The following is a 72,089-nucleotide window of genomic DNA, read 5'->3' on the forward strand; positions in this document are numbered from 1 at the left end:
TAGTATTGATTACAGGAAAACCATGTGCAGTAAAAGTGCAATACAGAGCTGTGGTTTGGGTTCATTATGGGAATGACTGATGGAACATTGATTCCACACTGGTGTTTGGTTGTTGCTCTGCAGGGCTCACCCTAAATCCAGCACTTTTCAGTGTCCCAAGCCCTGCCAGGGGCAGGTGCACAAGGGGCTGGGAGGGAGCAGGGCTGGGACAGGTGACCCAAGGTGGCCAAAGGGATTTCCATCCATGGAAGGTCACATTCAGTAGGGAAAGTGGGGGCCAGGAGGGGCTGATCACAGCTCAGGGACTGCCTGGGCCCTGGCCAGCTGGTGATGAACAGTGAAATTGTGCATCATTTTTTTGTTTCCTATCCCCCTTTGGCTTTGTCGTTACCTCTCTTTTTGTAACCTCCCTTTTCTTTACAATTATTCTTCTGTTTTTCAGTGTTTCAATGATGAAACTGTTCTCATCTCAGCTGATTGATCAAAATATCTCAGCTGCTCAGAGCATGATGCAAATACCACCAGCATGGTGGGGTTCAGTCCCTGCATGGGCCATTCACATGAGGGTTGAACTTGGTGATCCTTATGGGTCCCTGCCAGCTCAGAATATTCTGGGACCTGGAAATGAGGCTTCTTCTCCCCATCCCACCTGAGGGGCACTCAGCTGCTCTGTGGTATTTTATTTTTTTATCTGTGGCAATTTCCCTCACTTGGGGTCACCAAATGTTGAATTTGCAGGCAATCATAGCAAGGGAAGAGATGAGAATCTTGAATCCATGTTTCAGAAGGCTGATTTAATGTTTTATGATATATATTATATTAAAGGAAAATGATATATTAAAACCATAGTAAAAGAATAGAAGAAAGGATTTCGTCAGAAGGCTTGAAAGAATGGAATGATAATAAAATCTTGTGACTGACCAGAGAGTCTGAGTTGGGCTGTGATTGGCCATTAATTAAAAACATTCCACAGCAGCAGATAATTATTGTTTTTCTTTTCCTCTGAGGTATCTCAGCTTCTCAGGAGAAAAAAATCCTAGCAAAAGGATTTTTCATAAAATATGTCCATGACCGTGCTTGGTTGCTGGCTGGGTTTTAAACCACAAGACTTGCATTTCAGCTGGAACCTTATTATATTAAAGGAAAACCCTGTATAAGTTTATCCACTGCAAAGACTGAGAATCTGCCAGAGCTCTTGACAAACTACAGTGGATAGTTACATTTTCCCTTACAAATGGACACCTTCCTGAATTTTCTGGTTTGATACTGACCTTTTCCACTTGGCTGGAAATGTATTATATCCCCAGATGATCCCAATGATAACATCACTGCTGTGAGGCTCACAGTCCAGTGCTTAGTAAGTGTGTTTTAAGCTCTATCTTATTGACATCATTTTTAAAGCAGACCTCTATATTAAGCTTTCAGTCCTAGAAAATTTTCTTTGAATTATTCAAAATTCGTTGAGCTAATATATGCCATCTATATATGTCTATATATGCTTTCCTCTGCCTCTTTGGCTGCTTCAGAGTATTTTTTTACCACTTTTTTACTACTGTGTAACTGCTCACAATTATGACATATCTCATATTATTATAGAAATTAAAATACTTGAAGTGTATTACTACATGGAATAATATACATGTAAAATCCAAGTTTTTACTGTTCCTTACTTAATCATGCTTTTCTGTGCTGTAATAAGTTTTAATTTTTTCCCATTTTTGCAATAATGTCTATTAAAAATTTCCATCAGTCTCAAAGCTTTCATGGAATGGTAATAAACAAGCATATAGCTTCATATCTGTACTGATACAAATGAAGAAATAGTTTTTTATGTTACTTTTTACTGAAATTAAGGATCAAAACTGAAGTTGTTGGTGCCAGTGAGGCTGGTGACTTTACTTTTGTAAAGCTTGGCTCAAGACCTGTATTTCTTGATTTTACTTGCTCTTTATTTTTCTTTGGAAGACAGTAGATTTTTAGTGATGGTGTTTGGCAGAGGTAATAAAAATAACTGTGCTTGTTGAAGCACTTTCTCAGTGTAGTCTCCTGTGTTTCAGTGTAGTCTGCTGTCCTGTTTTGGGAGGAATAAATGCAAACTGGCTTAAGGCTCTGTACTTGGAACACGTCCCAGTTGTGTTTCCAGGTGATTTGTTGAGCTCATGCTTAAATACAAGACATTTCTGGCAAGATCCCTAGCTCATAGTTTACTTAATTCTTCATCTCTGTGTTTACTGAATGATTTATTTTAAAGTTTCCCCAACTCTAAACAAGTTACAATACAGCCTTGTTGACTCTGATCATCTTTGTCAACTTAAAATACTTGACAAAGTATTTACTTGTCATCCAACATCTTAAGCTTTATTTATTTATCTTTTATTCTAGGTTTTCCTTGTATTTTTATAATAATTATTATTTTCTCCTAAATTGTTAATATACAATTTCAGACTGTTAATTCAAGCATCCTTCTGCAGATTGTAACTGCAGTCCTTGAATGACTGAAATTCACTTGATCCTGCATGAAAAAAGCTTTGGTAATAGTGAATAATATTGAAGGGTTTTGACAGGGGCTCTGTGTGTGTGTAGTACTTATGATGAAGAAACATTTGACAGCCAAAGTATTGATTTAAAGAGGAATTTCCAGGCTGCCGAGTGAGGGTGTAGGGGTGGGTGTGTACACACATGGAATGCATGGGTTCCTCCTCTGGATTGAGTTATTGTACTTGTGCCATGAATATACAATTAAATCACTGCAAATTTGGGTGTGTTGCTGGAAGGTTGGATTCCTGTAGAAATCACCCTATAAGCAGAATGAAAATATTTATGGCAAGAGTTATATCCACCAGAATTTACAGAAAAAAGAGTCTTAGAATGGATGGAAAAAGATTTCTTTGCATTGGGGGATGCAGAAGTTGTGAGGCATGTAGAAGAAAATGGCATTGAAAAGATGTCTGTTTTGATCTTGCAAAAATACTGGAGGACTTGCAAGAACATAATATGCTGAAAAAGGGACAGGATTTTATGGAACAGGTTCTAGTGTGATTGGGTTTTTTTTGGTTTGTGCAGGAAGTTGATCACAAGGTTTGTATGAAGAGCAGGGCAGACATAAATAGTGCTCTTAAGATAGTTTTGTCATGGGTGGTACATCAGGGATTGCAAAACTTGAGTGTCTGAAGGATAAAGTGCTTGGAACCAAGGACTGCAGCAGCTGCTTGGCACAGAAGAATTACAGCAGTAAACTTCCATATTTTCTGTTTTTATCATCAAATCTTTGCACTTATATCCAGTGAGAGGAAAATCTTGAAAGTAAACAGAATGATAAAAAATTTGAAACGTAACCAGGAGAAAATATGTGTTCTACATGAACTGTAGCTGCAATAACACATTAGGATATAAATTGTATAAATTACACATTTACAGAGGACTTCAGCCTGCACTGAAAGCTATACTTTCTCTGCTATTAAAGATCTTAAAAATCTAAGTAAAACCAGATAAAGAATGTCAATCTGTAAAAGGTGATGTTTGTAAGGAAGAGAGAAAAGAAGCAGATCATTTCAAGTCCAAGAAAAGTTTAAAAAGGAAGGAGGAAGCTTTTGTGGTAGAGAAAGATGAAGGCAGGAGATGGGAAGAAGGGTTCAGAGATGAGATGAGAATCTGGAGCAGACAGGCTGGACTTGCTCTGCTGTGGGCACAAAGCTACAAAAATGTGCAAATTGACTTAATTGGTGCAGAAATGACATTCAAATGTGGACAAATGCAGATATTAAAGCACTGTAGCTAATTGAGTTTCTTTCAAATGCTTGAATCCTGTTTTATCTGCCTCAGAGGGAAAGAGAGTGTTCTGCCCTGCATTCACACTCTAAACACCCCATGGTAGTTAATGAAACTCTTCTTTAACTTCATTTTAGCATAGCACATTCTTCAACTGGGAACTAAATAAAAATGCTGTACTCTGAGCATGTGAAATGGGGGTTTAGTTTCTCTTTGGAGAAATGAAATTTAACCGCTCTGAAGCTTTTGTGTGTGGGCAGAGGGTAGATTTCACTTTAGGTCAGAATTATGAATGTCTTTTTTTATGTACTTGTATTTTGTACACTTATAATTCATTCGTTTGTGTTTCAGTACAGTAAAGGCTTAGGTCTTCTGGGTTTTAAGTGGAGTTGATACAAACTGAAAAAAATCCTTAATATTGGCAGCTATGTCCCAAAAGTAACATACTTTTTCCATCCAACCTCCCCTTTCTAGTTTCATATTACAATGGAGCTAGTTAATTTTGGCCTGTCTGTCCTCAAATGGCATTAAAAGTTCTCATTCTTGTTCTTGTTCTTGTGTTTGTTTTGTGTTCTGTGAATTATTTTCAGTTCTAGGTTTACTTGCAGACTTATCATTTTAAGAGAGAAGTTTTAATTTTTTCAAAAAACATTTTCCTGTTGGTTTTTAACTTCTTTTTATGGAAATGAGGTAGCTAGTGTGCATCAGAAGAGGCAAAATTGTAATAAAAGCATTTTCCATGGTCATCCTTAACACTTCCACAATAACCAGCTCTTCTGTTGGAAATGGAGGAGTTCAGAAAACTAAGGTACAGCTCAGTGAATGTGATAATGACAGTGACAAAATGATAATGATTACCAAAATGATAATGAGTGACTCCAAAGCCTTTCTCTTGAGCTGTGATGTGGATACCACAGCAGGCAATATCGGTGGGCAGTAGTGGTGCTGGTAAGACTCACCTTCCTCACTCTGCAGTGTCACAGACACATTTTATGAAAAATCCTTTTGTTAGGGCTTTTTTCTCCTGATAAGCCGCAGAGGAAAAGAAAAACAATAATCTGCTGCTGTGGAATGCAACAGGTGCATCTGTAATTGGTCTCATGTGGTTGTTTCTAATTAATGGCCAATCACAGTCAGCTGGCTCGGACTCTCTGAGAGTCATGAGCTTTTGTTAACATTCCTTCTTTTTCTTTGCAAGCCTTCTGATGAAATCCTTTCTTCTATTCTTTTAGTATAGTTTTATTATAGCATTTACTTTTAATATATTATGTACCATAAAATAATAAACCAGTCTTCTGAAACATGGAGTCAAGATTCTCCTCTCTTCCCTCATCCTGGGACCCCTGCAAACCACCACCCTGCAGGGCTTCAGTTTTGGCAAACTGTCTAATGTCTGGAAGCTAGATCCCTAAAAATGAAAACATTTTTAAAAAAAACCCACCTGTGGGACTCTAAGATTAGTCTGCTTTGTCTAAATGCTGTCCTACATCACTTGGTGCAATCCTGTACCATGGCTCAGTCAATCCTTACCACAGCACTCTCAGTTCCTGTCTAGAGATGTCATCTTTTTTACCACTGATTTTCCTTCTTGGCTTAGGAGATTTTAAAGGTCTGGATTTTTCTTTTGCAGCAGCATTTTTAAAAGCTTTGCCTTAATCCTTAAGCTTTCCCTTGCACAAAACCATATAAATCAAGGTTTAGATATATCGTAGCTTGTGGAGAAGAAAGGGAACATAAGTTAACATAATGTAAGTAACATTTAAGTGAATGAAATTCTGTACAGAAATAAAACTGCACTGTTAACTGCACATTTAATTTTAATTTTGATATATATAACTACAATAAATTTAGGAAGCAAGCATATTGGCCTAATCTGTCCCTTATGTAATTGTATCACCTACAGAATTGCCTTAGAATGAGGTGGGATCTTCTTTGTGAAGGGCAGCTTTCAAAAGGTAGTGGGGGAGATGTTCTTGCTCCACAGGATTTCATTATCATGGTTTAAAGCTGAGATAGAAAACATGGTAGAAAGATTTTTTTACTTCTTCCTGTACATGATGACTTATACATTTTTTTCCCCATTACTAGGCTACTCATTTTCTGAGTGGGCTTTCACACCTGTGCAGAGGTGCTTCCTTTCCCTTCCTTTCCCTTCCTTTCCCTTCCTTTCCCTTCCTTTCCCTTCCTTTCCCTTCCTTTCCCTTCCTTTCCCTTCCTTTCCCTTCCTTTCCCTTCCTTTCCCTTCCTTTCCCTTCCTTTCCCTTCCTTTCCCTTCCTTTCCCTTCCTTTCCCTTCCTTTCCCTTCCTTTCCCTTCCTTTCCCTTCCTTTCCCTTCCTTTCCCTTCCTTTCCCTTCCCTTTTCTGCTTTCTTCAGTATTTTTACAGCAACTCAAGTGTCAATCGCTGGCTGATGGTCCCTAAATTTGTTCTGCACCCGCAGCCTCCTCTTAATTTGAAAACATAGAATATATTTGGGGTTTTTTCAGATTTGTTTACCACAAAGCTCTGATTTTTTCAGGCAATCTACCAAAACAATTCAGTAGCCACATTTTGAATCTGTAGAATCCTTTGACAATAAGACCACATCTCTTTATTTTCTCTTGAACAGACTGCTGACTTTAAATGCTGGTGTTGGTGGAATGTGTGGCAGGGCCTTTCTTCATCAAAGTAATAATTCTTTTACCACTGGAAGCAAAGTGTTCAGTGAGGAAAAGAGACTTGGAAAAAAACTCTTTTTGCTGGCAGGCCTGGCTAACCCCAAATCTCACTGTGCACAGATGATGGCTTTGGCAGGTGGAGGTTTTTTAATCGTCTCATTAGGATTTTATATGGCAATCCTATCCACAGAAAGAGCTGCTGCTTCTCTTTGCTGGAGACTGGCCAGCTTTGAAGCTGTGCTTCAGGTCTTTGGGAACCTTCTTTCTCGAGGCTCTTTTTACAAAAGGATGGCTCTAAATGAGAGTTCTCAGTACGTCCCTTAAGAATGGAGGTGCCTGTCTTGGAACAGGCATTTTCTTCTTCCTGTCTGCTCCTCCAGACAGGACCTCACTGAATTTATTCAGACCATTCACCTTCCCTCTAGCAGGTGAACATGAAGCATTAATAGATTATTTCAAGGCAGCTGCAAATCCATCACAACAAGAAAGAGAATGTGGAAAGAGGGGAATGGAAAAATTGGGTGATGTCCTCAAGGTCACAAGGAGAGCATGAGGTAGAAACTGGGTGCTCAGGGTTGCAGGTGGTTTGATCTGGTGATGTTTCTCATCACTTGCAGCAAATGAAACAATTAAACCCAAGCTAATAAAAACCCCTAAATTTTATTTGATTAACCCTTCTTTTTAAGTCTTCCGTTGCAGCTGACTTTCAATACATTAAATAACTGGATTTTTAGCTTCTGCTTTCCTTGAGAATCTTTCAGCTGTAAGAATATATTTAATGAGTTATTAAGGCTTATTTTTCTCTTATGGGGTTCTCAATTAAATTTCAGCAATCCTGTTTTAAGTGACACTGAAGAGGTAGGAAAAAAAGTTAAACTGAAGAACGAGTTTAAAAAATAAGATAGCACAATAATAAAATTAGGAGTGTTAAAATGCCAGGCAGAAGATGAAAGCAAAACTTACAGTAAATGCATGTTATATATGTTCAGTTATCCTTCAGTGATGAAATAAGAAATCTGAGCATGAAAACACTGAATATAATGGTGAGACCAAATCTTCAGGAGGGAATAATGAGATTCCATCATGTTAACTGAGTGTAAATCCTTCTGGGCAACTGACACATGGCTTCTGACTCCATTAGGAAAAGATGCCATTTTTATTTAGTGAATTTAAGAACAACTTGGCCTGAAAGTGCAAATAAACTCTTTGAAACATCCTGAACTGGAATGTGTCCAGTCATGTCTCAGGTGGCATTGGGGACCATCCCTGTTCTCAGCTCCATAGGTAATTTTGCTTCTACTCTCCTAGTATAACATTTTTCACAAGTGTAAATGCTCTGGTGTTACTATCTATACCCCTCATTTTCTCCACTATATATATATTAAGAGAAGGGAGAGGAAAGGCAGCCTAATTACATCTTTTTGATCCAAGGAATCTAAATGACAATTAAATTTGCTTAGGTAAAAAGCAGCAGTATAATCATGCCTTTATTCTCATAGTTCTGTTACAGTTGAAATTATTCGTGTACCATCTTATTTTATGGTATCCACCAGCAGAGTTCTTCAAAAATCACTCTTTTTGGATCACACAACATTTTCCCATTATAGTTTTCCCTTCCTGGAGCTGTTCCCTATCATTCTAAAAAGAGCATCATTCTTAAACTCAGAAAGATGGTACAAAGAGTCTTCAGCAAAGGCTTCTATTTTCTTCTGCAAGCCAAAGAAATAAAATGCAGAACAGTGGTTTGAACTGAAATGCAGGGTGCTATCATTATAATTTTCTTGCAGAACACTGAAAAGCTTGATTTTCTTCATTGCACATAGCTAGAGTGAAGTGACAAGAAAATCTCCTGTACTACAGATAGCCTAGATTTGTCATAATTCCCAGTGTGTCTCCCTGGCACAGTGGCATGTACTTTATTCACTTCTCTTTCTGCAAAGGGAAAGTAAAAAGAATAACTATAAGTAGGTAGAAGAAATAAAAAAGAAAAAGTACCGACCTCAGACTTTTTTTTTTAAATTGTAATTTTAGAGCTGTACGTGAATAGGTGGAAGAAAAACAGTGAAATCATTTACATGAAAATTATATTCATGAAGTTATTCAGTGATGAAGTTAGAGGAACAGATTGCTGTGAGTCTTCAGGTGAGCAGAGAGGAGATGGAGAATCTTTTAGAGCTTGAACAGCAGCCTCATTTGGGAGAACACAGGACATGTAAGAAAAGCACAGTGGAACCTGAAATAGGGATCATGAAGTACACAGAGCTGGAACCATGTCCCCTCACCCTCTGCACTATATTTAGTCATTTCTATGTCTGTTTTGTATTTGCACTCCCATCAGGCTGCCACAAGAGGACTTGGTAGGGGAGAATCAGAAAAATAATCTCCTTTTTCCAAAGTACAGCACCATTCTCTCCTCCCAAATTATTCACCCATTTTAAGCTTTATAAACACTTTGCCCCTTCTTAGTTTTTTCTTCTAGAAAATTCTCTCTATGCTACACTGTTCAGATTGTTTCTTCACAACATGCCCTATTGCATTTCAACTGCCCTCAAGTCTGATTTTCCCTGAAGTGTGACTGAAATCTGAATAATCCTGTTTCTTTCTCCTGAGCGATGCACACTTGGGAATGGTAAATCCAGGCACCACTGAGATGTTTGCAGGAGGAATGTAAGCCATGTAAGTGATGCCATGTAAGAGAAAACCTGCAAGCAGTGCAGGCAGTTTGTCAGCAAACTTCTGTTGCTTTCTGGACTCTACAAATACCCTGGTAATTCTGGCCCCAGGTCAGCCCAGGGTTTCATGTCCATGTTTTCACTGCCATAATGCCTAAGAGGTGACTGAGATGCTGCTTTCAGAGGCGCACAGAACAGAGACAAATGAGGAGAGGTGTTTCTGTAAGCAAGTCCTCCATTTCAAGTGAAAAAATCTAATGGTGTCTTTTGTTAACACATCTCCAAGTGCATTAGCACAGTCAGTTCTATATTCTCATCACCAGTTGGTGGAATGGAAAAGTGAATGTTAAACGTATTTACCCTATCTCTAAATTTTGCTATTTAAAAAAATCTTTCCCTAAATATCTATTCTGTTTTTATGAGATCCTTGCTTCTAAGCATTTTAACCACTAAAATGCAGATTCATAGGACTGCAAAGATGATTATTTTTAATCCATAAATTAAGTAAATTCTTGTCAAACACAAGTACCTTTGAGAATCTTTATTGTATGATGATGGTCAGCATTTGGATGCATTGATATCCCACCCATGACTGATACATTATGGAATAATGTTCAACTCCAGAATTATTACAGAGAATTTTGATTAACTGTGTTTATGCTGAGAGATTTTGCAAAGCAGCAGCAGAGCTGCTGCTTTCTCTCTGTTCTGTATGGCAAACCAGGCCTGGGGCTGCACTGCAAATGTACCACATGTTGCTGTTTGTGTTTTTGTTATATACTGGATGTGGTTTTATTAGTATGTTCCCTTCTTTACAGCTGTGCTGCCCAATATTCTATACTTTGCTTCGTATTTTCTCTGTTTCTAGGATAATTCAAACTCAGTAAAGAAGAATCAAACCCCATTTTGGAGGGCAAGTCTTTAAAACCTTAATGTTTATCTCCACTTAATCTGGACTCCTGCACTAGATGGTGTCCCACTAAAATCCATCCAGCACTGCAGGAATATTCAAAAGCCCAATGATGCTGCCTTCATTCAAAGCCTGGTGAAACAAATGGAAATCTGGCTAGTTCTGGTGAGCCCTGATCAAATATTTCAAGGCAATGTGTGTACAGGTACCTCAGTCAGAGGGGTTAGAAGCTGTCTGGGCTGGCATTGCAGAATGACCAGAAATAATTGCTGCATTTTCAGAGGATAGAGCAGGAACTGCAGAGACAGTGTTTGGATGAAGGGTGAGCAGATCCTGTGACTGTGTGGCATCTCAAAATCCACTTCTATCTTTGGAGGAGTTGCAAAAAATAGTTCTGGTTCACAAAACCTTATCCAGGTTTTAATTTATTCCCTTTCCAAAGTGATTATGAACAAAATTATGGAAACAATATGTAAAAAGGACCCAGCAAAAGGAATAGAGGTGCACATAAACCCTGCAAGCTGCTGACTTACATGCACTGCTCTGTATTTTTTCCCTGAACTAGATTCTGTCTTTTCACCACATATCTTCATTTTTTGGGGTTTTTTCCTAAAAACTTTCTTGGTTTTTTCCACTTAGGTGACTCTCTTTCTGCCCTTCTTGTTTATTGGATAATTTTTTTTAAACTTCTTTTTAATCTGAATTGCTTAAGCTAAAATATTTCAAATGAGCAAAAAGAATTGGGAGTTATCTTGTTTAGATGATTCATTAATTACAGCTAGACTGCATCAAGGTATGAGAGAAAAATAAGGTATGGTGCTGTTAGAAAAGATGAAGAAGGAAAGGAAAAGGGTTTTTTGCAACATTTTTTGCTTTAAAGGGACAACCAAAATATTTGGCTGTTCATTGTCCCAAATCACTATTTTATCTCAACATTTTAATACCTAGGGTCTCTTTTGTGTTCTTGGGAATCCCTGTTGGTGTCAGCACAATTCAACCCTGTAGTATGTGATTTGTATTTGTCATTCCTGCAGGCTGCAAAAGGTCAGGAAATAAACCTTTCTAAAACCTTCTACATAGGTAAGATCAGCACAAGTACTGATTTTAGAGCATGGTGCTAATGAGAATGAGTGGTGCAGACAGTGTGAGTGAAATTTGGGAAAGAGGAAACAGCTTCTGTTCAATTAGGTCAGAGATGAAAAGCTGTAAACCCAAGAAAATGCTCAGATACACAATACAATGCCATAATCCTATAATCACATTAAAGGAATAGTAGATTTTTATGCCAGAGGAAACCATCAGGAATGCTAAATTGGATCTCCTGAGCAACAAAGAGCTGCACTTTCCTCTGAACAGGGCTGTGTCCTCCGGTTTCCAGAATCTGGGAACAATACTTTAATTTGGGATTTAGTTGAGGCCAAATTCATATTTAACATCCCAGACATTCTACATGAGTTGAAAGTAGAGCCTTTCTTTCCTACACATGAGCTGATCAAACTGTCAGGACTGTAGATAATAAAGTGACTTTCCTCATCTCCTCAGGGCCACAAAAAGCAATTAGCCACTGTGCTATATATAAACAAAAGAACCATGAAATCCTCTAACCTATAATCACATAAATAATGAGAAGCTTGCTAATAAAGTTACACAAAATAGGAAGCCAAATTTTGTGTGGGAATGGCTAAAAAGCCCTTGACAGGATCCCATTTCACCATTGACCAAAAGGAGTCCAGATGTGCAGATTTCATTAACATACAGTCCCTAACCAGATGGGTGAACAAAATTACTGTCTTGTGTCTCAAAAAGTAAATTCAGTGCTTGATAGTTCTGGTATTCATATAGAAATACATGTCTGAATTCATGGATGAACAAAATTACTGCTTTTTGTCTCAAAAAGTAAATTCAGTGCTTGATAGTTCTGGTATTCATGTAGAAATACATGTCTGAATTCATGGATGAACAAAATTACTGCTTTTTGTCTCAAAAAGTAAATTCAGTGGCTTGGTAGTTGTGGTATTCATGTAGAAATACATGTCTGAATTCATGGATGAACAAAATTACTGCCTTGTGTCTCAAAAAGTAAATCCAGTGGCTTGGTAGTTATGGTATTCATTGTAGAAATGCATATCTGAATTGCCCTCTTAGAAAAAAAAAAAACAATTTACTAAGACAACTTACTAAAAACCAACTTAGTTGGACTGTCAGTGATGAGTGAGATGCTGCAGAAATGTGAGTGAAAGGAAGGGACAGTCCAGGGCAGTCCTGCCATCCCTGCCTGGAGCACAAATGTCCATGGCTGGACCATTTTCATGGCAATTTGCTCATTCTGCACCACCCTGCTCCCAAAAGTCCACCCCAAACTCTGCTGGGCCTAATATTGTCTTTAGGGATCGCCATCAGAGCCATCACCAAGTGCAGCACTTGGTGAGTAATCACCTTGCTTCAGAAAAGTCTTAATTAGGGTTTTGTTGGATCCTTCAATTAGTAGAGAATAAGACTTTTTGTTGCTCATTCCTTTTAGGGTTGTGTGGAAATATGCTGTAGGGATACAATGGCTTGATGGATGTTTTTTGCTTCGCTCTTTTGAGTTTTTTTTTTCTGAGATGTGGGTTAAATGATTCACTTTTTTTCCCCCGAATGTATAATTAACTATGACTTGTACTGAGATTTCATTGCATGGTAACATAATGCCAGTTATTTTTATGTCAAACATATGTTTTTCATAGCAGTTTAGATAGTTGTGGGTTGCAGTTGGAGATTTTTATCATGCAGTTATCTCTTAGATTTATGTAATAGCTTGCACAGGTTTTTTTTTTTTTTTTTTTTTTATCCAACTTAAGCTGTGTCAGAAGAGATAAAGCCTGAATTTCAGGTATTACAATTCTTTAGGGAAATATAGTCCATGTTGCTCTTCCTCTTGATGTTATATAAATTACATATTTTTAATATAAATTGCATTTGCAATAAAGGGATTACCCTTTCCTGTAAATCTAGTTTATATAAAAAATACAATTTATGCATTAATTCCTGGATTTTTGTTTTGTCCAGGTATTTTTAAGTAAAAAGATAGGTAGTGGTAAAAACTCAAGAAGAAACACAGTGCCACTCTTTCATTTTCAAGCTTTTATAACAGAATGGAACTTCAGATTTCTATCCCAGAGAAAAGGTGACCTTTTAAAAACCAAAGTAGGTAAATAGATCTTATTCTAGCAGGCATGAAGAAAGCTCTCTGAAATAAAATGGAGCAAAAATCAGTGGCACAGTGGGTAGATCAGCCCAGACTTGTGCAGTCTGGAAGTGCTTTCATGCTCGTGTGCTCTTTGGTGCAGCATTCTGTGTGACCTGCTGGCCACTCAAAATCTCAATATTCTGCTTTTCCACGAGTCATGAATGCATAGCAGTGCCTTTTGAAAGGGGGCATTAGGAGTTTGTGAGTGTGTGAGGAACTGGGGGAGTTGCCGAGAAGGGAGAAGCCCTGTGGCACAAAGGGAGGCACAGCTATTGTGCTGAAATGTCAGAGATGTTCAGCTCTTATCTCACAAACACACACATGGATGGTCATTTCAGCTGTAAGTCTATTACCCAGCACATCCATTTGTAATCTTATTTCCCTATAAACCTGCTTAATTAGCTGAGCTTTTGGGGCCTGGTGTTGCTCTGTCAATTTATGCAGAGCATAAAAAAAGGCTTTGTGAGGCTTTTAATGAAATCCTGGTGTTTTTCATCTGGATTACATTTGGTTACCACTGGACTGAGCTTGGCTCAGAGTCTGCAGCTAAAAATTGTTTTCAGTCCCTTTTAATTCAGACATAATAGTTCCCTTAGCCTTGAATTTACGGTGAAAGCTTTGCACAGTAAAATATTTTTAATTATTTTGTAGATAGAGAGGCTGCAACCAAAGAGTTCCAAGTGATTTGCCTGAAGCAAGATGATGATTGTCAAAGCTGGGGCTAGAATGCAGAGGAGCACAGCTCCCATTCTCATGCTTCATCTACTGCATGCAGTGACCCATGTACATTTTTTAGCACATTTTTCTTCTATGTAGCAGAGGGAGAATCACAATATAGTTCTTGATAAATGCACTAAAATATGCTTTTGTTTTTAAGTCTTAATAATCTCTCGATACTGCAGTGTGACAAAGTGCTATTTCAATACTGCAGTGTAATACAAGTGTTATTATTTCAGTCTCATGCTGAAATATGTGATGTGAAGTCCCATCTGCTTGAAGAACCGAAAAAATATGTGTTTTCTGACTGGAAAAAGTGCTTTGATCAAGGAAGACCCAGTGTCAGAAAGTCAGTTTTATTCTTCTGTCATGGTGAGGCTATTACAGATGGAAATACCATCTCAGTGGTGAGAGTTCTCTAAATGGAATATCACAAAAATGTCTCAGGAATGAATAATCATGCATTGATTTAAAATGGTGTTATTCTCACACAGTTAAGAACTCAGCTATTCTATGAAATATTGGTTCTGTTCCCTGCTTAGGTGATTTCAAAACACAGCCTGGATGTATTGGCCAGGATGAACCAGCAATAGCGCATTTCTAGTGATTTTCTGTGGAGTGATTTATGTTTTATTTCATTATTCAGCTCCAAAATGAGCTGGAATAAGACAACCCCTTTGCCCAAAAAAAAAATTTAAAAACCCACAGGAAACCCCAAACTACCCCAAAAAACCCAACCAAACAAAAAATCCCCAAAAAATTAAAAGCAGTAAGATAAATGGAATATTGTTAAAAACAGGACAAAATCTAGAACATCAGTGAGTGATTAATGCAGAAATATGACAAAGGTGTAACAAAAAATACAGGAAGGGACAATGTGCATTAGCAGATGGATGTGCCTGGCTGCAGTTTGGGATTGTTTGGGACGGTGCAGATCTCTCTGTGTCGGGAGGATGTGCTTTGGTCACCATTACCCACTGCTCTGGAGGTGTCACCTGCACCTCAAGGGTGCTCACCCCACTGAGACAGAGGTGGTTTTTCCCTGGATGGACCCAAAGCTGTGAGGGATGGACCCAAAGCTGTGATGGACGGTCCGGAAGCCATGAGGAGTTGACCAAAGGTGTGAGGGAGGGGCACAAAGCCATTGAGGAATGGTGCCAAAGCCGTGAGGAATGGACCAAAGGTGTGAGGGATGGGCCCAAAGCTGTTGAGGAATGGGCCCAAAGCTCTGAGGAATGGACCAAAGCCGTGAGGGATGGTCCCAGAGCCGTGAGGGATGGGCCCAAATCTGTTGAGGAATGGGCCCAAAGCTCTGAGGAATGGAACAAAGCCGTGAGGGATGGTCCCAGAGCCGTGAGGGATGGGCCCAAATCTGTTGAGGAATGGGCCCAAAGCTCTGAGGAATGGACCAAAGCCGTGAGGGATGGTCCCAGAGCCGTGAGGAATGGGCCCAAAGGTGTTGAGGAATGGTGCCAAAACCGTGAGGGACGGGCCCAAGGGTGTTGAGGAATGGTGCCAAAGCCGTGAGAGATGGACCAAAGCTCTGAGGAATGGACCAAAGCCATGAGGGATGGTCCCAGAGCCGTGAGGGATGGGCCCAAAGGTGTTGAGGAATGGTGCCAAAACCGTGAGGGACGGGCCCAAGGGTGTTGAGGAATGGTGCCAAAGCCGTGAGAGATGGACCAAAGCTCTGAGGAATGGACCAAAGGCATGAGGGACGGTCCCAGAGCCGTGAGGGTTGGGCCCAAAGCTGTTGAGAAATGGTGCCAAAGCCGTGAGGGACGGTCCCAGAGCTGTTGAGAAATGGTGCCAGAGCCGTGAGGGACAGGCCCAAACGTGTTGAGGAATGGTGCCAAAGCCGTGAGAGATGGACCAAAGCTCTGAGGAATGGACCAAAGGTGTGAGGGGCGGGCCCAAAGCTGTGAGGGATGGTCCCAGAGCCATGAGGAATGGACCAAAGCTGTGCAGTACAGGGCAGGTTCCTGCAGAGCTCAGGGATGGAATGAAACTGCTGATTCACCAAGCCATCATATTTCTGCTCTGAGCTGCAATCTGGAGCACAACATGAAAGAAGTGAGTGTTTAGTAGGATGTTTGGAGCTCCAGGAGGATTTCCAAGCCTGAGGTGGATGATGTCTGAAATAATTAATCATTCATTTCAGGTGTAGAAAGCAAAGAGCATCAGCTCTCACTGTTAGTTCTTCTAGCAGACATTTGGCTTAAGAATACAGAGAAAAGGGAAAGTCCCCAGTGCTGCTCAGCAGGGATGAGCCTGGCTCACCTGTGAGCCTGAAACTGCCTTAATTCAGTGAGCTGGAGGATCAGGATGTAGAACCAAACATGCACTGACATTCCTGCTTAAGAAAGTAGGAAGTGGTTTCTATGTAATTTTTTTATTGGCATTTATTTATTTTTTATAAATAAATATTTATTATTATTATTGTTATCATTATTCACATTGTTTTTGGTATCTTATGGTATTATATGGTATATAATATGGTATTTTTTATAAGCAAATATGGTATTTTTATCTATTGCTGCGTGCAGTGAGGGCGCCCAAGTTGCTGATTTTTGTTTGCCATTATGATCAATCACTGCTTGCAGTAGCTGCAGCTCATTTTGTAGCTTGCACAATTTCCTCTTGTCTGCTTTCAGTGTCCTCTTTCCATTTCCTGCATTTATGGTTTGTGATAAATACTCATTTCAGGGTCCTTGACCAAACTGTGTCTGTAGTGCCCAAATATGGAACAATGTAAGCACAACAGAGGGCTGGAATATCAGATATGGGTGCTCTGAGAAATTAATTCTCTTGGGTGAACTCAGACAAAGTGCAGCAGATGGTGTGTAGACAAGCTTTTGGGAACTAATCACAAGGATTTTTCTTTGAAAGCTCAATTTCCTCATTAGGAAAAGGACTGAGGCATACTAATTGCTTGTTGAATTGCCCTCTTTACCCTTCTTTAGTTTTAAAAAAATTATAAAAACCCAAGAAAATAAAAAAAATACAAAAATTATAAAAATCCAAGAATCTAATCCAGTACAATAATCCAATGCAGAAGAAAAGGTATTTCCATCAGAGATGAATAAAATTTAATTGTGATTAAAATTTAATTGTGGTAAAAAGAATTGGAAAGATTTTACTTGGAGTGCTGTTGGATAGGTAGCAGTGGTGTATTTAGTGAAAAGTCCATCTGGGGTCAAGAAGCATTTAAATTCAAAGAGAATTTCGTTTGAGTGAAATCCAAAAGAGTTTGAAGTTTTTATTTCAGCAGGTTGGCAGCCCCAGGGGCCTGTGATTGCTTTGAGAAGCTCAGAACAAGGAAGGAAATTCGCTGCTTCATTAAGGGCTAATATAGAAACAAAGATGTACAACCTAGTCTTGGATGAATTCAGAGTAGAAATTAGAAGGAATAGTGGAAATGAGAGCAGTGAAAAGAGTTTAGGATGGACTTTGGCTATTTTATATATATAATAACATTTTATTTTATTTTATATTTATTTTATTTTTTATATATAATAACATCATCTGCTGATATGTCTGTGGGTTTTTTGTGGGCAAAAGAGCTGCTGTATCCCAGGTGGCACTCGGTGAGCAAAAAATGGCTTCAGCTCACCAAGTTCTCTCCTGTTCTTGAACCTGTGCAGGGAAGAAATACAAAATGAAGATCAATACAGTGCTCATTGCTAATTTCATCATTTAGAGGCAGCATGAAGCGCTTCCTCATGGGACCTGTTAAGGAATAGAATACATGCTGTGAAACTGCATCCTCGCTGCTCTTGGGAGGATTTGCCATCATGTGACACTAAAAATACCTCTGAATCCACAGCTGATGAGTTTAATTACTCATCAGCTCTTTACATTACAATTCATTACCCTGTGGTAATAAAGATAAAATAAAGCATTTAGATGCCATTGTGCCATTGTTGCAGCGTGTTCAGCAGATTGTCTCTAATCAGCGCTGCTCCTGTTTATGCAGCATAATTAATTAATAGAAACATGGGAGAGCTGTCCTGAGCAAACCAATTTTAACAGGTGCCTGAGCTGCTGCTTGTCTTTCATGTTCTGTTGCTTTTCTGTAAGGATGGCTACTTTAACTACAGAATTTAATTAATTTTATTTGTTCTTACATTGTAAAGTCACACTGCAATTTTCACTTGCGATTATTTCAGTATAAAATAAAAATATGCCCCTAAATCACAATAGTTCTGGCTATAGTCTGTTTCCATAGTACAACTTTTGACAGAATTTTTTTAGATAGTAAAGCTCTGAAGAAATCATTATATTACAGGTAGTGAGTTCTATTTCAATATATTAGTTCTGGCTATAGTCCATTCCATAGTACCACCCTTGATACTAAAATTTTGACGGAAATTATATTTTAGATAATAAATCTCTGAAGAAATAGTTATATTCAATATATTATATTGTATTCAATATATTATATTCAGTATATTATATTATATAATCATTAGTAGTGAGTTCTATTTCAATATATCAGTTCTGGCTATAGTCCATTCCATAGTACAACCCTTGATGGTAAAATTTTGACAGAAATTATAATATAGTAAAGGTCTGAAGAAATTATTACATTACAAGTAGGGAATTCTATTTCATCATATCAGTTCTGGCTATAGTCCATTCTGTGCAACCCTTGATACTAAAATTTTGATGGAAATTATATTTTAGATAGTAAAGGTCTGAAGAAATCAACATTCTATTACAAGTAGTGAGTCCTATTTCAATATAATATTTCTGGCTATAGTCCATTCCATAGTACAACCCTTGATACTAAAATACTGACAGAAATTATATTTTAGGTAATAAAATCTCTGAAGAAATCAACATTATATTGCAAGTAGTGAGTTCTATCTCAATATATTAGTTCTGGCTATAGTCCATTCCATAGCACAATCCTTGATGCTAAAATTTTGACAGAAATTATATTTTATATAATAAAATCTCTGAAGAAATCAACATTAAGTATAACTCACAAGATAATATAACATTAAATATAACTCACATTAAATCACAGGAATCAGAATTTAATTTAACTCACTCAATAAATAGAACTCACAAGTAGTGAGTTCTATTTCAATATGTTAGTTCTGGCTATAGTCCATTCCATAGTACAACCCTTGATGCTAAAATTTTGATGGAAATTATATTTTAGATAGTAAAGGTCTGAAGAAATCAACATTCTATTACAAGTAGGGAATTCTTTTTCAAGATATTATACATAGCTAAAAGACTTTGTTATTGGCCAATTAGTTTTTTTGATTTTTGATACTGTGGGCTGTATTACAGCTGAAGTGAAAGTGCTTGCATAAATGGTAACCCCAAATCTTTCCTGATTACTAGGAATCTTTACTCAAAACCATAGATGACTGTCATCTAGAAATCATTATATTCTATGTATTATCTGTCATATAGATCATTATATTCTATTATTTATTGTATCATATATAGAATATAATATTCTATTATATATTGTATAATATACATAATATATATCATTATATTCTACAAATATCTCATTTGTGATGGAACGATTAAGAATTTTTTTCCCTTTCTGAAAAACAAATTTAAAAAGTCAAATGCAGACCAGCAGTATCTGATAGCTAGGGATTTAATAGTGTTTAAATAATCTATTTTAGAAAACAACTTAGACTAACTTTCTTGGTTGTGCATGCAAGAGGAAAATATTTTAAATTATAATATTGACATAACATATAATATTAACATTTATTAATTACTGTATAATTATTTATTAATTCTTTTCAGGCAGGAGATCACTTTTAAGTTGTTAACCTCTTTGGCATAAAAAAAAATCTTCATTTTTTTAGGGCAGTGCTCTGGCAGTTGCTCTCAGCAAGCATGTGCTTGCCAATTAAAGACTGACCTGGTCTGCCCTTCTTGCTGCTATTATCTAGCATTTATTCTGCCGCTTTCAGCCCTGCAATCAATAGCTGTGATCACAGCCAAGGATGTTACATGGCTGTATGACCCAGATATACAAGTCTAGGACAAAAAAACCCCAAACCCTGACACTTTGGACAGCCTCACGTTTGGATTTAGTTAGCTCTAAGAAGAAATGTTTTCCAGAACAAGTGAGAGGCTTTGGAACTTCCCTGTGCAGTCATGGGATATTTGTTCTGATCCAGGCTTCCGGCACGTGTAAGGGGTTTCAATAAAACACAGGGAATGGGTCCTCATTGCAACAGAGCAGAGAAATCCCTTATAAATCTATTTTTTTGGGTTTTTGCAGCATGGCTCAAGGCAGGACTGATGGATGGTATGGAAAATAGAGAAACCAGAATTGAGCTGATCCTTACGTGTCCTGTTGTGCTTGAAGGAGAAGGGGGATGCTGGCCACTACAGATGGAATAAATACTGGAGATATTATAAATAAATACAGAGTTTATTATAAAATATGAATTAATCTTGTAATAATCCTAGCCTGTGTCACTTGTGTATGGTTTTTGCAGCATGGCTCAAGGCAGGATTGATGGATGGTATGGAAAATAGAGAACCCAGAAGTGAGCTGATCCTTACATGTCCTGTTGTGTTTGAAGGAGAAGGGGGATGCTGGCCACTACAGATGGAATAAATACTGGAGATAGAGAATTTATTATAAAATATTCATTTATCTCTCAGTGATCCTAGCCTATGTCAGTTGTGTGTGGTTTTTGCAGCACTACAAAAGGCAGGACTGATGGATGGTATGGAAAATAGAGAACCCAGAACTGAGCTGGGTTTACGTGTGCTGTTGTGTTTGAAGGAGAAAGGGGATGCTGGCCAGCACAGATGAACTAAATATTGGAGATACAGAATTTATTATAAAATATTCATTTATCTCTCAGTGATCCTAGCCTGTTTCACTTGTGTGTAGTTTTTGCAGTGTGGCCAAAGGCAGTACTGATGGCTGGTATGGAAAATACAGGATCCAGAATTGAGCTGACCCTTATGTGTGCTGTTGTGTTTGAAGAAGAAAGGGGATTCTGACCAGTAAAGAAGTACTAAATACTGGAGATACAGAATTTATTATAAAAAACCATTCATTTATCTCTCAGTCATCCTAGTCTATGTCAGTTGTGTGTGGTTTTTGCAGCACTACAAAAGGCAGGACTGATGCATAATATGGAAAATAGAGAACCCAGAACTGAGCTGATCTTCATGTGCCCTGTTGTGTTTGAAGGAGAAAGGCAATGCTGACCACTACAAATGTACTGGAGGTACAGAATTTATTATAAATAAACAATAAATAATGTATTGTAAATACTTGAGATACAGAATTTATTATAAAGCATTCATTTATCTGCTAGTGATCCTAGCCTGTTTGACTTGTGGACTGCAAGTTGTGCTCTTCCATTAGGCATTTTCATTGTAAACAAGAGATGAGTGGTTTTGTTTGGGTTCCATAAAGGGTGGTGACAGGAGCCTGTGCTTTGCCTGTCCCTGTGATGTACTCATGCTGAAAAGCCATTATTCTGCATTATTCTGAGGCCTGAAGTGCTGTAGCACGTGGAGAAAATCTGGAATATACTTGCTGTGGCTGACACAGAAGTGCTATTTTGGGACATTGCTATGGTTTAATTTATGTAATTTAATTTATTTAATGAAGTCAATATGCTGGCTTATCTCAGCTGGATCTCACAGAGCCCAGCTGGGCACGGGAAGTGGCGGAGCTTTGTTCCTGGGGTCACACAAACTGAAGGGGATCTTCCTCTCCAACTGCCCACCCTTCAGATGAGTCAAATTCACTCATTTGGGTATTTCTGCAGGACATTGGACATTTGCCATTAAGCATTTACTGTCTTTTGCATAAATGACAAGCTCTTATCCCCAGGATAATTCTGCTATGGTCCAACTCCCAATTGCAAAGGGTTTAAAGTGTGGGGAGCCTTCCATTTCTAGTTCAATATGCTCCAGACTTTGCTATTTCAGTTGTTTGCCCTACTTCTTGCCTAAACAGTATTATATGTGCTAAAGTAAATTTATGCAGTCACTGTAGGAAAAAAGCTTTGCTTTTGGATTTCCTATACTGGCCACTAATATTATCAGGAATAGGATTAAGGCCTGGGAGAACTCGAGTTTGTTCCATGTGGTTTCAACTACATGCAGAACTGAGTACAAATGACATAATTTCTTCTTCAAGGGCAGTGTCTTGAGTGAATTATTTCCATTTGGAAGTGAGATGTTGCACAAACAGTGCCTCCAGAATAGGTTTTTGGCACAAAGGTCAGGATAAATGCAATGCTTTCAAATGATCAGTGAACTCAGTAGATCATTAGTTTTGTTTTCTACAAGGGTTAGATTGTCAGGCCTAACACATCAATTGGCAAATAAGAAACATGGTTACATTGAATTACTCTGTCCTCATCAAGTGAAACAACAGTACCTAATAAGGCTCTTTGATCCCAAATAAATCCATAGACCCTCCATCCTAGTGAGAGGGCTACCTGGAGAAAGAAGTGAAAACCGCACTGTGCATTTAAACTGATAAACTCTAATTTGGGGAGGTAATTACCCTGCTTCTATTAGCTTTTTTTTTCCTAGAAATGTCTTTTATCCATGTAAAATATTTTTTTCCAATTAAAATACATTACTGACTTTGCTATTTTTGTTTTGTGGTCTCTCAAAGGCCTTCAGCAACCAAAATGTGCATCATGCACTCAGGATGTTGAGACATGGGGACAAAGCTGGCTACAACAAATATTTCAGGTTTTATTGTCTTTTATGATTAGAAGATGAAACTTTTAAAGTTACTGATATCAGAGGTTACATGTGGCTAATACAGTTACATTCATTTGTATCTGAGTGAGTTTTGGATGTGCAGGAAGGTACCCAGAGGGTTCATGCAGGAAAATAAATGATTCTGGGACAGGGGAGAGAGCCCTGCTCTTGAAAATAAAGGGGGGCTATATCTGTTCATCTGCTATATCTGTTCATGTGAGGCTGATGTGCAAAACTGAAGGTGAAAAATATTCTTTTTTTCTTCTTTGGTTTGAACTTTCTGCTGTAGGAATAAAATCCCCCCCAAACAACTCAAAGAATAAGCCCAGTGTTCCTATTTGCACTATTTTTATTGTAGAAATTCTTGATCTGTTGATATCTTGAAATTAGTATCAAGAGGATGGTGTTTGAGTACAGCTGCTCCTTTGAGCAAGAGCAGGCACATTATTGAAGAACTAAATGGAGAAGGAGCTCCTGAGCAAAAGAGCTAAATGAAAGCTAAATGCTGAAATCTGTATGAAACTGGTACAAATTAACTGATGTGAGATTGTACAATCACACTTTGATTTTCCTTGCTGTGGTGCTACAGTATGAATGCTTCAGGCCATGTGTATAATGCAAAGCCTCTTCTGTAAATTCAATGTAGGTGACAGTGTTTTTAGCAAGTGATGGTTCTAAATATAGCCTGAAGAGTGAAAAGGTACTGCCCTTAGGATGGGCTGATCACATTGCAACAGCTTTTTTAGCTCTTCTCTATTTCCATTTCAAATACCAAAACCAAAATTAAACCAAAAAAACAACAAACCCCAGCAACAAAACCACAAATAAAAGCAAGGTTCTTTCTCTGAGGGCTTCTCTTGTAAATAACGATGAAGCCTTATGTGAGGGTGACATAGTTTTATTTCAGGTTATTTTGGCTCAGTTTAGAGTTCATCTTCAGCAGTGTGATTGGATGGGAAGTGCACAGTGCACTGAAGTGCTGTGCTGATGGTGAAATGCATTTATTTACAGTGGCCTGTGTTTGCTGTGTACCTGCTGAGGGAAAGAGGAGCACACAAAAATGAGTGTACTGCATTTGAAATGGGTTGGCTCTGAGGGGATGGTGTACAGAAAGGATGTTTCTAACCATGCAATTCACCCCACAAAAGAGAGCAGAGCAGCACTCACAGCATGTTGGAGAATTTTCAAGACATGGTGTGCTGTTATCTTAATTTGGAAAGAGGTTCTATAAAAGACCATTTGCTTAAGAGTTGGACTTGATGGTCCTTGTGGGTCCTTTCCAATGCAGAATATTCTTTGAAAAAATAACAAGAAAACTAATGTGTTTAGTGAAAAAAAAATCTAGTTTTTTTCTTGTAACAATTTTTAATTCTAAAAATTAACATTTAATATGATATAAGTGGAAAAATAGAAGAGACCTCATGTTATTTGCAAAGACACACGAATATCTTTTCACATTGTTTTATTTTCATTGTAAAAGTTGTATTTTCATTATAGAAGTGCTACCAATTTTATAAAGTTCCAAGCAAGGAGGTGTTGAAAGCGAAGGGAGACGACCCATCTTGTTGTTGATCAGCATCGACTCCGATTTATTGATCAAATCAGCCACTTTTTATAACAGTGTCAATTAACTTCATGCATATTGCAAAATCTGAGCTCACGATAGGTTAACAGCGAAAACTCTAACCCCTCCTTTTGTTTACAATACCCGTGGTTGTTTATTGAAACCAAAATTAGTGTTCTCACTGTGATATGAAAAGTTCTCAAAACCTTCATATCTGTTCCCAAAGCAGCCAAGGACTGTTATGAGAAGACTGTCTGAGAATCCTGCTGTTTATAGAAAAGGTGCCTGAGAAGCTAGTAATTTACAAAATCAAGCCTGGGAACAGCTGCTTTACAGCTGCCTTTTACTTTCCCATCAGCTGTATACCTTCATGGCCTCTTTCTTTAAGCCATGCTTGAACCAGGCTCTCCACAAGGAGGGAGGAGCTGGGCCATGCAAAACCTGGCACAGGTGAACCTGTGGCAAGCACAGTAAATCTCAAAGTTCATCTTGCCTACCTTAGAGGCTGCCACTGCTTGTCATATTCAAAGTAACGTCCTGTTTTCCAAGTAGCACCCCATGGTTTCAGCCTTTGCTGGCTTCCAAATGCTTTGTTCTGCCAGGAAGGATGTGCCATGATCAGTAAATAAATGAGTAAACTTATTAGTAAATAAATCAGTAAATCTCCTGGACAGGCAGATTGTGGTGAGGTCTCTGTTCTGCAGTAACTGCACTGCAGACAGTGCAAACTTTGAGGATGACATCTAGTTCATTAAATAAGGAAAAGGTGAATGAAATCTCAACCCCACAAAGATAAGATGGTGTTGCTGTCATATCTTCTGAAAAATCCCTTTGCCAGGATTTCTTCTCCTGGGAAGCTGGGACGCCTCAGAGAAAAAGGGAAACAATAATTATCTGGTTGCTTCTCCTCAGTTTTGCTGCTTTGGAATGTGGTTGGAGATTTTTTATCCAACAGGTGGTTGTTTCATTGGTTTCATGTGAATTGTTTTGACTTAATGACCAATCACAGCCAGCTGTGTTGGGACTCTGGAAGAAGTTACAAGTTTTCATTATCATTCTTTGTAACCTTCTGTCTGTATCCTTTCTCTATTCTTTAGCATAATTTTAGTATAGCATTCTTTTATATAATAATATAATATATCATATAATAAAATAATAAATTGGCTTTCTAAGAATATGGAGTCAGATTCTCAATTCCTCCTTCGTCCTGGGGACCAAGCAAATACCTCAAGATGGAGGTTTGGATTGAAAGTTTTGTGACCCATCGATGCATGTCTGAATCCCACTTGTAGTTGTGTTCAAGTAGAATATGTGTTTAATATTAGAATATGTGTTAAATATTGCCATTTGAGCTCAGCTTACCAGTGGGGTTAATGAACTGAAGGACTTTCCTGAGCTTAGCACTTTCTCTTTTTATGGCAGGTGTACCCTGGGACTCCATGTGTTAATGTCACTGTCATATTTTCTGAAAAATCCCTTTGCCAGGATTTCTTATTCTGGGAAGCTGAGAAGCCTCAGAGAAAAAGGCAAACAATAATTATCTCATTTGCTTCTCCTGTGTTTTGCTGCTTTGGAATGTGATTGGAGATTGTTTATCCAACATGTGAATTGTTTTTACTTATTGACCAATCAGGGTCCAGCTGTGTCAGGACTTTAGAGAGGGTAACGAGTTTTTAATTAGTATCTTGTTAAGCCTTCTGTAAGTATCCTTTCTGTATTCTTTAGTATAATTTTAGCATAACATTCTTTAATATGATATTATATCATACAATAATAAATTAGCCTTCTAAGAACATAGTCAGATTCATAATTTCCTTCCTGCCACGGAGGACCCTGAAAATACCATAAGTTAATATGGAGGCTTGAGGTTTTCCAGGTTTGGGACATGGAGCTGGATTTGTGTTTAATCTCTAAGGGATGTGTGTGCTGTGGTTTGCAACTTGAACAGCTGTATTTCAAAACTATTTCCTATTTAATTGTAGTGCAGCATTTAACTCTAATCTATGTAAGAAGACAGATCTTCAATGAAAGACAAAAATCCCCCTTTGTGAGTTCACGAGTGTGAACATGTGATGCAATCTGGCCTCCCCATGCCTGCCTGCTAATTAAGTGTCCGTGGAGCTCAGAGGTGATGCCAGAAATAGCGGTAATGATAAACTATTTCGAGTCCATCACGCTAGGAGCAGGGATTTGGGAGCTGTCACAGTACATTTTTTATTAAGCACCCAGATTAGCCCAGTGAACTGTGAGAGAGGCTCAGAAGAAGGAGAGGCTCTGTCGCTCCCTGGCACAGCTGGAATGTGGCCATTATTCTCTCCAAGAGCCCACAGAGGTGTTTGTGGGCTTTGCAGACTCATTTCCACATCCATTTGAGGCTGCCCCTCCTGAATTGCAGCCCCATGTGAAAATGTTGACATATGGCTCACAGAAAAGGGAAACCAGCAGCTCCTGGGCTGGCAGAGCACTCCCAAAGGAGTGTGGGAGGTGATTCTCCCCCGCTATTACTCTTGTGAGACCCCACCTGGAATTCTGGAGCCTGCAGCTCCCCTGGCCTAACCAATTTTGCTGTTCAACAAAAGCATTAAGCTACTTGGGATTTCAGCTGGGTTAATTCCATCAAGATCAATAAGTCTGCTCAATTCAAATCCTCCAAAATACTAAGGGTGGCTGAGTGTGCTCCTGCAAAAATGTAACTCACAACAGAATGCTTCACACAATTTTTTTTTTTTGTCCCCCTGAGTGGTGTTTGGAAAACCCACAAAACTTTGTGTTTTCTTTAAAAAGCCTGGCTTTCTGCATCTCTCTGCTGACAGGCTCTGTTGTGATGTGTCAGTTTGTGTTGTGTCAATTGCCTTTGGTTATATAATGTGCCATGATATGACTAATGCAGCCCAACATGAGTCACCTGTCGTGACAGCTTCATGCTCTCAAAAATCCTCCTTGCCTTCCCTTTAGAATACACTTTTGTTATTGTTGTTTTGTTTTTCCCTAAAGATGCAATTTTACCCAATTTATTGATCATTGTTTTACATTTTTGCAAGGTGGGAAGCTGGCACACAAATTCACTATTAATGTATGTGACTAAATGATTCCTGAGGGTTGGAAAAGCCTGCTGTGAAGGGAGATGATTGCAGATCTGCTGCCACAATGCAGCACTGTACCTGAAGAAAAACCTTCTGAGCAGAGCAGAAATCCCAAGGAGCAGATGGGAATCTAAATGTGAGCAGTTACAATCAGGGCTCCTTTGTGCCAGGAAATTGTATGTAACATTACATTGAATTATTAACACCAGGCTGTGCTTGTGGTGTTCGACTGATCATGGCATAAATGCTCAGCAGGTACATGTGGAACATGTGAACACTGATATAAAAGCAGAATTTTGCCCATTTTTCTCTTAGAGACAGATTCTCCCAGGCACTGCTGTTTGATGCCCCTGATTAGCTCAGCAGGTTAAAACACGGAGCCAAAACTGCCAAAGTTCTGGGTTCACTTAAGAACCTATCCTGTGATTACTTAAAAGAACAATTTGCAGAGCTTAAAGGAAAAAGGGTGAGGATTTGTTATTTCTCTGTAAATTCAAGTTAACTCATGTCATGCATTTCCTTGTAACCTTTAACATGTTTTTGATTCAGTGATGCTTTTTTACTATGAAAGCATGAAGTGGTTGTGAGGTTTTTCATCATGTCTTTCCTCCTCAGATAAAACCAAAACTCATTTGAGTAAAAAATACAATATTTTCCCTAAAATGATTTTTGTATCATAACAAATTATATATATTTTTTCCTTAAAGATTGAATGATTGGTGTAAACAGGAAAAGAACTTAGATTGTTTTTTTAAATTTAATTTAATTAGTATCTTGTTAAGCCTTCTGCAAGTATCCTTTCCCTATTCTTTAGTATAGTTTTAGTGTAGTATTATTTTATAGAATATAATATAAATAATTAAAATATAATAATTATAACATAATAATTATAATATAATAACTATAATATTAATAATATAAATAAAATCTTGTTTTCAAGTTATGCTTCTCAAGTTATAAAAAAAAAGTAGGGTTCAAATTCACTAACTTTATTCAGATGACAAAATATAATTGCAGAAACTCAAATGTCTTTCCTATAAATAGCCTGAGAAAGCACAAGTAGGTTCAAATAAACAATTACTGAAATCAGTTCACTTATCTTACAGCAGGTGATGAATCAACAGCAATTTTATTGACTGCAGGAGTCTGGAAGTGTATCTTTTTACAGATTTTTATCATGAACTTATGCATTTTGCCATATCATATCCATACTTTTCTTTTGTATCATCTTTCAATAAAATATTTAATCTCCAATATCAGGGACCCATCATTTCATTAGGCAAGAGTGCCAATTATTTTGCTTAATTACAAAATACTACCTAAACTTATGAAGAAGGAAGAAAAAGGTAAAGAAGAATAATTTGTCTTTGTTTTAAAACTTTTATTTTGCTTTATATATATTATTATATTCTAAAACTCTAAACTCTCAGGTTTTTACTTTGTGATATGATACACTTGTAATTAACTATATACTCATAATTTTAGTGTTATTAATTAATTTTGGAAGCTTTATTAATGGCTTTAGGTTAAATGTAGTGTTTTCTTGGGAGTTAGTTTGTTAGTAGACAAAGTTTAACATTTTTAGCATCAAAAACTCCAATATCTGAATGATTATACAGTACTGCTCTCTAAAGGCATTATATCCGTGTATCATTTCTATTTTCATTATTTTTTAAGTTCACTTTTACATCTTTTGTGCTTGTGTGAAATTATTTCCCAATGTTAAGAAGATAAACAATGGGGGAATAAGTTTTAAAGCAAATTTGGTTATTAAGTCTGTACTAAAATAGTCTTGGACCTTGCAAATTTTGAGTTGTTGAGCAGTGTTCTGAATTTCCTTGTGGCTGGATGTGACCACAGGCAGGGCTGTAAATACAACCAGTGCCTTGTAGATGATATAGATGTCTGATTTTCCAAGTGTGCTGAATCTGCAGGAGAGTTTTTCCCCAGGTTGGTGTGGACACAAGGATGTGCTGTCCTCTGCTGTGTTAAATAGTCTGTGAAAACGTGAGGCAGCACAGCATGACAGCTCTTTATCTCCCCAGTGCAACAGCACCTCGACATTTACTGCTCACAGAGGGACATGAGGGGGAGAACCCCCCCCCCCCAAGTTTTATTTTTGAATTGATTTATTTGTGTACATGCAGCAGTTCTCCATTTGTGGGCTCTCCCAAGCTGCCCAGTCTGGTGCACTCCTCTTCTCTCCTCATGCCAGCTGTGGGCTCTGTCTGGCACAAGGCAGTGTTAAAAAGATAAACAATGGAGGAATAAGCTTTAAAGCAAATTTGGTTATTAAGTCTGTACTAAAATAGTCTTGGGCCTTGTAAACTTTGGGTTGTGCTGGCAGTGTCCTGAATTTCCTTGTGGCTGGATGAGACCACAGGCAGGGCTGTAAATACAACCAGTGCTACAGGCAGTGTTTTGAGCACTGCTTTCAGCAGCTGATTGATAGCAATGCAGTTTTCAGCTCCAATTCTATTCTACACCCCATTCTGTCTGTGGCATGTTTTAGTGTTGATCAAGTCCAGGCACTGCCTTTTGGATAAAATGAGCAGAACCTTGACACAATCTATTTTTCAGATAGTGTGTTTGGTGCTGAAGCCCAAAATGGATTTTCATAAAATAGGTTTTCATCCATTTCCCATGGCTTTTAGGTCCTGCATTGGCCCTTGAAAGAATACTACTTATGTGCTAATATATTCATCCCCTTTCCATATTTTGCTCTGCTTTTCTCATCTATAGTCATGAAAATAACTCTACTTGCTTAGTCTTAATGTTTTCCTTGTGTATGTAGCACTTAAGCTTTTCCCGTGCTTGCCATTTTTGTGTGGTCAATAACAAAGCTATAATTTACAACAATAAACATTTTCTAGGTCCTAATTTTTCTCTGTAACTACTAGGAACAGAATTCCCAACAGCAGGAGTGAGATTTCTCCTTGCAAATATATGAGTTGCTCCTGTAGAATATTTACTGTTCCCTCTGGTAGTCTCCTCCCCAGCTCCACATTTACCTCTAAAGAAAAGAGTGATGATGTTAATTCACAGCAGGAGGAGGCTGTGAAGAGCAGCCAGCTCAGGCAATGTACTCTGTGTTCTTTGACAAATATGCTGATAAACCTGAACTAGCAAACAAGTGAAGTCTTCACTGGTTTTGTTTGTTTGTGGGGGTTTTTTTTGGTTTGTGTTTTTTTTTTTTTTTTTTTTTTGGTTTTTTTGGGGGTTTTTTTTTTGGTTTTTTTTTTTTTTTTTTTTTTTGTTTTTGTTTTTGTTTTTTTTTTTTTCTTTTTTTCATTTTTATTTTTTTTTCCCCAGCCATTGGTAATGACTTGGCATTTGTTTCATTCAGTTCTGGTCACTGCTGTCTAATTTAATCTTCATCCAATCCTCTGGTTTCAAATGCTGTGTGTTTACTAAGGAACTGCAGGTTGTGTTCCCCAGCTCCTTAAGATATACAACTATCGTCCCTGACCACACAGTCTTTTATTCACTACAAGTTTGCAAAAGAGGAAAATTTACATTTCAAACCTAGGTTCCAGTATAATTATTTGCCCTTTTATTAGTTTTAGATTTCTGTAACATTTTTATCCATAAGGAGAAAAAAGGAAATATTTGGAATGGCAGCCATGGACTCACTAAGGAATGCTTCATATGCAGCACCTTGTGCCAGCACTCTGGGAATGGATTTTCACCCACTTATTGCTTATGATCTGTACAGTCTGAAATGCTAATCTAAATATTTTCTTCTGTTTCCTGTGCAAGAGCAAAAGGAAAAGTCTGAGCTCTGACTGTTCAAAGGCAGCAGCTGCGTTACTCTTACTAGAGGTGCAGTACAGGCTGGAGTGGAAGCATGTTGGTAGGATATTTAGTGTGAGGAAATTCTGGTCACAGACCTTGTGATATTTCCCCTTTTTCGTTCTGCAGCAATCAGGAATGTCCTGTGTCCTTAAATGTTTGGGGATGCTCGAGTCAGAATTGCAGATCTTTGAACATGTACCTTCGCCACATGACCTAAGGGGCAGAGCCATCCCTGGGAGCAATCCCAGCTCCTGTGGGGAATGAGCAGCTGTGGGAGATCCATAACCATTTGTACCAACTAAACACACAGGAGTGTTTCATGGGCTTCACAAAGTGGCCACAGGCAGGAGCTGATCTTGTGAAAACTCAATTTTTCCTCTCCCTGGTTTTGATTCCAGAGAAATGGCACATTGGTGCTGCCTTGAACTGCTTGGTCAAACACTCAGGACAATTGTTCCTGGGCAGCAAATCCCCAGATGGTTCAAAGGGAGGGAGAAATCCTATTAGCTGGCTTAGAATCTTGCCAGAAGATCGCACCATTATTTAATACAACACTCTTTGTCCCAGAGACATTTTTGGCACTGAGTTAGAGGGGCTGCAGACCCAGAACATGACCTGGTGGGCAGTCACCACTGTGCAATTTTCATGGCATGTGTGCCATAGTTTGGAGAGAACAGCAAATAGGATGAGTGGATCAAATTGTGGCTACAGTGCAGAGGGAGAAGACTGCCTTTTTTCCCAAATCCTTTTTTTAAAGATGCTCTGGGAGCCTAATCTTAGGAATCCTCCTGTCCTAATCAGAGCACCTGCGTGCTTTGGCTGTAGAAAGGTGGAGGGGCAGCAAGCTGGGACTTTAGAAAGCAAGGATAATTAGAGACTGTTGGCATGAAATTTTCCTGCAGGAGTAATAGAGATTATAGACTCTCAGAGCTTTTTAACAGGGTCTTGTCTAAAGCTTTTCAGCAAACATCAATAGCTCAACAACATACAATGTCTTCTGCAGGAAAAAATGAGCTTTTATTGCCAGCTGGACTGCTGTGCTTGTGAAAACATCAGCACTACAGTGTTCATGGACTAAGTATGTCTTCAGTCTTCTGTCTGAAGTGGCTGCAGACTGATGTTTTGGCAGACTCTTCACTTTTTCGGTGATATCATTCATACTGTGTGAAGGAGGGGAAAAGGGCTAGGAGGGTAAGAGTAAAATTGCTTAAAAAAATTAGAAATCCTTGCAAAAACTCAGTGGGAAGGAGTGAGAGGAGTTTCCATGACAAGCTGCAGCATTGTACCTCTGAAGAATTGCTTTACACATTTGACACCCTTGCAATTTCTGCAGTGATCATGGTCTAGTTTCATCCTTAGTTTAATTTATACATTTGTAGATACAACATCACAGAGGGATTCTCTTTTAGAATAAAAGCCTTTTTGCTTCTATAACTGTGACAAAGGCAGGGTTTTAATAATTATGAGCTAAATTCTCCCTAAGCTTTACATGATATGCTCACAGGGTAGTTTCTCTGACACTAATAGAACTAATTTCTCTGCTTTCTTTTTATAAAAGTTTCAGAAGGAAATATGTCAGTCTTGCGAAGAAGTGTTTAAAAAAGGAAATATTTAGGAGGAGAATACCCAAGTTTGGCTTTGTAAGTTTAGAAGTTAATCCCTTCATAGTGGAGAACATAAACTAGGAGAAAAAGGAAAGGGACCTCTGAGACTGACAATTTTCAGGAGGTAAAAAGAAAAATGAAAATTATGAGAATCTCTTAAATATAACTTTATATTTAATGAGGGTGTTATACATCAAAATAAATGTTATTCCCTCCTTTTTAATTTAATCAGCAAATATAAAAAAAATAAATTTCTGGAGAACATTGAATTTCTTTTTAACAATGTAGTTTGGTCAATTAACTATAGAAATAATTAGTCACAGGTCCCTAGTAAAAAACCTTGCTTTGACTGCAAGTGTGAAAGATTGCTGCAAGCTTTTCCAGAATGAAGTAAACCTACAGGCCGGGTGGCAGCAGTTTGAGTCCAGACTGCAGTTTAGTCCTCAATAGCTGGAACTGCAGAGAAGGTTGTGGTTGCGTTCTGCTGCTGTAGAGCCGGGGACGATCATTATGAAGTGTTTAGCAGTTAATTTGGCCTCTGATATTTTTCTGCAGCTTTGTGCATTGGAGTTATTGGAGCAAAATTGTTCCTGGTCTCAGTTGTGATTACCTATCCCTTATTTCATATCAGACCCACGTTAAGCAATGAACACTTAGACCAGAAATTGGTAATTTTCTCCAGATGAAGAGCTGAATCAATTTTCTTTTAATTATTTTGCTTATCCATAATTCTTGATCCATTCTAAAGGCTGCCCTGGAGCAGGGGCTGGACAGAGCTACAGAATAAAGCAGGGATTGATTCAAAGCATCTCCTCCATGGATCCACCTTGGGCAGCACCAGAGCCCAGCCAGGGCTGCACCCAAGATGACCCAAAATGGCCCCAAAATGCACGAGCGCTCCCGGGCTCTCTCCCTGGGATCAGTTCTGCTCCATTTGCACCTTGCAGTTCATTGTCCCATTCCAGCTTTAGCCCAGGCACTCCCACCCTGCTTGTTTTTCTCTCTGCAGCCCACGGGGTTTGTGCTCTGGGGCTGAGATTGGGATCATTTGTCCTTGGTGCCCAGCTGGAGCAGGAATTGTTTTGTCTCCCTGCTCTGCGCACAGAGCTCACCATCCCTGAATGTGGAGCTCAGACCCACACACTAAAGCAGCACAGAATGAGGAAAATAGAAAAGCTAAACCTGAGGCATCACTCTAATATGTAACTGGTTTAGTACTGAAATATCAGTTTGATTTCCTTTTCCTCAGAGGCCTGCATGTCCCCTGCCATGCAGGGCAGTCACTCAGTGCCCCAGATGTGAGTGTGTCCCAGCTATCCCTCCTGCCTGACTCCTCCTGTTAGCAGCCACTCACTGGATTCCTCCCTGAGCTTTACATTGAGGTCTCCAGCACCAAAGGGGATTTACTTTAGTAACTGAGGGATCAAGGTGTGGAATGGACTCATGAATGTGATGAACACATTAGGAACTCTTTTGTCTCCTTTCTCTGATCATCTGGAGAGACCATCATGTTTTTTTTTAAGTTCAAGTAGATGAAGTTTGATGATACATTCTGTTGGTTTACACAGATGAAGAGGTTGAGATGTTATCTCAGTTAATTCCCAGAAAAATTCACAAAATTCTTCCCTTGACAGGATAGAAGCAAACAAGTGACAACTTTCCAGCTGGATCAGTCCAATGAGCTCTGGGCTCAAGACCTCTGTCTTTGCTGGTCACAGAATTGCCTTTACAACTTTTTTCCCTGAATATCTGCCTTGGCTGAGAAGCACAGGTGCAAATGCACCCTGTGGCATTTGCATCACCCTGCATTTCCTGCCAGGTTGTTCTGTTCTGCACCTGTTCTTCAGCAGCTCTGCTGGCTGCCTCTGGAATTGGCATTTTGGAAGGTTTTGGTTTTGGAAGGTTTTGGAGCACCCGTCATCCCTCCTTCAAAATTATCAATGCATACATAGTTTGTGTTTTCTTGTCTGTGGGTCCTTGGTTTTGAGCTGGTGATTGGTCAAATTAACAGGAAGATAATCTAATAGGAGATAATGGCAATCTGTTTTGAGTTGATCAGTGACAGCCTTGAGAGACCCAATTCCAAACTATGCATTTTAATTTGTCAGGCAGTTGTCATGGCAAGCTTGTGTTTAGAAATTTGCTAAATGCCTTGGGCATTCAAGGGAAACATGGATAGCTGGAGAAGGAATTTCCACCCTAGCTAAAACATGCTAGAAGCTTTCTTTAACTAATGAAATTGTTAAATTAACTGAAATCACTGTTACTTTAACTGAAATTGGTAAATTTATGTCTGCCAGGAGGAGTTGGTTATTTTAGCCAGGTGCTCAAGCTTCCATAGCCAGTGAGCCTATTTTTAATTCAGATTCTGCTAATTACAGTTTCAACAAGTAATTTTTTGTGCTCCTAAAAGGCAGAGTTAGTTTCATATTAATTTCTATATGTTTATATGAATTGAAAATCTGTTGCTCCCAAATTTTTTGCTCCCAGAGGAATTAGTTTTCTTTTTCAAAGGTGATAGCTGTTAACTTTACCCTACTTTAATTTTAAAATCATGATGTTACATGCAAATTTTTGGAAACTGTTGCCCTTAAAAACATTCTTTTGCTCATAACTATTATTGCTTATTTTTGAGGCAGGTGAAATATTTTTAGACAGTTGGTCCTTATGTAAGAATTTTCCCTAAATTCTTCTTAGAATAGACAATAAGATCTCTTCTGGGGAAGTGAGCTGGAAATACCATGGAACCATAGAAGAAGAGGAAACACTTCAAGCATGTGTTATATTGTGCTGAGTTTTAAATGTCATAAATCTGAGGAACTCTGTGTGTAAGTACTGCCAAGTGGAAGTAGGGTTTGCAGAAACTTTTTCCCAGTCTGTGTTTTTGTAAGTAACACGTTGATATAAAGAATATAAATATAAATAATATAATTTTGCTATAAATGTAAAATAAATAAAATTAATATAAATATAAATAATATCAATATAAATAATGTTAATATAAATGGGAATATGTGCTTGAAACTTACTGCCTTTGCTACTTGGAGACTTAAAGAAGAAGATCATTTTCTGAGACCAGGTAGCTTTTGTTTTTCTTTTGAGGAGGCCTTCATATTTGTTACTCCTGAAATAGTATAGTTTGGTGAGCTTCATGACCATAAAGATTTAATTAGATTATCTGTTTTTATCTCATTGAAAAACTGTTCTGCAAGTGGTTTTAAGAGATGTACTTGTTTTTCAGTGTCTTGGAGGACTGTCAGTTGAACAAATTATATTTGTTAATCAGGCATCTTTGAGTATACACAGGGGATAAATTTACTGTGGGAGACAATGGAATATTAGTAAAATACTACTGGCTGCTCTTAAAATTCGAGTATAATCCCATGCAAGATTTAATAGTACATAACTGATTATTATTCATATTAATGACCTATCATATGCTCTCACAGCAATAGCAATGTAATGAAAATTAAGAGCCCTAGACGATTAACCATGGGAGACCACAGAAGTATAATTGAGTATTATGCTCAGTAGCCTTAAATATCCCTGAAAGATATTGAGGCAGTTTTCATTTAATTCAAATAAATAAACTTTATTATAAAGTTTATTAATGATAGCTTAGAAATCTGTGCATGTTGTTTTGAAAGCAACATATAATTCCAGGATTATAGCAATACTGCATTAACACTGCTAAAATTTATTTTGGCACAATATCTGTGCAACAGGCTGTCCCTAGGAGGGAAGGATGTTAACAGCTTGCCTTACCTTTTGCTCAAAAACCCAGAAATGCTTCTTCTCCAGCCAAAACAAGCAGCACCACATGTGCTTGGACTCCTTCTGCTCCCTCTTCTTGGCCAGGTTGTGTTTGTGATGGTGCTCCTGAGAAGAGGAACAGAGCAAGGAGAAATCAAACAGGGTTACTCATGTCTCTTAGTGGGGATTTGAGACAATTCACTAAGAGATGTGGTGTAGGAAATAAATGAAATAATGAGTAATGAGAGCTCTGCTAAGGACTCTTTACAGTAAAGAAAGCTACTTAAGAAATCAGCTTAAAGCTGCTGTAGATTTTTGAGTACAAACACACTTGACCTAAGATATTCTCACTTGATTAGAATGTTTCCCTTGAGGGCTACTAAGAATCAGTTTTATTATTTTGTATTACACTCATTTAACTTAAAATTGCTTGGATTTCCCACATGAAATCTCAGATGTATATATGGGTTTTGGACAGTAGATGTTCATGCTTACCAGTGCGTAGCTGAGGAGTCTGAGGCACCTGCTAAAATGGAAACAGCCTCTGCGGTGTGGAAATGCAAAACATTTTTGCTCAGCCTTTGAGCAGAAATATTTTTTTCCTGTCCCACTGACCCAGAGCTAACACATAGACTGATGCAACTCAGGAATCTTTCTGTATAGTAATAGTCAAGATATCAATTAATATTAATTCGTGGAGACATCCCATATTCTTTGTCCATTTATTCACCTCTTACAGTAGTAAGCTTATAGAAATCAAAAATATATTGTGGGAGCAGAAAGCATTGGAAATCCATTCATGAGAGAATATTTTACTCTCTGTGTGTGCTCATATACACCTATACATTCTCACTGGAGATTTTTATGTTCTTCTCTGTCAATTTGGGGTCAAGCAGGGAGGAAAGAAAACAGCATATAATGCACATCATTAGCCATATTATTTCAGTCTTTGCAGTCTCTGTGCTTAGAGGTCTTCAAGAGCTGAGCTGGAAAAGTCCTGAATAATCTGGTTTAATCTCTTAGTTTACCCTGATTTAGACTCTCCAGGTCCCCTCCAGCAATGATAAACTAACAGAAAACATAAAAATAATAAACTATGTAGAGAGAGACTCTTTATATCTGTTTCAGTCACCAGTAGCTGAAAGTGTCTGAGAATATACATTAAATAATTGGACACTTAGGAAGCAAAAAAACCCACTCCTACACTACAGAATAGATGAAAAAGACACAGAAAATCTCTCATAGTTGTGGAAAGAATTCCAAGATTGTTTGTTATTTTCAGTCTAAGCAGTGCTTTCTGTTTATGCTATTTTCCACACATTTTTCCACAGTCCTGATAGTTTTCTGCTTTCATTGAAAACACGACTGGGTTATTTGGGACCTGAAAAAAAAAGGGCTCACATCATGTGTTTCTGCTGCTAGGAATCTGCCTGCTATTAACTGTAATAAGGGGGAAAATCCAACGGGTTTTCTGAAAGCAGATGATGAGAAAAAACCCCTCACTTCCACTGAGTGTTTAAAAAATCAAGTCACTAATGAAGTGACTAAGGATATACCTTTGTCTTCTTATGTATTTAGCAAAGCTTTCTCAGTGAGACGGGTGTTAATTGATCACATTTTAGGAACAGAAAACGTGATCAGAAATTATCAGCTTGGGCCATAAATATAGAAATAAGGGCGAAATTAGTATCCTCATTTGATGAACAGAAGATGACAGAATTAGAATATTTTCTCTTAATCTGTATACTCCTGTTTGCCATCTGGTGCTTTTTGAAGTCCTATACTCTGATTCCTCTGAACTGATAGATTATGTGCTATTTGAAGCATTTAATATGCAGACTATAGAAGATAGATTGACCTCCTTGCATTGCATTTCTCAGGATAAAAAGTACAGCCTTTACAGGAGCTGTGTCTCCTCATTTTTCCACCCCCAGGATAATGTTCAGAGTTCCAACATTCTCCAGCCCACTGCTTGAAACACAGAACACTTGCTATTATATAAGACACTTCAATTTGATGTGATTTCTCTGTTCATGGTATTTTTCACATTAATTTTCACTGCTCTGAGATGATCTTTTGTTGCAAATGCTAGAAGAAGGTGTCAGAGGGATGGGGTCACTGTGGGCCCTTAGGGTAGCATTTGATACAGAGCTGTGCAGCACAGCATTTCCAAGAATTTGGGATAGCACTCAGTTCATGGAAATAAAATTTAATTTTAAATGCTTTTAAGGGGGACTGTGAAAAGATGGACATGATGGTCATACTAAGAACAAACGAAAGGTCTCTTTTAAAGGCTCTGTTTCAGAGGCAAGTGAATAATTTCTGTTGGTGTAACTGTGATTTGTGGATGGGTGTGTGATTTTAAGTCTCAAAAGACTTTTCATAGCCAAGCAAGGATTTAAGAACCAGCTAAGCTGTTAGATGACTTTCAATAGATATAAAAGTTTTAATTTAATAAATTAAGGGGACATTTTCTATCTCTGCAGCTAATACACACTACAGTGCTGTGTTAAATTGTGATTCTTATTCCCTGTTGGGCTGAAGGCCACAACTTTTGTCCTTGCACCTACAGTTGCTGACAGAGATCCTGGAAATGATCCTTTTTGCAGCTTCAAGCACAGAACTCTTGCACCAAAACAAATGGACAGCGTATTTTATACATCCTCACTGTCCAGCATGTGCATGATATAAAACTAGAGCATAAAAATTCTGCATAATCCTAAGGTTTTGCCACAGAGTGGGACCTAAACCCTTTTAAACCATCCCTGAAAAGCCCTCCTTTGTGCTTCTCCCACTAGTTGTAACACCACACTGTAATTACATGGAGAGTTTGCACTTGTAGAGAAAAGAAAATTCACAGAGCTTGCTAGGAATGCTTGTCGTAGGATTAACCTTTCTTGTTTTGCAAAAGTAAAGATCTTTGAATGATGTTAATTAAAGAAAAGCAGAAACCAGAGAAAATAGCAGTCTAAGAAAGCAGTAATTTTTTCTCTTTTTTTTCTTGAGATGGAACATGCTCCTCTTTTATTAAAAGTATCTTAGAGATGAGATTGTTTAAAACATATGAATTATGGCAGTAGCACTTTTATTACTCCTTTTCTTTTCTGTTTCATCTGCCTCTTTACACTTTCCTTATTTTCCATTTCAGTGGTGAGCAGGTAGGCTTGATGGGGGATTGCAGTGGCTTCCATGGCATTTCAGCTGGCCTGTTGGACAAGGTGGAAGCACAATTGTGTGAGGAAAAGGGGAGGCAAAAGTTCCATTGCTGAGGAGGTTTCTCCAGGCCTCCTCTTACTTTCCCCTAATTCAAAACTTCAAGGATGCTTCCCTGTAGGAGCAATTTCCATGCCCATGATCTCTAGAGACATAAGCTGCTTTAACAATAGCATTAAAACAAGCATCCAAGAGAGGCTTAAATTTTGTTATAAACATTATAGAATAAAATATGAGCAAAATCGATTCCAATAAATGACAGGAAAGCATGTGGATAGTCAACAGCCATAAGAAATGGTGATGAACTTTCTCCAAATGCAGATTAGAATAACCTGGTTGTTTAATAAACAAAGAACACCTCTTACAATGCTTTAGCTTTCATGAGTGAAGTAGCTCAGACCAGGCTTATGTGCATTCATAGCTGGTCATTCCTTGTATGTTTGTATTATTTTTTCACACACTCATATTTTCTGTTTTCCTGGTTTTATCATGCTTGGGGTGATGCAGGGTTGGTTTTAAAGCAGGGAAGCAGATGTTGGTGGAATGCTAAATAAATGCACTTGAAATAATTGAATTATTTTATTGTAAAGGCCCTACTGATGCAGATGTGTGTCTCTGGCTAATACTAGATATTTACAAGGGAGCAGAAAAATTCTGAGTAGATGGGTGGTAATTAGCACAGCTGAGGAAAGCAGAGAACATTTGGACACACTCTCTTATGTATAAAGGAAGTGGGAAGATGCATTCCTTTAACTCATGTACTTTTTCTCATTACTCTTTCTCGTGTCATTCTCATGCCATGAAAATCAATAACTTGGTTCATTTTCCTTGCTTTCTTTTCCTTGCCATAGTGATTTTTAGGACTTGTTTCACTGTGAATGAAAAACTGTGATGATGTGAAAGTGCCAGGCTTTGATTTAAGGCACGTGGAAAGATATTCTTGCATTTTATGCTTTTTTTGCACTTAGATGGCCCATGAAGTGACCTCGAGAAAAAACTGTTCCTTTCTCAAGGTGATTGTTTTGGCATTTGTTTTTCTGTCTTGGATACCTCTTTAGGAGCGTGATGGGCTCCCAGGGAGAAGGAAAACCAGATGATCCATAAATTTCAGTCTTTTTCAGTTGAGCTTTGACACAGCTGCCTGTCAGACTGAGAACACAGGAATGTTCTCTGGGTATTGTTGTTCTCTCACAGCCCTTCCTGACCTGCTCAGTGTCACTCCAGCTTACTTTGGCCCACAACAATTCTGCATGTTTCCCTGTAAAGGCACTAATACAGAAACTACCAGATTTCTCATCTCATTTTTCCTTGTAACTCAAATTTTTCATCCTTGCCTCTCTTCAATCATACGCTGTTTATCTTCAGGTCCATGCTTGCAGTATCACCACACAGCTCTACTGGCACACCCAAAAGCAAAAATGTATGTTTCAAATCAATTGAATTTAATCTAGCTGCCTCAAGCGAAAAACCAAATATTTCACCTATGGTTTTGGCAGGATAAAAGATGAGCTTGAATGATTCTGTGCACACATACCTCTGAGTACTGAAGGAGAGTTCTTGAGAATTCAAGTATTACTAAGCCACCAGGGCTTGGATCTGTCTCTTTCCCTTGTTAAAGCTGATTCTGTGACCCAGGTCACCTCTGGCTGTAATTAGGAGTTTCTTACTTTCCTGCATGACTTAATTTAGCTTTCTTATATTTAACCTCCAGCCTTCTTGCTGCAGTGGAACAGGCAATTCTACTTTATCTTTCCCAGCTGCATTATTTTCTTTTTCTAACCCTCCTTGCCTTGACTTTATTGTGCAATACTGAGACACTGGCTGGCTGTCCCACAACATGAATTATTTTCCATGTTTTGGGCTGGCTTTTGGGGAGAAGGAAAATACCATCCACTAAGGCCAAATTAGCTGAAAACTCCACCTTTCTGGTATGCACTGGAAAACTCCTCACCATCTGGCACCCAGATCCAGGCCCAGACAGGGAGAAGGAAGCGAAGCAGCAAGCAAGAGAAAAATTACAGCTTGGAGGCTGCTGCTGGTACTTTAGATCTGGAAATTGAACTGAAGACTCTGGATTCGTTTTGGTCTTTATTTAGAAGTCTACAGTGGCAAAAAAAATGTGCCAGCTTCTTTCTAGCTATATTTCTCAAATATTTAAACATATAGAGAAGCAAAAATTGTTGTCTAAAGAAGAAATATGCCATGTTTTTCAATCTGTGTCACTAGAGTATCAACACATCCCTTGGTCTTCACAGACCAACGACTGCTGACTGACTTAAAGTTCATGGAACTTCTAATTTACCTTTGCCTTATCTCTGCTTCTCTTCTTGGCTGCATCTTGCCTTTTGTCTGCCAACTTTTCTTCATATCCATATACACTGATATTATACCTTTGGCTTTTATTTTTTAATATACCATATAAAGGAGTAAAAAATGTTGTCTAGAGAAGAAATATGCCATGTTTTTCAATCTGTGTCATTAGAGTATCAACACATCCCTTGGTTTTCACAGACCAATGACTGCTGACTGACTTAACATTCATGGAACTTGTAATTTACCTTTGCCTTAGCTCTGTTTCTCTTCCAAGTTCTTGGCTGCATCTTGCCTTTTGTCTGCCAACTTTTCTTCATATCCATGTACATTGATATTATACTTTTGGCTTTTTTGTTAGTTTATTGTTGCACGTCGGTCTCAAATCTGTTTGGGCTGTTTGTTCATTTTTTTATCTGTTTTTTTTTGCTCTCAAGTATCAGCTCATCACACAAAATGTATAACTCCCTCTTCAGCAATTTTGATCACCTTTTTACTGACTCAGGCTTCATTTGATATCTCCAAGTACTCCCCTTTTGTCCAGGTTTAGCTTTTCCAAGCTTCTCCTGTCACCTGTATCCCCTGACATATTTCTTTATTGAGCAGCTATTTATTTTTAACTGGATTTCTTGCAATTCTAACTCTTGCAAGCAGCTGCCAGATAAACTAAATCACCGTGGAATAGCCAGTAAGTTCTTCTGTTCCCACAGTTTTATAAAAAATGGTTACAAGGACTTGAAAATTCTGTAAAATAGGGGGGGTTGTGGGTCTTTTAATTTCTCCTTCACAGAGCTGATGGGCTTTTCTTGTGTTTTGTTTTGTTTTAAACCTTGTAAGAAAGCATAATTATGCCTAAAACTCCTGTAAATAACATCAAGACCTAAAGACACTGAGATGAGTGGTTACTTGAACACAGTCCTTCACTTTGCATGGTCAAGGGCTTCTGAAACCACTTCTGATTGGTGTTTATCAATGGTGCTCTCTGTTAAAATAAAATAAATAATAAATAAAATGGGAGGCCTTAGAGAAGCCAAGGGCTGTGTGTGCTGAACCATCACAGAGCAGTCTGTGTTTTACCATGGACAGTGTAAGGCAGCAGGAGCATTAACATCTGAAAGGTACAGACTTGTTCAAGGCTGCACATTGAAAGCAGAGATGAGAGCAGAACCCTGATTTCAAACTCTAACCTCCTGTGATTCTGTGATTCCCTTGTATCAGCATATGGCTTCTAAATATCTTTGTTTCCAGCTGTAGGTTCTTTTAAATCCAAGTGGATCCATGTCCAATTTTTTTTTTTTTTTTTTTTTGGGCTTTTGCTGCAATACCTCAGGACAGCGTTGGCTCCCTTGTGACTGCTTTACAGGCACATAATCTGCCTGCTTACCAAGAGGAAAAACTTGGAGATTGTTCTGTTTGTGCATTCAGTGTCTTCGGGCAGATTTACCTCAAAGCTCTGAGATGAACAGAAGTCTCTCTGAATGATGAAGGGTGCATGTAGAGGGTCTGTAGAATGGTGAGCTGCTGACACCTGGAAAAGCTGGCATTTGAGCTCTTTGACATGTTTGAATATGTCTGTGTTTTTTGACATCTCTGGCTCCCCTTATTTATCACCAAATCCCCATGGTAATAAGAAGGACTTTCTGTCCCTTAATAATCTCCAGGGAATCAGTGGCAGCTCTAATACTCTGTGTTATGCTATCACCCAAAGACATTATTTGGGGTTCTGGTTTCTCTCTATTGGTGTTTTACAAGCACAGGTGACTGAATTCTAGTTAGTAACTCCTTTATGTTTTTTTTTTTCTTTTTTTTTTCTTATTAAAAGGAAGGATTGGCTGCATTTAAGCATTCAGGAATGTGAGCATGGGTTGCTTTAGTAAAGCCATGTTCAGTTGCTCTGTTACAGCTTTTACCTGACTCTGCCAGCAGTAGGGGAGGAAGGCAGGAGGCAAACAGGCAAGAAGCAGTGCTGCAATTCTGCATTTAGCAATCATTCTGCTAAATACTCATAAATGCCATGTGTTCAGAATTAATACAGTACACCCTGTTGATTTATTTATGCCATATATTCTGTGTGGTGAAAGTATATTTTGTCAATTTGAAGAGATTTTGTATTGCCTTATTGCCTTTTATTCTTCCTCTGAAATTTGTGCATGAGATCATGCTCTGTTGCTTGGTTCCAGGTAACTCATTTTTAGACCAAGCTTATTTCCTTATGATTTAGCTGGAAATGGCTGTTAGGAAGTGCTCACACTATTGACTTTTCATGGCAAGCTTTGTTTTGGTATTCAGAGGGCCTGATGATTGTGCCATGATATGAAAGTGGAGTAAATTTGGAGTCAAATTTAAATAAATGAATCTGCTTTAAGCCCCAAGTAAATTCATTCCATGTTCCTCTATTTTATGATAAATCAGCTCTTCAACGTGTTGGCCAAGAATCTCTGATTGATATTGTCATAAACTGGTGTTTGCCTTTTTTTCACTAAAATAAAGCTGATCCAGCCATTTCAGATCCATTGCCAGGGTTGCTTGGTTGGTTGGTCACCAAGGTGAGCAGATGTGATGGGCTGGCAGGAGAGAATGAGCTCCTCCAAAGGCACATTTTTACTGCACACAAAAGCAGAATAGTCTGCCACCCTACAAAGAGAGATGAAACGCAAGCCAAGGCCAGAACAAAAAAATGAAGGTTCCACGTGCCAGTAACTGTCATTTCAGGCAGTTTCTAAGAATAACAGCTTTTATGTTAACGCTTTCAAACTTGAATGTGGTCAGAATCTCCATCCAAATCAAAGCACAGTGCCTTGCAAAAGCCTCTTGCCTTCTTTCCCACATAGGTTGTCTTTGATATGAGAATTTTATTGTATTATATAGGAGTTAGTTAAGTAGTAAATTGTTCTATTTCAGGAATAATCTGATTTTCTGCAATTCGGGAAAATCTGATCCCGTGACCAGTTCTACATTTTGAGCCCTAAATTTTCCTCAGTGGATACATGGGATATTGAGTACATATATATTCTCATATTGATGAATGAGAATATTGGATTCAGGGACATTGAGTGACGGCCTTCCAGACACCTAAAATACCTATGAACACTTTATAGACACAAGTTTAATAATATAACCAACTATAGTTTATAGTATAATAGTATAACCAATCAACAATAGTTTTGTAGTATAACCAACTATATAAGTATTCAGAATATTTGTCTCATTTGAAAATTGTTACTTAGATAAAAATCATGGGTTTTTTGTAAGTGTCATGCTAAAATTGTCACAAGTCAATTTTGATATTTTAATCAGTAATTAGTTAATACTTCCTCAGAAATATGCCTTCCCTCAGAACTTGTATTAAAATAATAATTTTTAATGCTTTTTAATACTGATTTGTGAGTCATAAGGTGTCTCTTGCTTAAAAAAGCAAGGTGTTGGATTTTATGGGATGAGTTGTTCCTGAGTACTTTCTACCTGCTCCTGTCTCAGGGCTCTTTGTGACTGCACGGGGTAGTTCAGTCCATGATGCCCAACTGATGCCTCAGGTTTCAGCTTTTCTATTTTCCCATTCTGTGCTGCTTTAGTGGGTGGGTCTGGGCTTCACATTCAGGGATGGTGAGCTCTGTGCACAGAGCAGGGAGACAAAACAATTCCTGCTCCAGCTGGGCACCAAGGACAAATGATCCCAATCTCAGCCCCAGAGCACAAACCCCGTGGGCTGCAGAGAGAAAAACAAGCAGGGTGGGAGTGCCTGGGCTAAAGCTGGAATGGGACAATGAACTGCAAGGTGCAAATGGAGCAGAACTGATCCCAGGGAGAGAGCCCGGGAGCGCTCGTGCATTTTGGGGCCATTTTGGGTCCTCTTGGGTGCAGCCCTGGCTGGGCTCTGGTGCTGCCCAAGGTGGATCCATGGAGGAGATGCTTTGAATCAATCCCTGCTGTATTCTGTAGATCTGTCCAGCCCCTGCTCTAGGGCATGGATCATAGCCATGAGATAATATCAGAACTAACGGTACTGAACACAATGTGCATTTTCCTTTTCCTCTGGTCAAGCTATGGTCCTTGACAATGGTTTTCTTTTCGTCTCTATAATATGGTATGGGAGTTGAAAAATCAATGGAAAAAAGCATGAATTATTGATGATTGCTTTGCAGAACTTTCTGTGGTTCTTTCCTGCTCCAGTGTGCACGAGTCCCTCAATGCCCTCAGTAAAACCACAGCCCATGCAAATCAGGAGATAGTTCCCATGGCTTTAATGGGATCATGGATTCATTTTGCCCAGAGGAATTTTCATAATCACCCCCTAAATCAGGAGATGTAAGGCTGTGCAAGCCTCCAGTGACTTCAGTCCTTGTGGCTTTCTCCCCCTCTTTCTTTACTTTTTATTTCTGTACTTCTAAAAAGGGAAACCTGGCATGTGACTTTGCACAATCTGTCATGTAGGGCTTACAGCTTGCCTCAAGCATTCTTTTTTTAGCATGCTATAGGTATAAGCACTCACATACAATGTGATGCACCAGTATTTTCTTTCTCCTGTTATTCTGCATTGCAGGAATAGAATGTGCCAGGCATACGTTCTTTTGGTGACTTCAGCATAGGGTGTCTTCTTAATGAGCAACACATAAACCCCGTTTTTTAGGTCCCTGAGAAACTCCTCTTTGATCTCTTCTGCTGGTAGTTTTTTAATCTTTTATCTTGTATGTGTATGTTCCTTGGGGAAGGGCCCAGTTTTGTCTTGGTCTGGGTTTGTTGTTTTTTTTTTTTTTGGCTGTTTTTACAATTAGAGTGTACCAAGCACATTGATTAACACTTCTAATTGCTATGGACACACACAAAAGCAGCAATAACCCTATTTCATGAATTGTAAAAGGGGTATGTTGTCAGAATATGAAGTCTGACTTTAAATGGAAGGATATCCCATGCTTTATTTCCATTTTTTCCTGCCTACAAATATGTTTTTTCCACACCTGGAATTCCTGTTACAGGCCATAAACCATAAAACATTCCTTACAAGGTTTCCCTGTTGCCAGTTAGACTCCACAGAGTTTGCCTGAGACATTTGCAATGTCTTAAGAAAGAAATGGAAAATGTGCACGAAGGGGACTGATGTACTTTTTATTTTCTTTTTGTAGTTTTTGTCTGGCAGATAGTGAAGTGCTAGCTGAATTGATACATTTTTATGCAACAGCAAAGACATAAGGAGAAACATTTGAAGTAGAATGAGATCTAAAGTCTGATGAGCAACTTTATTGTACATGTTTATTTATTTTATATACATCCATTTCTGATTGGAAAAGGGAAACCTTGATGGTGGTTCCCATTTTTCATTTCAGGGAGAAATGATTCTCTTTGTTTTTCACACCAGTATGGTTTAGGAGGTCTGAGAACTTTACTTTTGCAAGTACAGATTTGGAGGTGTTTCCCTACTCCACTTCATCAGAAGCCCCAAGTATTTTACAGTCTGTACTTAAAATAAATGATAATTTTTAATAAGTGAAGTTTAATCTCCCAGGAGCTCTGGTGCTAGCAGCTAGTATGCATCTTTCTTGGGAGATTATTTAATGTAAAACTGCTCATTTTTCAGACAGCAGATACGTAAGAATATACGTAAGTGTTATTCTTCCAGTTCTGAATGCATTTGTAAGAACTGTGGCTGGTAAGGAAAGATCTTTTAAGTTTCCATGTCCCACACCAATCTGATTAAATAATATTCATATTTGCTTTCAGAGTCCTTTCAAAGTCTGTAAGGATGTCCACTTTGGTTTTGGAAGATGTAGCAATTGGAAAACTGACCTATGTGTATCCAAACTTAAAGATTTCTTAAAATTATACATAATATTCATGACACTTAACAAATTTAAATGAAAGAATTTGGTCTTGAGAGAAAAAAAATCCTGCCTAACTTGTAATTCAAATCAAGACCAGCAGAAGGTCTAAAAATAGATACCTTGTCAGTTTAATTTCAGTCATAATTTTAGTTCACTTGAATCATGATTCATTAGGAAAAAAGCTGTTTACTTTGGAAAATAAAGACAGCAATTAACTAATGCAAAGGGGTTAGTAAATCATAAATGCACTTAGGATGTTTACAGAGCCTATCTTTATCTGCTGTGTAACTGTAGAATGCACTCATTTGTATCAGCCTGCTTGGCTTACCTCTGACGTGTCTCCATGAATAGTTTTTATTCCTCATGATTGTAACCCAAGACTGCCATCAGACAATGTCTTAGCTCTCATTTCCCCTCAGCCATGCTGAGCTGGTTTTGTTGCTGGTGGGGCTGTGTTTCCCACAGCAGCATCCCACAGGGGCTCAGGGTGAGTTTGCCAAAAAGGCAGCAAGGTGACAGGTGTAAAATGTCCGCATGGAAACTATGAAACCAAGCACTTCCCTTTAGTCTGGCATTTTAGGTCTTACTGCATAAATATTTTTAACTGATGTCAGTGTTATATATACTGGGAACTTTGTGCAGGTTTTTGTTGTTTGTGCTGTAGCATTGTGTTTAGTATTTTGGTATTCTCTCCACTAGGTCCTTTTGCAAGCCTTGCTGTGTTTCTATTAATTTATGTCTATACACAGAAATAAATATTTTATAATGAGGATGATTTTCCAGAGTAAGGTATGCAGCTGGTGAGTAACTGTTATACTTTTCATACACATAGTGGGTACCTAATAGGTCTAGATGTTTAGTCCTCTTGTGGATACCCTAAATAATTAATGGATAAAAAGTGGGTCTGTGGTAGTACAGCTCATTATCATCTCTCTCAGGTATGCATTTCTCCTTAATAAACACCTATATTGTAAGAGAGTGCACAGTTGCAACAGACAGAGGTAAGAGATGCTGCCTTGAATGGGCCTCTTCAATTTTAATGACCTGCAGGTCACCAACCTGTGAGCACACAGGTGGTTGTTGTGACAAGCCACAGTGAATTCCATGGCCCAAAATACAAAGAGACCTTTTATAGGCTTTGTATTTCCTTTTAAAAATTCTTCTGATTTTGTTTCTCTGACTATATGAGAAGCAATAAACGAAGTCTGTAAGTATTTTGTTAAAGGAGTTGTTAATGCTCACTACTAACCAATGGAAGGTGGTATTAATGCCCTGTGCAGGCTGCCCTAGAGCAGAGGCTGGACAGAGCTACAGAATACAGCAGGGATTGATTCAAAGCATCTCCTCCATGGATCCACCTTGGGCAGCACCAGAGCCCAGCCAGGGCTGCACCCAAGAGGACCCAAAATGGCCCCAAAATGCACGAGCGCTCCCGGGCTCTCTCCCTGGGATCAGTTCTGCTCCATTTGCACCTTGCAGTTCATTGTCCCATTCCAGCTTTAGCCCAGGCACTCCCACCCTGCTTGTTTTTCTCTCTGCAGCCCATGGGGTTTGTGCTCTGGGGCTGAGATTGGGATCATTTGTCCTTGGTGCCCAGCTGGAGCAGGAATTGTTTTGTCTCCCTGCTCTGGGCACAGAGCTCCCCTTAATATGAAGCCCAGAACTACTAAAGCAGCACAGATTGTGAAAAATATAAAAGCCAAAACCTGAGGCATCAGTATGACCATGAAGTTTGTAGGCCGCAAAGCCTGTCCAGCGTTAGCATTAGAGATGTTGTTTTTATAAAACCATCTGGTTTCATTTTGGAAGGATCCACTTCTGCCATGGTCCAAGGTTGATGATGGCTGGTTCATCACAGGCAGATGCCCAGGGTAGATGATAGCCCTGGCACAGAGTCCATGGGTTGGGGCCACCCCAAGCAAGACTCGGGCTAGGCCAAGCAAGGTCAAGAGCAGCTGTGAGGAGAAAGGCTTGGGGTTTTTGGAAGCTCAGCAGGACCTGGCAGGGTGCACTGACAGCCCAGAAAGCCAAATGTGCCCTGGGCTGCAAGAAAAGCAGTGTGGCCAGTAGGGCGAGGCAGGGGAATGACTCCCTGCTCTGCTCTGGGGATCCCAGCTGGAGCTCTGCATCCACCCCTGGGCTCCCCAGCAATGAAAGGGCACAGACCTGCTGGACTGAATGCAGGGGAGGCCATGAGGTGTTCAGAGGGCTGAAGCACTGAAGAATTGGACTGAGAATTGGGGTTGTTCAGCCTGGAGAGGAGAAGGCTCTGCGGGGGACCTTCTAGCAGCTTTCCAGTTCGAGAGGGACTTCTTGCAACAGCATGAAGAAATAAAACAATGGGGAGTGCCTTCAAACTGACAAGAGAACAGTATTGGATTGGATATTAATAAGGAATTCTTGACTGTGAAGGTTCTGAGGCCCTGGCAAAGGCTGCCCAGAGGAGAACTTTGTGGCTGCCCCATCCCTGGAAATGTTCCAGGCCAGGTTGGATGGGACCCTGCTCTGGTGGAAGGTGTCCCTGCCCATGATCTTTAAGGTCCCTTCTAACACAAACCCCTCTATGATTCCAACTGAAATGGAAGAAAAAAAAAGTTATCTTGCTGTATGACTACTGTTGGGAAGGATGGGAGTATCTCTTTTTTTTTTCTCTTTGTCTTTTATTTTTTGGAGATTACTCCCCACAGGTGGGATAATTGTTCTGCTCATCAGAATTTGTACTCAAAAATGCCTTTGAGTAAGGTGCCAACAATACTTTAAGTCCATATGCCATTAATCTCTATGTGTTGTTGTCTGTATCTGTTCTAAAATTAGAAATTACTTGTACTTTAACCTTTTATTAGAGTAATTATGAAACAGACTTTCTCAATTTTTAGTAGCCTGAGGCTGTTTAAAAGCAAGGTAATTTCAAGTGCATTTTACCTTGTTTGCTGGTAAAATTTAATCTTGACATTTTTGCTTGTCCTAATCTAGATTTAAAAAAATAGAATAAGAATGCTTTGGAGATATGTAAAACAGTATTTTCTATTTAAAACAACAATAAAAATAGCATACTAATAGTAACAGCAATAATGGAAATCAAAGTTCAGTTTTTAACACATATATTTTTATATTCTGGCCTCCAAATGCTGAACTAATTTTCTTCCCAAATTCTTGGCAAACTTCAGGTGGAATAAATTGTATCTAGCTCATCTTTCAGCTGAGTCACTTTTAAGGTTCATTTTAGTTGCTTTTCTTCTTTTTCATAGCATTTATTTACTGAAATGCCAATACCTTACTTCACACATAAATGTAAAACCCACACGTTTTGATATTCAGCTGAAAATAACGAGAATAGAAATGTTTCAAATCAAAAGAATTGAGATGATACTTCTTTCTTATCAATAAATCTTATCTCATTTATTTCTATCACTAATTGGAGGATGCACTCAAAAGAAAGTCCGAAAACTATTTGTGAAAAAGAAATATTTGAGGAAGGAAATTCTTTCAGAGTAAGGGATGTCTAGGAAAGAGGACTTTCTGTGAGTTTTCCCATCTATTTCTCCACTTCAAGGTTTTCCACCATGGCTGTAGACATTACAATGAAGGCATAAGAATCTTTACTTCCCCTGGTTCTGTGGGTCCACATTTATTTCTGTATGGCAAGAGAAACATTTTGGCTAGGGACATGTTGATGGAAGAAATAAGGGATTAAAGAGGTTAAAGAAAACAAGGCGTTTTACCCCTGAGAGATTTTAGTGGTCTATTAAAAAGTTGTCAAGGATAAACCTTTTCCCAGATTGCAACAGATGCTGGACAGAAAGGTGTCACATCTGAATATTTGATCTTCAGCAGAGAAAAAGCCCAAGAACAAACTAAAGTATAGGAACATTTAATACCAGTACTATTTATGTGTTGTTTTTAAAAATTAGTCTTATTTTCTTTTTTTTGTTTTCCTATTTTCTTTTCGCCCCAAGCTCTGAGACTGGGCTTTTTAACCTGGTGGCACCAGCAGTTAGTAAAAATTCCTGGGGGAGATTTTCCCTAGAACATAATGCAAGCAGAAACAACTGCAGAGCTGCAGGCAGCTCCTTCAAAAACAAGACAGCATTTGTTAGTCAACTGGAATTCAGCATGAGCAGCCTCTAGGGCAGTGTCACTAAGGCAGAGAGAGGAAATGTGGATTTCAGTGGTGCTGGCACACCTTCTAAGGGCAGAACAGGGCTTCTCTGGTGGAAAGAGCCAGTAGTAGACATTTTTGCTTGTCCAAACTGGCCATTTCTTCCCCTTGTTTTTTTGCCCTGAAGACACAGCCCATGTTCAGGTGACAAAATGCTGTCAGATTTCTGAAGAAGGAAGAATTTTCAACCTGATGCTGTGTGATATGGATGTAGTGCCTATAAAAACATCTGTGAAATGTACTTTTGAGTCAGACAGCTACTGTGTGCTGTCCCTGAGACCAGAACACCCTACGTGCACAGAGGAAAGATGCATTAGGAAAAATCCTCTCTTCAAATGTCATTATTGTGCCCTGGGTTATGGGATATGGATTTGTAAAGAATCCTCAAAATTTGACAGAAAGCTCGCACAGCCTTGCACATTTGTTTGCATACTCTGAGGTAAGGCGTGCTGCCTTAGGAAAGGCCTAAAGATTACATGGTTGAGAGTGAGATTGAACTAGAAATGAGTTTCAACAAGTTTCAAAATATAGCCTTAGAGAATTAGAATTGTGCAGGACATGCATTGTAACAGGACTACATGGAGAAAAATATAGGTGATTGGCATTAAAAATAATAGTAGCATAATAATGGTGTGGTAATATAGTAGTAATAGTGTGGTAAAAGTTAATAGGCTAAAAAACATCTGTAAGGTATTTTAACTAAGAAATAGGTTGGTTTCTGATGGAATGGCATTGAGTTTTTCATCTCCTCTCTTTTACTATTCATTGAGACTAAGAATAGAATCTTTCAAAATGCCTCCCAGTTAGCCCATCTCTGTAAAAGCTGGGAAAGCCAGCACTGGGTAAATGACATCTGAGAGGCAACAGGCAGCTTGAGATTGCAGTATCCTCCAAGTTTCTGAGCAGGGGCCCCACACCTCTCTGTGCCATCCACTCATGCTCTTCCTTGTTTACAAAAGGTTTGAAAACACAGTATGATGTACTATGGACTTGCTGCTCAAACTGAGATACTACCTTTGAATGATGAGTAAATTCAGAAATTTAATGGTAACAGATTATAATAATAATAATAAAAGCAGAGAATAAACACATAAATTTCATATCTTTACACGAATCAGAATATGAGGGTGATCCTTTATCAATATCTTGCTCAACCAGTTTAGTGTATCTACTTGCAAAACCCCAATGGATTTAGTGCCTAACAATGTTTGGTTTAAGTGTTATCAGACTTTACTATTTCTGCAAATAGTGGTTGCTTTGATGTGCAATTGTGTACTGCAAACATCTTTTAATCTGAAATTTACATACAATCAGTGGTATTTCATTTTGAAAAGTGTTTTCTACAGAGCTGTGCACAGACAAGATTTGTATCTTTTCTTTTGGCAAAACGGTAAACAGAGGTGCAGTTTGAAAAGGGCAGTAATAATTGCAAGCCCTATCTCCCATTTCCCAAGAGCAAATGTAGAGGAGGAAAAGGCTGACAAAAAAGTGTGCATTTCTGATGGGTCACATCACTTTTCTTCTCAGCTGCATGATTCAGGATCGGTATCAGCAGTGCTATTCCTCTACAACGTTCCAGGTATTGATGACATCCAGCAGAGCTGAGCAGGAACTCTGTTTAACATGACAGAACCCCTCCTTTCAAACTGATTTACCCAAATCCTTGTCTCCTTTCTGTGGAGAAACAGCAATGTTTCTTCTAACATTGCTGTTTCTCAGACACTGCTGACAAATCCTGACTGCATCTAAGTTGCTGCTCCATGCAAATTGATAATTGGCGGTTTGTATCTGAATTCCTTCCAGAGGTGTAGTTGAAACCAGGAAAGCTCTCTTTCTTAGCAGCACGAAGCTGAACTACATGGCCAGCTCTAGTACATTGTTACTGTGGCAAGTGATGTGGACAAGAGCAAATTCCTGCTTCCATAGGCACATTGTCTGCAATGTGATTTCCTCAAGTTGCTTACCAGCAGTACGAAAAGGAGTACAGCATGGGAGTGTGCTATTAAAACTGCCAAGAGGAAGCATTCTCCTGGCTCTCAAGCTTACACACACTCTGCCCTGAAGGCATGCTTCTCTTAATTCAAGGGACCAGCATTAAATGCTGCCAACAAGACTTTTTGCAACCAGTAATTATTTCTGACTTGACTTTAGGCAGCTTTGTTGTGGCCTTGTTAACTGCTAGTTCTATCATTATGCATTTCAGGATATTTTAGCTTTTGTGCATGTGCTTTTCAATAACTGTTCTGGATGCAAACTCTCACTATATTATGAAATACAAAGTACTGAGCACGAAGTTGAGTTTTTGTGGTTTTTTTTTTTTTTTGGTTGTTTTTTTGTTGTTTTTTTTTTTGCCTTAGTGCTTGTTGGGGTATTTTTTTCCCCTCCTGATTTTAGCTCTTTTCGTTTCTAATACAAGAAATTTTAGTACAGTTCTGGTCAGCCAATTTTGATTCAGAACCACTTTTCTTAAGTATGCTTGGAAATCTAGAAAACATCACCAGCAAAGACTTAACAAAGGGATTGCTTTGAAAAAGAAAAACTGGGAGCAAAAATTATTTGGCATTCTAAACTGCATTTTTACTGCAGAGTGGTTTTGCAGCACGTGGAGGAAAGACTGATGGGATAAATGCTGTATTGTGGACATACAATCATATAACCATGTTATATAACCATACAACCATGTTATGGTTATAAACTACAGTCCAAGGACATTAGAGACCACTGGAATTTCTTTACCACAAAAAAGGAAACAGGCAGTAGAGCAATTTTATTAGCAATTGGCCCAAGAAACACCTCCTGAAAACTGTAGCACAAAACACAGTGTGCAGAGGTGTATTTTAGATAGATAATAAAACTTTTGCTTTCCTGCCAGCACTGCATTTTCTTCAGGATCATGATTCTGTTAAATTCAGCTGTATCAGCCTTTGTCCTTTTGATTTAAGTTGCATCCATTTTCAGAACTGTAGAACCATGACCAGAAAGGCTGTCTAAACTATAAAACTTCGAGTTCTTTTAACCATTTAATAATAATAATTTAGTAATCCATGTTTATTGTAACATAGAGATTCAATTCTTTTCTGTGCTGTTGTCCACTATTGGAACCCACTCACTGTTTTTCTTACTCAGCTGGAGTCTCACAGCAGTCATGCCCTTGGATGCTGTAATGGCAGCATTCATCCCACCGAGCTTATTATTGAATAACACCAGCTCTTATATATACAAAAAGTCTTTCCTGGCCTCCTTTGTCTCCTCAGGCCTGAAATACCATTAGTTAATGAAGCCTATGAACAAATTTAGCTGGCATATTTTAAGTAAAATATTTAAAAAATCAAACAATGCTGTCAAGAGTAAAAGCCTGACCTGGTGTAAATCAGATTAATCTTACTTAAATCATCAAGTCTCCTTCAAAATGAGTCCACTTCTGCTAATTGAAGTATATGTGTGAGTTTTAGGGTACCAGATATTTGCTACAAGAATGAAAATAATCTTAAGAGAAAAAGGAAGATTTACTCTTGAACCAGCGACTGGCTGGAGCATAGAGATGTGCCCTGGGTATGGTGGCTGAGTTGATTACTTCTAGAAGTACAATACATTCTAATTTTAGCAAAATATTTTCTCATGCTAGATATTGCAATAGAGAGCTGAATAGTAAATGGATAATTTGTGTACTTGGCACTTAATCTAGAGGTTATAAATGAGGAACTATTGCTAAAACATGTCTGCTCTGACTTGTCTAGCACAAGCAGTGATTGCCTTTTTGTTTTACACTGTGATTTTTGTCTCCTTCAGAGGATGTCCCACCAACTTACTTGGACTGCTATAATTTATTTTCACTGAAAATGTATTGTCAGGATATTTAAGTTAGATACACTTACTACTGCTATTAAAAATTATTTTGGCATCATATGGATCTTCCTGAACTGGTAAGTTTAATTTTTTTTTTCTTTACTGCATTTTCTACACCTCATATTATAACAACATAAGGTTGAAAGGTATGGAAGTAATAGCTGTGATGGTCAAGGGGTATAAAAATTCCTTTTATTTATCCCTAGGGTTTGGAATATCTATTTGGATCAGGTTCTAAGAAAATATAATATGCATACACAGCCAAAGATCCCTGAGAGAAACATATTTTAAATTCTGAAAACACAAAAGGACAATCAGTCTTTTTTGTTAAATGCCTATTAAAATCCATCTTCTGTCTTTCTGAAAAGCCCACTTTTCCCCTGATAGCTCCAGTCCTCGAGGGACTTGGTTTGGTTTCTGTCTCACAGCAGTGCCTTCTTCATTTGATGAAGACAGAGCATGGTCCCCTGACTGCAGTGCCAGAGCCATTTTAGGCATTTAAAATGTATAAAATACATTTCAAACTCAAATAGAATTAAAACTCAAATACATTTAATACTCAGACAGCTTCTACGTTTATTGCCCCATTTTCTACATTTAAAATGTAGAAAATGGGACAATAAGTTTCTACATTTAAAATGTAGAAAATGGGGCAGTAAATGTAGAAGCTGTTGGAGCAGGCAAATCTGTGTGTTTAGACACAGTTAAAAGGGGAAATATTGGATTAGTCCCTGAGGGCCCTCAAGAGAACACAAAGAGAATTAATAAACACAACTATTATGAACTCTAATTCAGCACAATACCACGTGTTTAGGGTGAAAATAGATCTTATGGTTCCTCCTAGACTTCAGAGTACTCTGAGAAAATTGCTTTTACTCTTTTAAAGTGTTGCTTTCTCTGAAGGTGGGGGATTTGCATGTTGTAGGAAAGGTGCAAACTCCTCCAATCTCTGCATAATATTCAGGTGGCTGCCTAAGCCTTTGAGACAAGGGAATGAAGTGCTAGAAAATGAAGGAGACAAGAGATTTAAGGAGTAACAGTGCAACATGTAAAGTGGTGGGTGTTAAGGTCAGATAAATATAAGAAAAGACAGGATTGATCCTGATTTCTGAATGTTTCTTTTGGAGAAGTGGATGCATTGCTGCACATGGTTTGCTTTAAGCAAAAAAGTGTAGAGATTGCTGAAGTTTGTTCAGTCTCCAGTTCAGTGACATGACTGTTTGCCATCTTCCTAAAGTGCTGAAAGATATGTGAAAAGAAGCAGTGCCAAGAAAGAGAGGAGAGCACTAGAACAGAGAGGAGAGGAAAAAATCCAAGAGCTTCTGAAATCAGAGAGAAAATGTGTGTTAACTTGGGGTTAAAAGAAAAGAGGAGAACTCAAAATGCATCAAAATGGGAAAAAATTGAGGAAAAAGATGCAGAGTTATAGAAAACGGAATAGAAAAATATAAAGGAAAGATAATGAGGAGAAAGTAACCCAGCAAAACCAACAGGGCTCAGAAAAATTAACACTGTGCATACAGAGAGGTAAATATGCTCACACAGAGAGATAAAGGATGATGCTAATATTCATCAGGAAAACCTAAGAATTTTTCTAATTTGAGGTTAAAGAGTAAGTACATATAATGTTTTTCTTTAAAAGCTAGGAATTCCAAACATTTAACCTTTTGAGAACAGTGCACCCAGAAGAAACATTCATTCTGCGCAATGCTGTGACAGAATGTAGGATTGTGGAAAATAAATATGCTGTTGCACTCTAAAGAGTGGGAAGATGGTAAATTGGTGGCACTGGAAATGGAACCAAGAGCTTTTTGTTGGACAGCACAGGTGGCTCGATTTGGACTTGTTTCTGGTTGGACTCTGTTTATAGCCCAGGAACGACTGCCACAGGTTGCACTGGAGAATAACAGCAGTGAGCAGGAGAAATGCCAATATTGGGGGAATATTGCCACTGGAAAGGTGCTGGTAAATGGAGCTATTCCACATCAGATGAAGAATAAATGGCATTAAGAACTTTTTTTCAGATAACCTAAGGGAATGTAGTCAGTTTCTTTATTCACTTGCAGCTACCTGTGTGCATATGTGCTGGAGGTCTCACACAAAATCTCTAAGAAAAACTTTTTCTGTCATTAATAAGAAAGAAATTAAAAAGTGCTATGCATGACAGAAAATATCTTACAAAGAAATTGTGTTACATAATTTTTATTTTCAAGGATTTAACCATTATATCAATTTTTAATAATGATTTGCACCATTTTGAAAAGCTTCATGCATTCTGTGGGTGCATGATTACACTTCCCATTTGGTAGCATTTACATGAGGGACTGCAGTTAGAATAATGCCGCTACTACAAGAAGTGAGTGCTGTTCCCCAGGAATCAAGAAATATCCCTAAATGGAAAGGAAGGAACTAAAAAAATGTCTTAAGATTTTCACAATTCTGCAGGAAATCAGTTTGGGGCTCATGAAGATGAAAAATAATCTTGAATGGTGAAACAAATTTCTGCAGTTTCTCAGTTTCTTCTGAGGTATCTGTTACAAATATTGACTTAAACTGTCTCTTTAGGTTTGTGGGACATAATTACATTTCAGGATAAAACTAACATTGGTACTTTAGTTAAACAAAACGAAAACCAGAGCTGCCTTCTTGTGATCACATACTTGCTACATTTAGACTTTATGGTCAGGCTAAAATTCATTGCTCAGACTTGCACAGAGCTGCTCAGTTTATGGGGAGCCCAAGCTACCCTCAAAAGCTGCAATTATCCTTTTTTGGAATGGCACTCTGGGTGTATTATGTTCTTGTTCTGATATGGCAGTTCTGGTTTTGCATTCAACGGGACTTCATTTGCTCCAACGTCATCCTTGCCTAGAGTTTGCTTTTTCCACTAAAGCTTGTGTGTAAATCTTTTGTGGCTGGAAAATGGTGAGTAACTTAGGAAGAGTTTTCCATGAGAAAAGACACATGCTATGCTTATCCTGTCTTTGCCAGAGCATTTGTGAGCAGCTCTTTGTCCTTTCCAGAAAGCTTTCAGTGAGTGGAGTGTCAATGATTTCAGTGCTGGCAGTGTCTCATTAATGTCACACAGCCTCTCTCGGGCCAGCACAGAGCAGTTGTCACTTGCATGGGGCAAGCTTCAGCAACATCATAATTTGTGAGGACAAGCTGAAAAATGATCAGATAATGTCTCCAAGGCTGTGATCTCACTGCTCCTCTCTAACCTTGCTCTCTGAAGGAGCTCCTGCCAAAAACTCGCCCCTTGACATCACCTATGCAGCCTTCAAGGGAGTTCATTTCCATTTATGTACAATTCCTGACAACTCTTAAAATGGATATTCCTCTGTGAAGTTCTTTCTATTTGGATTTCAGTTTGGATCAAAAGCATGCTTTCAAAGGAAATCTCATATTTTTTTCTAATTCCAATATTTTGGTTCATGTTGTGCAGTGATTTCAGTTTGCATGAACTAGTTTATTAACATCCTGATTCAAACTTTTGCAGAGCTGGATATAAACATCCAGTATCATACTATCACATTTTAAAGAACTAGCATCATTCAAAACCTTTAAACTGCTGTTTAAACCTTAACCTAACGTTAAAGATATTGATTTAAAAATATATAAAAATATACCACTGAAATGAAGCAAAACTGAAGGAAACACACAGGAATGTTTAATGCATTCAAGCTGCAGGTAATAATGCATCCAGGGTACCAGACCAAAACTTATTGAAGTAAAACCCTTTTAAATGTGTATAGTGTGGAAACTGGCCCTGCAACATCAACTGCTTCTCTGTGGAGATATGTTTGTTTTAGTTCACATCACTTGCTAATTTAGGTGTTAGCAGCTCAAAAGGAACAATTTTAAAGATGGAAAAAAGACTAAAAGTCTGGATCAGTTCCCCGGGTGAAGCTGGGGATCTGATCCTCAACTGAATGAGAAACAGAAAGGACAATGTTTGGAAAATATATCTATGCTTAAATATATAATGTATACTTTATATATAAAAATAAAAGTATGCATTTTTATTTTTATAAATGTGTTATATAAAATATAACTGTGTTTCTGAGACAGATGGCTGCTGTGCAGGTTGAGTTCTTGTGGAGACATGATCTTCTTTTACATCTGCTGATGTGTGTGTTGAGTTTGGAGCTCTCCATTGAAAAAGCATTTCCTTCAGGGAAGGAAAATGCTCAAGGCAGGATCAAATTCAAACCTGAAGGATTCATGAAAACTTAAATATATATTTTTTTATTATTATAATCTAGACAATTTTATTCTAACATACCACATGGCCTAGGTCCACAATGTGCTGAAATTTTTAGAGTTGCTGCTTACTCGTTCTTAGTATAATACTCAAGAATATTAAGAAATTAACAAATTTTAGAAATTTGAGAAGAAATTTCTAAAAAGAAAGAAGAGAAACAGCCCTGGATGGTTCTGTGTTCAGTGGGGATCTCTGGCTGTGAGTTACTGAAGTTCTTGTTGGATAGACGTGTCAGCAGCCACTAACCACTCCAGCATTTCATTAGCTTCAGTTTAATTGCTGTTCACCCATTGCTGGTTTTCAATTTCTTTTTCATTTTCTCCTTTGGGAGAGGCAGGTTTCCCAATGCCGTCTGCACTGTACATTCTGGCTCTCATAGTGTTTTTTTCTACCCCATTTTTCTCCTAGTTCAGTTCTGCATACTGAACATTTAAATAAAAAATCTGTACTGATTTATAGAGATTTTTTTAGATTTCATATACAAGGAATTGCAATTTTTCAGAAGTAGGTTCATAACTAGCAGCAATAATTAAGATTCAGAATTACTTCGCCTTTTGAAAATATCCTTTCAATGAAACCCTGTTGGGTTTAAGGGATTAAGTGCCTCCCATAATGTTTGGGGTTTGAGTTTATAACTGCTGGACATCACTAGATGGATTTTTATAAAATCAAATGCAAGTTCTCAGCATATTTCAAACCAAATAATTATATTCTTACTGCATTATTATGTATAAATTGTACAGTACTCTTGAAAAATCAGTATAAGAAATGAAAAACAAGACAAGATATAAGAGTTTTTGCTCTGAGCCAGGTTTTTATTGCTTTGTCTAATATGTATCCAAGTAGAAAATATTAAAATAATATAGAGCTCGAATCAAATATCAGGTACTTAACAGGCATTAAGATGAATCAAAAAACCCAGAACTCAATTTTCAACACGCAAATCTGTATGGGAAGTCTAAGATTATGCATTTACCTATTCTAGAAAAGATTCTCTGTGAATTCCTAGAAAAATCTTGATTGCATTGTGCAAAAAATAATGGTTATGTGTACTATGCAATGCTCTCCAGTCACGTCTATTCCTTAATTTTTAAATTTAAATCTGTCAGCCACCTAAATCAAAAAATAAGCATGTTCAAGACAAAGGAAAATTTGTTGTAAAGGTGCAGCATCACTTTGCATCTGTTCAGTGAAGGTTAGAGCTTCAGGAGCAGAGATCTAATCTTGACCTTACTCTTCTCCTCAGTGAGATAAAAATTTCCTCATCTCCAGTGGAAGATAACCTTCAAAATGTTCCTTGCACAAAATAATTAGAACCAACAGTTTTTGAGCACTTCCTGTCCTCTGATAAATCTATGCCATGGCTGTGTACTGTTGTGCCTTGGCTCTGTGCAAGCTCTGCTCAGCAATGACAGAAATATCTCCATATTATTACCCATAATTATATTGTACAAACACTATATGTATATATGTATATATATATGTAATATAGATAGATAAAAAATAAATTTATATATATATATCTATATAAAAGGGATATTATATATATAATATATAAATATATATGTATTATAATTTATATATATATAAATTATAATATATGTATTTTATATATGTTATATATAAAATAAATATATGTATTATATATATTATATATTTTATATATATATTTTATATATATGTATATGTATGTATATGTGTATATATATGTATATATATGTATATATGTATATGTATTATATTATAATCAATTATGTTACTGTGTTCAGCACAAACCCAAAACACAGCCCCATACCAGCCACTGCAACAAACATCAAAATCAAGTTACAGACTGGGTTACATCCAAGAATGTTCCCTGAAACTGCTTTTGTGCTTGGGATGTTTTGAGGGATGTAAATTTTACAGCAGTTCTATGGGAAAAAAAGTGTAAATAGCATTAGAGTGCAATTGCCACTACACTAAATGATTAATAATAGAAAGCGATATTATAGAAATAATATTATTAGCAATATCAAATGATGATATTATATTAATAGCATTGTTAATATTATTGGTAATAATATTATATTTATTATATAATAATATTAATCTTATTAGCAATATTAAGCAATTTTATATAAATAGCAATTAATAATATAATGAAATAATATAATAAAATTAATATTATTTTTATTGGTAATATTAAGCAATATTATATAAATAGCAACTAATAATATAATTGAATATTATAATTTAACAATTTTATAATAAAATTTAAATTACATAATTTAATAATATAATAAAATTAAATTATATAATTTAATATAACTACATTATATTAAGCACTATTGCATCAATAGTATAACATCAAGAAATAACTCACTATTCCTCTACTGCCGATTGTACCAATAGTAAAAAAATCTAGGTTTTCAAATCAGTATTTTTAATTAAGACTTCAAGAAATGGTTTCACTGTTCTTTTGCATCTGTGAAGAAATATTAGGGTATGACCTAATAAGAATAATAGTAAGAATAGCTCAGTAGCAGTTTTCTGTAGGCACAGTTTGTGGTAATGGCTGCAGCTGTGCAGGACAGGTGAATGCTGTTGAAGGTGAGGAGCCATGGAGTGCCCAGGGGTGCTGAGCAATCACACAGAGGGCACACAGGTGCAGGGCATCAACAGGAGGGCATAAAAGGCTGGGCTGAAAAACCAAAAAAAGCAGAGCTTGCAGCCTCCTGAAGAGCCATGGTGTTCCTCTGCAGGGACTGGAGTTTTCTGGAATTGGGTGCTGACACTCTGGGAATTGTGGCCATCTCAGCTGCAATCTATGCTGTGGTGGGTTAGTTGTCCCTTTCCTTTTGGTAATTTTTTTGGGGGGGCTTTTCCAAGTTCTTTCAAAAGTCTGTGTGGTTATTTGTGGTCTCGTAGCATAGCAGAGCTGGGTTTGGTGAATTTGTTGTGTGTCTGGCCCCATTTCTGTTGAGTCCTTCCTGAAGGAAGCCAAGTTTTGTAGGAAGCTTTTCTCTTGTGGACTTTGCAGTATGTGAGCAACTGCCAGAGCACAGATTTCAGGCTCTCCCCATCTCAAAGACTAAAGGATAAATTCATTTAGCATGGCCATTTTTACCAGAACAAAGTAATAATAATCTTACATGCAGGTGGATTGATCACTGATCACTGTGTGGGGTGTTCTAAAGTACTCTGGAACAGTTTTCAAAATTTTGCTGCTGTGAGAAAAAGTAAAAGTAATATATTGCTGTGTTGTTTTGTGTTTCAACTGCAGCTAGAACTTATGATCTGTCCGGAATTTTTAGGAAATAACAAACAAGATTTTATAGCAATGCCTGCTGAACAAGTCTGAGTTTGTCATTATTCTTCAATAAAAAAAGCCAAATTAATTTATAGTTGTTCTTTTATCCAAGTGAGAAACACATGACTGGTAATTAAAATTAATTCAGTGATTATTTTTCCAATATGGCCATGCTGTTCTGAAAACTGGATGATAGAAAATCTGATCTGATATTTGAAAAAAAAATATTGGCCTATTTAAACATAATTTTTTTCTTCTAGAGGAAAAAGGTTTACTTAATGTATTGGCAATTTTCTTCGAGTATAATGTAGCTAGACAATTTGGTTGTTGTGTGGTTAGGTTTTTTTTTAAATTTTAAGAGCTTTCTGATATTACACATTTGTTGTGATAGAGATTTGGTTTAGTCTAAGACATAACTCATAGAAACAGGCACATTGCAGATTACACTGTTTCAACTCTACACATACAGTTTATTGAAAAATAATTTTTAAAAATTCTATTTTATTTGATTGTTTTTTAAAGGCTGATATGCAAAAATACTGAGCAACCAATTCTGCTTCTGAGGCACTGCAAACAGCTTTAGAGGGGCAAAGAACTGTATTGAGAAGGGACATATCCACCACACTTACTTGTTTGTAAAATGAGTAAAGTGGGACTGGCCAGACCTTGTCTTCCTTGTCCATTCAGGCTTCAGACTTCAGGTCAATCCCACTTATATTTGAGGTCTAAACTGGAATCTTAGTCTAAACTAAGAGTTTAACCTCTTCCAGGTGGTGACTCTTTCCATCTGAGATCCTCTGAGCTTTTGAGGGAATATCAGCAGCTGATACATGCATGCTAATTATATAAAATTAAAGTCCAAGAGGGTGAGCAAGGTATCCAGGCCCCCAGTTTTTAGGGTATGGATAAAAGGACCACAAAAAAATAGTTTAGGGTTCTACAGGCTTCAATGTCAACAAACAAGACTGGCATGAAGGAAGAATGTGAAGGATGAGTTGGAAATGCCTTGAAAAATAGAACACTATAACAAGGAAGTCACTTCTTGTTTTAGACCTAGCCAAAAGCTGGGTAGCCCAGAAAGACAAGACCCAGACCATATAAAATGCTTAGAAAAAAACATTTCTGCTGTGCCGTTCACATTCTCTGAAAAATCCCTTTGCTCAGGATTTTTCTCCTGGGAAGCTAGAAGCCTCAGAGAAAAAGGAAAACAATAATTATCTGATTTGCTTCTCCTGTGTTTTGCTCCTTTGGAATGTGTTTGGACATTGTTTATCCAAAAAGTGTTGTTTCATTGGTTTCATGTAAATTGTTTTGACTTTTTGGCCAATCAGTGCCAAGCTGTGTTGAGGCCCTGGAAAGAGTCACAAGTTTTCATTATTATCTTTTGAGCCTTCTGTAAGTATCCTTTCTGTATTCTTAAGTATAGTTTAGTTTAGTATTCTTTAATATAATATAGAATCTTATAGTAATAAATTAGCCTTCTGAGATCATGGAGTCAGATCCATCATTCCTCCCTTCATTGGGGCACCCCACAAACACAATATTCTGCGAAAGCAGTGCCACTGTGGATCATTCAGTCAATGTAACATTGTACCACAGGCTCCGCACCCTGGTTCTGGTGTTCCACTTTTGTCATGATGATAAGACAATGTGCTTTCTGAGGAGTTGGGTTCACACAGATTTACTGTGGCTTTGGAAGCAGCCTGAACAGGTTTGGATTGATGATGTTGCAAAAGTCTTCTCATGGGGTGCTTCCTTTCCCCCAAATAATCGGCCATTCTGCAGAAGTTTATTTTATGAGATCAAAAATGCCAAAGGTTCACTCCTGTATATTTTTCAATTCTATAGCAGCTGTCAGCCAGTCAGCTTCCATTTGTGCCATTTACATGTCAAGGGCCTGTTTCGCCTTGGTCAGTTTGATGCCTCAGGGTTCAGCTTTTATATGTTTCACATTCTGTGCTGCTTTAGTGTGTGGGTCTGGGCTTCACATTCAGGGATGGTGAGCTCTGTGCACAGAGCAGGGAGACAAAACAATTCCTGCTCCAGCTGGGCACCAAGGACAAATGATCCCAATCTCAGCCCCAGAGCACAAACCCCGTGGGCTGCAGAGAGAAAAACAAGCAGGGTGGGAGTGCCTGGGCTAAAGCTGGAATGGGACAATGAACTGCAAGGTGCAAATGGAGCAGAACTGATCCCAGGGAGAGAGCCCGGGAGCGCTCGTGCATTTTGGGGCCATTTTGGGTCATCTTGGATGCAGCCCTGGCTGGGCTCTGGTGCTGCCCAAGGTGGATCCATGGAGGAGATGCTTTGAATCAATCCCTGCTGTATTCTGTAGCTCTGTCCAGCCTCTGTTCTAGGGCAGCCTGCACAGGGCATCAGGTTTAGGGACACAGGGACTTACACTGGTTTGATCCAGTAGGGCCCACAGTGGTGGAAGAGGATTCTCACTACGAAGTTGATTCTATTGTCTATTATAATATAATCGCTGGGGATTCTCTGGACAAGCAGAGATATAAGGTCCTGGTGCACTGAATTCTGTCCCTGGACTGCTAAAATCTGCCATTGAGACCTGGCTGGGAGGGTGATCACACACTGAGAGTCTTCAGCAGTGTTGTATCACTGCACTTTTCTCACTTGCTTTTTCTTTCCATTTGAAAGGTTTAGCTGAGTGGTGCAGACAGAATTTCAATTACTCATCAGTGGTGGGGCAACTGCGGTCATCCCAGCACATGAAAAAAGTAGTCAGCTTTCATATTTATAGTGAAAGTGCCTTTTTTTTTTATTGTTTTCTTTTTTGTTTTTGTGAATGACTCACTTAAAGTGGAGGCTGGCTGTAACAAAAATACATATGGTTCCCATGGCTCATTCAGGCAAAAGTGCGAATTTATTTTACTAAAAATGTTGTTTGAAACTATACTGTACTTCTAAACAACAGTTCTGTGAAATTCATTTTGCTGCCATGTGTAGGCAAAGCAGGCAAGAGCAACTTCTGCTGTGCTAAATGACAGAATAACCTTTCCCCTGAATTAGTTTCAGAAATCTGGCATTAGCTTTAACATTTCTACCACATTTAAACTTTAAAAATTGCAATTCTTTGTGTCTCTTTGCTAACTGAATAGTCAGAGCAGATGGAGTGAGTGATTGCATGGCACTTAGAAGACAGCCAAGAGATCAGCAGGGATTTAGGAGGGGCTGGTCCTGCCTGACCAACTGATCTCCTTTTATGACCAGGTGGGTGCAAAACTCACAGATGACATGACCATGTTGGGTCAGTGCTGATCTGCCGGAGAGCAGGAAAGCCCAGCAGAAAAGGATTTAGGGGTGCTGGTCAACAGTGACTGAACATGAGTCAGTCCCAAGTGCCAAAACAGCCAGTGGCATCTTGGCATCTACCAGAAATGGTGTGGCCAGCAGGATCAGGATTCTTCCCCTGTATCTTGAGACCTGTGTCCAGCACAGGACAGTCTTAAGATGGGCCAGGAGAGGTTCAGGTTGGACATGAGGGAGAATTTCTTACAGAAGAGGTGATTGAGCATTGGAATGGGCTGCCCAGGGCGCCACTGTCCCTGCAGGTATTTAAGGAGAGGCTGGAGGTGGCACTCAGTGCCATGCTCTGGGTGACAAGGTGCTCTTTGGGCACAGATCTCACAGGTCTGCTCCAGCCTAATAGATTCTGTGATTCCCCAAACACAGCCTTCCTAAAACCTGAGAAAGCTTGTGTTTCCCAGAATGTAAGGTCAGTAAGTTCAAGGTTAATTTCTGTAACTGCAGCTCTTAGCATATTGCTAAAATTGGCAGTCTTTTTCATGAATTTTCAGTCTTTTCATCCTTGTTTTTAAGGAAAAGAAATGTTTATAAATTATGTAATGCTGAAGTCTCTCTTTATGAACCATATTTGTTGCTTTCTGTCTATCCTTTGTAATTAAAATGGCTTTTTTTTAAATTGGAAAGTAGAAAATGGTATTGATAGTGTCCTGCAGTTGTATTGTCCCTCTCCTGTGGTATATCCAAAGATACATTACAAATGCAGATATATTGCACCCTTCAGTTATAAGAAGGAATCATTTCACAGAAGAAGGGAATCAATTAAGATGCTTCCACCACTGGAACCTCCCTCATTTTTCACTCTAAAGAGAGGTAAATCTTAGTTGTTGTTTATTTGTGTCATCCATTCCATGGGAGAATGAAGTTGCTAATCGGTTAGTCTAAGAATACTGAAAAATGCATGCTGCTAGGGTACACAATGGTAGGTGCACATGTCACAAATGAGTCAGCACTCCCCATTTCTTAGGCTTTAATACTAGTTTTTTTTTAAGTAGCAAAAAGTGATACTGAAGGAAAGGTGGAAAATGTTAATTGGTTTTCTGCTAAATGACTTACATGTGTGCATGCATGTATTGGAACATAGCCTATGGCATGAAATGGCCAATATTCCTCCTTGGACTCTAAGGGTGGTAACGGTGACAATTTGCCTCATTCTTGTCTGACAGGTGACAATTATGTCTCAATCTCTCATTTTCAGAAAAATATTTTGGACTGGAGGAATTGATTGCATAACTCCATATTGTGAAATACTGTTGAGAATTTCCTAAATTTAGTTATACAGACATGGATAAAATATAAAAAGTGAGATAAGTTAGAAGAGTTGATTATCTGAGTCATTAGCAGTGTTCTGTAAGCTAGTTTTCAGTAATAAGGCTATTACTGAAAAGCTGTTGGGTAAATTAGAGTCTGTTTAATATTGTTGAAGTTAATATTTTTAAAGTTCTCTGTACAGACCATGTTGGGTTTCCAAGGAAATACAGATCTGAGATGATGGTAGATGTGAGCTTCAGGCTTAGTAGATCTCAGTGATCTGTTGGAAAGAATTTTATGCTGATTGAGTGGGTGTATACATTTGCAGTAAGCAAAAGGAAAAAAAAAGAATTCCTTGTAGCTCATCAGCTGAGTGTAATGAGGTGACTGAAAGTAAATGAGCTCATGCTTTGGACAGTCAGTTTTTCTGGAAATCATTGTCCTCACTTCAACCCTTGCTTGGATGATTCTAACCTTTCTGGGTGTGTGTATATTTGAAGAGGGAATGTTTTGCAAGATAGAACAGGGGTAAAAGAATGTGGGTTTTTCATCTGTGTGATAGCATCCATAAAATACCTGTCTAGGCAGGATGCTGGGACAATTTAATAAATTCTTCCAAGCTGATAGTTTGTAATGCAGTTGTAGAAACCAGGAGATGAGTGTGGAATATCATGATATCTATTAACCTTTGGGACCACAGTCCTCAGTGAGGCTTTTTTCCAGCTCCAGTGACCTGAGCTGCTACTAACTTAGGAGTAGCTAAGAGGAAATATCTTTTTTTTTTACTGCAGAAATATCTTTTTTTTTACTGCAGAAATATCTTTTTTTTTAACTCAAATCACTGAAATCTTACCTGTTGCTCACACCTCTGAATGGAAGAAGAAATGAGGATGAGTGTTGGTTCTGGGTTTCTTTTTTCTTTCTGTTAAAGTTGGAATGGAAAGTGTTCAAGGTGATATTTTGTGTTTACAGTCAGATCTTTATTTCTTATCTCTATCAGTCTTATAAGATGTGAGTTCTGCAGTATTTTACTAACTAATTGCAAAATGATTAACTATTTTTTTTCCTACAAGGTCTTTTAAGGCTAAACTGTCTAATTAAGAAATGGCACCCTTTTATTCTTTTTACTTTTAACCCAATAACTAACCATTTGTGTCCTGCCATGTGGACTTTTCTATCCAATTACACAAAACCACCTAAACCCATGGAGAAGAAGGTGAAGAAGAAGGACCAGCCTCCCCCCTAAAGCCTTTATCTTGTTTCACATATATTACTATATCCTAAAACTTTAGACTCTTAAATTTTCTTCTACATGATATTACACATTTGTAATCAAACTCCACACCTATAATCCTAGTTCCATCACTCAATTTTGGAGGCATTGTCCATGGCCTCAGCCCAAATGCAGTGTTCTCTTGGGGTGTCAGTGCCTGTAAGCACAGAAAGTCTGAAATTCTCAGCATCCAGAGTTCCAACAGATGAGTATCTGGCATATTATTTTATGAGCCCTGCCACATTTCCTGTCCTGGCCACAGTCAGTCAGTGACCAGCTAGTATTTTGTCCATCAAACATGTTGTGCAGGGTAAAATGTCGGACCAAAGCACATTTCAAAAGAATGACTTCCTTGAAGCAGTAGAACCAGCATGAAATGGTGACTATTTAAATGGGCAAAAAATGCAAGACAACATTTGTCTAGTCACTCCTTGTTGAAAACTTGTATTTTCTTCTCAGCCATGGATGAGACGTCATTTTTAATACCACACATCTCAATGCCACTCATCAGCTTCACAGTCAGTTTGAGGTAAGATGCAGAATATATCAGAGTTGAAATGTAGATAAATTGTGCAGTAAAAGATTGATGTGAAAATTCCTGCTGCTATTTAAGAGCAACAGCTAAAAAAGCCTCTGGTTCTACATGGTGAATGTCATGGCATCACTTGAGCTTCAGGCAGGAGTTCAATCAGTCAATCGTTTTGTATCAGGGTGGGTATCTAAGTTAGAAAAAACCTTTTCCTTGAATAATTGGGTGGGTTTTCCTTTCCATTTTGAGAGCTGGAAATTTGTGTGTCACCATGGTATTTTATGGAAAATCCCTTTGCCAGGATTTTTCTCCTGACAAGCTGAGAAGTCTCAGAAACAAAATTTAAACAATAATTATCTGAGTGCTTGGAATGTGGTTTGGAGGCTGCTTACCAACAGGTGCATCTTTGATTGGTTCCATGTGAATTGTTTTTACTTAATGACCAATCCCAGGCCAGCTGTGTCGGAACTCTGGTCAGTCACGGGATTTTATTATTCATTCTTGTCCAGCCTTCTGATGTCTCCTTTCTCTTTCTTTTACTATAGTGTAAGTATAGCATTCTTTAATATAATATGATAAAATAATAAATCAGCCTTCTGAGAACTTGGAGTCAAATTCTCATCTCTCACCTCGTCCTGGGGACCCTCACAATGCCACAACAATTGGTACCACAGATGTGCTACAGCAAGTCTGTGATGTGCCAGTATAAAATTAATCATAGAGATGTAGTCTGATAGTAATTTGCAGATCCCCAGAACTTAATTTAAAATGACAATGAAGAGCAATTTTTGACTTCTTACCTGTTGTGAACAAATATCTTTTCAATACTCTATGGAAGCCTTAGAGGGACTGAAGAATTTTAACTTTCTGTCTTGAAGACTTCTTTTAGTTTTTTTAAATATTACCAAAAATTTCATTCATTCCTTGGTTCTTTTGTTGCTACTTTGCAGAAATTGATTCTAATGTTATTTTAAAATATTGAAACAGGAGCTGCCACACTTTCTAGTTACCCCTGCAAGCAATTTGAAGTTAATGGGTCCTGGGTGATCTGTCTTAGGTTTCCTGCTAATTAAATGTGAAGCACAGTGTTGTGAGTACAGCCAGTGCATGCCATAATGCACAGCTTTGGAAGTGCTTTGACACTTTGGTTCATTGATAAAAAAATGAAGTTTTTTTTGAATGTATACTCAAACTGCAATTTTTTCAAAGGAATGGGGATAGAAGAAAGCATATTTTTAAAAGGCTCTGCAGCACAGCTTCCTAAAAAATAGGTCAGATGTCTGCTCCTTGAATTCTGCCTCGCTCCATAAGTCAGAAGTGCTTTGCATTCAATATTTGTTTATCTGTTTATGGTGAATCTAGCGAGCTGTAGTGAGACCAAGCCAACAGAGAATGTGTAGACAGTTTACCATTAATAAAATTGTTTGATACAGGATAGTGTTCTAGGAGGCTGTAAAGCTTTCCTGAAATGCACCTTGGACTTTTATTTCTTGCCTGTAGAGCGTTATAGGAGTACAAGATGCTGAGTCAGACTGACAAGGTGTTGTTCTGCAACTCATGCTAATGAAGAAATATTCCATTATTTCTCCATAACAATTAAAATGCCTCATTTTTCTTTGTTTTTCCTCATCATAGGTCATGCTCTTTATTTGTCATGAAGGTCTTTAATGCTTTTAAATAGAGTGCATTTGCTAAGCTCATCTAAGGAAAGCAATTAATGACTATGTTCTGCAAGTACTGAAACCAGCCAAAAATATTTGTATTTGTTGATGCACTCTGCTGTTTGCACTATGGCACTCAAACAAAGCAGACTCAGATATTTGCTGTAACATGGAGACTGAGGATGGTAGGAACAATAACTTTAATACAATCAATATTTATACATTTTCTATTGTCATCTCACCATTAGCTTCCAAACACTAAGATCATTGAGGACTAAATTTTCCCAAAGAAAGGGGAATTCTTTCAAGGTAATATTCTGATATAACCAGAAGGAGAGATGGGCAAAACCAGAGATACAGGCAGTGAGAGGTTCCCGGTTATTTTGTATGATTTAGGACAATCCTTCTATTGGTCTGCAAAATACTAAATATCAGAAGGAAATTGCATATACACATTCATGGCTGCCAACTTCCAGCTACACGTAATCATTCTTAGTCCACAATGCAAATATTTCTACTTTTTTTAAGTAATTTCTGAATATCTGAACTTCGGAATAGCTTTTATGTAGTTCCGCTAGAAATGAAGATTTGGATATGCAGATTACTTAAATGGATGAAAAGGGATTTTTTGGGTTTTTTATTCCTTTGTCCTGCAGTGTCATGTGCTGT

Source organism: Melospiza georgiana, chromosome 6, assembly GCF_028018845.1.
Source record: "Melospiza georgiana isolate bMelGeo1 chromosome 6, bMelGeo1.pri, whole genome shotgun sequence".
NCBI lineage: Eukaryota > Metazoa > Chordata > Aves > Passeriformes > Passerellidae > Melospiza > Melospiza georgiana.